The sequence below is a fragment of the Chenopodium quinoa genome, unplaced genomic scaffold (assembly GCF_001683475.1).
Source record: "Chenopodium quinoa cultivar QQ74 unplaced genomic scaffold, ASM168347v1, whole genome shotgun sequence".
Lineage (NCBI taxonomy): Eukaryota > Viridiplantae > Streptophyta > Magnoliopsida > Caryophyllales > Amaranthaceae > Chenopodium > Chenopodium quinoa.
In genome coordinates, this window is record NW_018742597.1 from 332,607 (window position 1) to 404,695 (window position 72,089).

Consider the following 72,089-nt stretch of genomic DNA (forward strand, 5'->3'; position numbering starts at 1 on the left):
AATGTTCTTTGCTTTTTCCCTTAATAATTGTGAACTGTTAAACATCGCCCGCAAATTCCTACATAAAGCCCACAAAATAAGAGTGAAATGACACTTTTGCCCTCAAACTAAAAAACACAATTTCTCTCTCTACTCTCTACTTCCACTTTCTCTCTCTAAATTATTTCCAGAGCTATGTCGAGGCGGCCCGGCAAGGAAGTGGCGGCACCGGCGGTGGGCGGAAGGCGGTTTGCCGGCCAGAAGGTAATTTTTTAAATTTTTGTAATTTTTTTTTAAAAAAAAAAAACCTCCGGCGACGGTGGGGCGCCAAGGCGAGACGCCACCACCACGGAGGAAGCGCCTAGGCAAGACGCCCATACGGTGGTGGCGGCGCCTAGCCCAGACGCCACTACCACGGCGGCGACGCATAGGCTAGGCGCCACGGCCGTGGAAGTGGCGTCTGGGCTAGGCGCCGCCACCACCGTACGGGCGTCTTGCCTAGGCGCCTCCTTCTCTTTTTTTTTTAAAATTTTTTTTTTGTTTTTTTTTAATTTTAAATTTTATTTTCGTATTTTTTTTTTTTTTTTTTAAAAAAATTTGTTTTTCTTTTTTTTAAATTGTATGTTCCCTTTTTTTTTATCTTTTTTTTTTAAATTTTGTTTTTTTATTTGTTTTAATTTTATGTTCTATTTTTTTTTAAAAAAAAAAAATTGTATCTGGTTTTAATTTTTAATTTTATGTTCCTATGTATTTTTTTTTTTTTTTTGAATTATATTTTTGTATGTAAAAAAATTATAAGTTCCCTTTTTTTTTATAAATTTTCTTTAAAATTTTGATGTTCTTCTTTTTTTAAGTTTTTGCAATTTTAAAATTTTTTAGTTTTGTTAGTTTTTTGTTTTTGGTTTTTTCTTTGCATTTTTGATTTTTTGTTTTTGTTTATGTTTTTCATTTTTTAGTTTGTTGTTTATATTTTTTGTTTTTGGTTATATATTTTGTTTTTGGTATATTGTTTTGTTCATATTTATATTTTTTTATGTTTATATTTATATTTTTTATGTTTTTATTTATATTGTGTTGTTTATATTTTTATTTTTTATGTTTATAATTTTATTTCCGTTACTTGTTTATTTGCTTTTGTGTTTATTTTCGTCCTTTTTTGTATTTATATTTTTTGTTTTTGGTAATATTTTTTGTTTTTGTTTTTGTTTATGTTTGTTTTTTTTTTGTTTGTAGTTTATATTTTTTGTTTTTGGTATATGTTTATGTTTATATTTCTTATGTTTATATGTATATTGTCTTGTATATATATATATTTTTTATGTTTATAATTTTATTTCCGTGACTTGTTTATTTGCTTTTGTGTTTATTTTCGACTTTTTTTAATTTGTTTTCGTTATTATGTTTCGTTATTTACTTGGAGTTAGGCATCGCAATTTAGACCTGGTGCGGGGAAGAGTATTGACGTCGTGAGGAGTACGATCTACTCAATGGAGAGCTCGGGGCCCAGACACGTTAGATCCCGTGGTATTTCGGCCTCGGCCCGCAGAGAACGGGTGCACTGTTCTGCGGACGATCAAGATGATGATGATGATGAGGAGGAGGAGGAGGAGGAGGAGGTCGAGGAGGAGGAGGAGGAGGTCGAGGACGAGGATGATGCAGATGAGGATGTCGACGATCAGAGTGGACCATATGATGATTACGGTCCATTCAGTCAGAGGCTTGATGATACGTATGAGACGCATAGGGTAGATGTGCGTAAGGGTCGAGATGGTAGGTTTGTTAGTAGATCTGGCACATCATCTGCGTCCACTGTGTCTGCGGGTAGCAGAAAACGGTCGAGGGCCGTTAATGATTCTTGGATGGTGAGGGGTGAGGTGGTCGGGGGACCTATAGACGGGAGTGTGATTCCTAGCTTTTTAGGACACATCGCTACCCGTATTTGGGAGGACCAGGAGAGGGCTTTGGATACAGGCATTTTGAAATGCCAAACCCGGGACGCAGATGATGACGATGTGCCACCTGCCACTGCCTCTTATGCGGTACGTCTCATCTTTTATTTGTTGTTCTCTTATTTTAATATATATATGTATAATACGTCGTTTCGTGTTTTTTGTTTTGTGTAGTGGATGGGCAAGATTATGCAGTTGGGACACCGACTTTTTGAGGAAAGGGACTGCATGACGAGTGCATCAGGCAGAGCTGTTATTGACGATCTGGAACGGACCCTTGAGCAGTGGCAGTGGGCGTCACAGAGGGATTACTGATATTTGAAATTAGACATTATCTTTTTAGTTTGTAATATTTGAAATTATTGTTCTTAGTTTTTAAAATTCAATATTATCTTTTTAGTTTGTAATATTGTGAAATTATTGTTGTTAGTTTTTAAAATGAAACATTATCTTTTAAAAATGAACACATAGAAATGACATAGTATTGACAATACAAGGCCTCATAGTAAAAGGTAGGTGTACATCAACAAAAACTACATGGCAATTAAATTGTTCCACTGTTGCACGCGAGCATGGTACAAAGCATCCCAACCCTCCACGCTTGCTCTACGAATTTCATACCACTTCGGTATGATATGTGGGACCGGAAAATCGGGTGACATGTCTAATCGGATAAAATGTCTGTATGACGGCCCAAGAAATCCAATAGCAACGTCCCTTACCGGTCTGGTGACGGTCTCGCGCGAACACCAGGGCAGAACCGTTGTACATGGATAATAGGCTCGACTATGTAAACCAAGGCCGAAATGCATGACTGCACACTTGTAGATGTTTGCAACGGCAAAGAGATCAAGTGGCGCATCGAACCAATGATTTTGACCGGAAGGTCCCCCTCCCCACCGGATACGCTGCAGAGACCTATCCAAGTCCTCGCCGTACACATGGCCATACACATCTCGGTTTGATGCGATTTCACTGTACATCAACTGCCGCACTAAACCGTAGTTGTCTTCACCCATTTGAAACACATCCGCCACAACCCGAAATCCGCAGTTACCATCTGCAATGGCATCATTCCACCCGTCCAAGAATGGCATCATGATATTAGGGATCCTGTCCTTATATGGAAAATGTTCAATGTCCATTCTCCCTGTTACACACATCAATAAACACAATAAACAAGTCAACAGTAAACTAATCAAACAGTCAACAAAAGAAATTGAAGTCGAATGTCTTACCGGTGCCGGGCATATTCACCGACGACGATGATTGGCTGCCACTTGATGAGGATGTACGACCACGGCCACGGCCACGGCCACGACCGCGAATGTACTCAAACGCACTCTTGTTCCGCCGTGGTTGTCGACCCCTAGGTCGCTTGACCCCTTCCGGTTCCTCGGTATCCAAACACGATGTATTGAACATGTCATGAAGTATGTGTGTAGCACTACGAATGATCGAAGGGTGACTGGAGGACACTTGGTCAAACATCAACTGAAACTGCTCCAACTCCTCCTGTTCACGGTGAACCGTATGCGGAACAGCATGCTCTCCGATAACGAGCGTCCGCCAGAATGGATGAACCTGATCGACATGTAACGACGCCCTGTCTTGCGTAATTACGCGGTGAATGGTGCATGCACAAGGTAATCCATGAGTCATTGATATAGCACATCCGCACCGAATAGCCACTTCATCGCCCAACTCCCTCATCCTGGTATACTCGCTCAGAATCAACCCCAAACAGTGGTGTGACACACGACCGTGGAGAATCTTAAATATGAAATGGCCATACAACATGCCATGTCGTCGTCTGGAGTCCTCGAGATAGTTCTTGATGCCGTTCCTCTGAGTATCAATAGCCTTGTTTATTCTCTCGAACAGTGTATCCAGAGCAGCCGTGGAAGAATCAATCCAGTCCTTCAAAGCTCTATGAGCGCTCTCGACTCTGCATGTCGTAGTGTTCCCAAAATGAAGAACTTGGTTCGTCCAATATTTGACAAACTTTTCCCTCTGAGGTACCCACTGGTGCATCACATAGTCTACGATTGGCGGGCACCACTTGTACGCATCCTTGAAGTTTTCCAAGGCTCGATCGTACTCTGCCTCTGTGGTAGCTTGCATGATCTTCCGCCACTTACCATTTACCAATGTCTCTGCTGTTACTAAATTCTTGTTGAAAAGATTGTAGGCTTTGACTTTCACGCAGTTGTTGATGTGCCATGTGCACAGTAAATGGCTCGACTCCGGAAACAGCTCCGCTATAGGGGCAAAAAGACCTCCCTCACAATCACTTACGATGGCCGATGGCTGTACATTTGGGCCAATGTAGTTTCTCAACTTTTCCAACACCCAACGGTAACTCGCAGCCGTCTCATCCTTCATGACTGCATAACCAATCAGAAAGTTCTGGTTCGTTGGAGCCATCCCAACCATCTCAACCAGTGGGAACTTGTACTTGTTTGTCTTGTACGTTGAATCGATCAAAATCACAGATGGCCAAGACGAAATCATATCAGCACAATCAGGATGGACAAGGAACAAATGAGTTACCTCCGATGTGTCTTCGTCAGATTCAAACCAGTAAAGGTAACCACGTGCTTGTGCCTGGTGCAGAAGCTGCTGTATAGGGTTCCTTCCCTCTGACCGTTCAAACCTCAATTTCTGTCTGACGTTGTAGATGTGTCTTCGGTTTGGCTGGTCTTCGGGGAATTTCTCTAACACAGACGCTAATATTTTAGCGGGCTTCACTTGAGCATCACTCATTTCTTTTACAACTAGTTTCGCAGCTGGACTTAGGCCGCTTAACTGCCGATGCCCCACTTTGTATGCTATCAGCTCATGGTTGTGATATCCCCATTTGCCGTAACCCTTCACTTCCCAACCGTCACGCCTTTGATGTTGTCGAACCTTAACTCGGAACTGACACCCACAACCTTTCCGCTTTGAGTCAAACCGAATCGCTTTACTGAAATCTCGTTCTTCTCTTTTGCGATAACGGTCGCATCTCAAAATGCGATCCATTCTACCATCCCGTTGAGATTTATGAGTTGCTATTACTAAACAAAAGCCTGATCTAATTGCAACCTGTTTTGCCCAATCAATCGCTTGTTGAGCATCTTCGAACAGGCCATCATGTACAAAAATCCCACTGTAATCATTTCCGTCTCCACCATAATCCTGTAACAATAACATATAACGTATAAATATAATTACATTAAGATTAAATTAATAAAAACAAACAAAAACAAAAAAAAAAAAGGGGATTAAATTAAAAAATAAAATAAAATAAAAAAAAAATATATTCCCCTAGTGGCGCCTGGCCAGGACGCCGGAGCCACGGCCTGGGCGCCTGGTCAGGACGCCGGAGCCACGGCCGGGGCGCCTGGTCAGGACGCCGCCGCCATGGTGGCGGCGTCCTGGCCAGGCGCCCTGGCCGTGGCTCCGGCGTCCTGGCCACGCGCCACTACTATGGTCGAGGCTTCTCCACCAGGCGCCGTTACCACGGTGGCGGCGTCCTGCCTAGGCGCCACAACCACGGCATGGCCTTTTGGCTAGGCGCCAGCCACCATTTCGTCCTTACGATGCGTTACGAACCTCGTTTTCCGATGACGACGGCGATTCTCCGGTGATCCTCGGCGATCCGGTGCTGCTCCACATTTTTTTAGTGCGAAAAATTTATCTTCGGTTAAAATTATAAAAAGGGCAAATTTGTCAAAAAATTATAAAATGTGGGCTTTATGTAGAGATTTGCGGGCGATGAATAACAAGTCCCTAGTAATTATGTCTTTTTCTTGAATTTTGCTCAAGTTCTTTTTCTCATCTTATGATTTAATCACCCCAACATTTTAACTTACTTATAAATTTAAGTGATTAACATTTCTGTAACTAAAAGTGAAATTTATACTATCTCAATTTTCAAAAGGGAAAAAAAGGCGCTAGCTTTAGGCCTTTAGAGCAATTACTAAGCTGAAAATCAACTTGTCATTTATCAGGTAAATTTTCTTTGCTTTTTTCCTTGATAATTATGTCTTCTTCTTGAATTTTACTCTAAGCTCTTCTTTCTTATATTATGATTATCATGTAATGTTTATTACCATTTAATCAACAATCTTATCTTTCTAAAGCTGATTAAATCACCCCAAAATTTTTAACTTATGAATTTAATTGATTAACATTTCTGTAAATAAAGGTGAAATTTACACAATCTCATTTCTACAAAAGGAATAAGGCGCTAGCTTTAGGCCTATAGCACAATTACCAAGCTGAAAAATCTACTGTCCTCTCTTTATTACTGCGTGTATCTCCACTTTTATTACATTGATTATGCTTGTTATTCAAATAAATATTCTTACTGTGTTTTTCCCCAACTTTCTGTTGGTGGTTCCCTTGAATTGGATTGTGTACTTTTAGATTTTTATCTTTGTTAATCCTTTATTTTCAGACAATGTACTGCCCTTTTCTTTCCAAAACTGATCAAATGACTTTCAAAAGTTATATTCTGGTTTGTATGGTTGACTGTACTTAGTTCTATCTTGGTTCTTTGTTTTATCAAGACTTTATGGTTTAAGCTTGTGGGTTATTGTATATAGTTTGAATTCTTAATGCCTTCTCCCACAGTGGGTAGTTCACATCTTAGGTTTGTATGGTTGCTTTAATTGATTAAATCCCTACCCCCCCCCCCCCCCCCCGTTTTTTTAGTTAAGAAAAAGACCCCTAAAAGTTTTTGGTTTGTATGGATTGTTTTGATTAAAGTGTGTATTTTATAAAAGGTACGCTAACTAGAGCAAAAAGGAAGAGGGTGGAGGGCCAATTATGGAGCTATTCGACCCTAGAACCAAGAGAGGAAGGAAGTGCATCTTTTCTTGTAGCCTCCTTGAACCTGCCCTAAATCAGGGAGGAGGTATGATAACCTTTCTATGGAGTACTTTTTATCAATTTTTGAAATCTTTTGCTCTTTGAATAATCAATTTGTTTCTACGAATTTTGATTGATTATTCACTATGTTGCTCTGTTTCTTGAAGAAGTTATCTATTGTATTTATATTATAATGCTAAAATTTAATGCAAAGGGAACTTGCATTAATCATTCGTATACTCGTGCTATGTACTATCGTGCAAAATTGAACAAGTGTCTTGAAACAAGGAAGCGTTGGTCGAGAGAGCATGTTGTTTCTATAGCTAGACACTATTCCTAAGGATCAAAAGGTCGATCTCTTCGTATAATGCAACAAATATTTGAGAAAACTAATGAGCAAGGCATTATCTTGAGTGGAAGTAATGAAGTTGTGAAGGCTACAAAAGCAAATTTTATTAGTCGTCTTGATGAGTCTAATAAGGCTGATGTTGATAGAAAATTGGTCACTAATTAGAAGAAAATGGGCCCTTCGTAATTAGGTTTGCCATGCGGGATCATTTCTATCAAACAAGACGTCAAGAGAGGCGCGATTTTGTGTATTTGTCAAGTCCATCGGGATTTGAAAACAGAGATCGGAAGGCTAAATCTCATTGTGTGGTTTTAACTGGGCACGGGGTTCGAGAAGGTGATGGGTTGCCATTTTGGGAGTATCAGAACATCTATGGAAGTTCATTTCGCAATATTTCTGCTCTTCTAGAAGAGAAAGGCTTGGTCGAGTTGCCAAAGATTCTGGAAGAGCAGAAATATTGCGAAATGAACTTATATAGTTATCTTCCTAAAATAATTCGAAGTGTTATTTTGCTGCTTTTGTTGATCCCTTTTGGGACTATTATGCATAACAAAAATAAAGTTCGGATAATTATAAGAAGACACCTATATAAGTTGGGTTTTTCCATAATAATTAAAAGTTGAAATTATTTTAATAAAATCGGTTAAAGTTAGGATAATTAAGAATAATTTTTTCTTATTATTTTAAGTTGTTTATAATATTAATAATCATTTTTTTAATTAAATTCTAAACTATAGTTATAGTTTTTTTTAATAATAAATTATTTTAGAGTAGTCCGTATTTGACAATCGCATAAAAACTTCTAATTCACAATATAAAAAACACGCAAGAGATTTATTTAATACATATAATCATCATACTTCCCTAATGATAATTAGGCCGAGCCTATAACAAGTCAATCATCATACTTCCATAATAATAATTGGGTCAATCCCATAACAAGTCAAAACAACAATCCGCATTTCATGCCCCTAAGTGGTTCGGTAGAAATCTCTATATTTCGATTATCATCATCAGCAAAATCATAGACTACCATGTAGCCTGCTATATGCTTGCCGCCGAGGACAAAAAAAAAATTAAACAATATTTATTATCATTAATTTCGTACCAAACAAGCTCGTTATCACTCATGGTGATGAGAATCTAAGTCATTTGAATCGTTATCTCAATTTTATAAGGGTTGTCGTAACACAGACTCAAACGAACCCGTAGGTACTATTATTGGTTCACCACCATAGTGGTGAATTTATTATTATTATTATTTTTTCTTCTATAAATGGGTTAAATTAAGGTAAAATAAGTTGTATTAAAATTATGTATATATTAACAAATTACGTGAAATTATGTATACATTATATACCCATATAATTATGTGTATCGGTATAATATACAACTTTCATATTATTTTTCTCATATTAAATAATTCATTATTTATTCAACCTTTTAATATTTGTAACAAGATTTTTTTAAAAAAAATAAAATAAAATAATAAGTGGGTTAATTGACACTTATTTTGAAATTTAAATCCGCCCAACAAATATAACATAGGTTTTAGACAATGTATCACTCCTCGTACAAATACATTGGTGAGTTCGGTGTAGTAGGCATTTCCGTTCTTATATATTATTAGAACGACTTTGTACTCTCTGGAAATGGTGACAATATTACCCAAAAGGAAAGCTCAATCCATGCATAGATTCGTTGGTAGGGAGGCAAAACCTCATCTTTGTACAAAAAGTAGGAGGGAAGTGATTTAGCATCCTCGCAAAATCCAACAATACCTTGAAAACAATCTGTTGAAGAAGGCAAACATGTGTTGTTTGTTCTTATACCAAACGTCAAGTCGAAGGGTATAGTTTTATTTCCTTTGCCAACGTAAGGGAACATAATATGCAAACCAACTATCCAATTTTGTATCATCACCATATAATGCGTGATAGTTGCAATAATGGTTATCAACACATAACACTTAGGGTCCTCAACGTCACAATTGGATGTAATGTCGTATGCCTATTGTAATCAGCTAATTGCACGACATGGATGAAGACTCGAGGCCTCGATACAATGTCTCAAGTTCACTTCACTACGAGTACGCGTTCAAAGTAATGAGGTCAATTTACCCCACTTAATTGTTGTAAAATCTTATTATACCTATACAATTAAAAGACGAAGTTCAATTAAATTACCTTGGGAAACAAAATTTGAGTTCGATCTACAAATTTCACGTACACAAACTTATAAGGGTTAATAAATGTATACATATGTTCAACATTTGTACACAGTATGTGCAATATAAGTGCAATATACATATATATCAATGAATTTTTGGATTTGTAATCGATAAATTATGAGTTATGAAATAAATTTATAGTATTATTCTTCAGTTGTAAAATTTTAAATGCACAACAAAATTTTATTTTAAATATTTTTTAAATAATATCAATAGTAAACAAATTTATATAATAAAAAATTAGTCTTAATTAATTGAATTGAACCCATAGTTCCAAGTTAGTGGCGCCATTGTTTCAAGATATTCCGGATTTGGCCTATCATTTCTCTCCATATTTGAAGATGAGATTTTTATTTTTTTACCAACGCTTCCACAGATGAAGCTTTCCTTTTAGGTGGCCTTTAGGGTTTAAGGATTTAATATCTTTCCTAATTTGGTATTAATTTAGGAATGATAAGATAAAATTACGTGTAAATCAGTGTAATTAATGTTGTATTTTTATTTGTCTTTTTCCTCCACTTGTAGCTCCTATATCCCTAAGGAATATATATAACATTTTCCATCTTTTAAGGTCAATAAGAATATACGTCCTATAACAAGTTAAAATAAAGAAAAGAATGTCAGAAATAAGAGTGCAAAATTTGAAAAAATAACAATGGAAGTAACTACTGCATTCTCGTTCAATTTAATATGTTTAAATAAGGGGCCATTAAATAGGCTACATCAAAACAAAATTTACACCCATAATGTTAAAAACAAGGACTTATTGGCTTTAGTGTTCCACAACTTAGACCCACTTTTCTTTAACCGACTAAACACATGATTCAATTAAGAAAACAACCTTGAACAATAAAATAAACTCTTAGAATAAGAAAACTAACAGTCTACTAATTGCTAATTTGAAGCAATAACTTCATCAAAGAAGACAATAACAAATTAAACTAAGGTATCCTTGGACTTGGAGAAATCTTGAGTTATGGAGATGAGGGAAAAAAACAAAACGTCCACATTCTTTCCACTATGTGGTTCTTTATAAATCTCCATATGCCGATTCTTAGAATCAACAAAATCATACGTAGACTACCATGAAGCCTACTATATACTGGCTGCCGAGAATGTTCGAATCCGACTTGATAAAGTTTACAGTTTTTTCACCTTATACCTCTGAGTTTTTTGGTTATTTACCATATATCCCTGAAAATTTTCAAATTCACAATATACCCCTGAGTTGTTACAAAAATTCATCATATATCCTTAATGACAACCAGATGAGTGGAATTTGGTAATTATGCATTGAAACCACCTTAGATCTCTCCCTCCATCCCCGAAAACACTCATCTCCTTTCTCCAACCCCCAAAACCACTCCAAATCTCTATAACCATATCCATATGATTGATTTTGAGGATGAGAAGAGGAAATTTGTGGCGGTTTTGGGGGTGGGAAAAGGGAATGTGGGTGGTTTAGGGGTATGGGAATGTATTTCGGGTGGTTTTGGGTCATAATTAACCCTAATGACCGACGAAGTTACCAATCATTAGTCATCAAGGGTATGTGGTGTATTTTTGTGAAAACTCAGGGGTATATGATGAAAATGAAAAGTTCAGGGGTATATGGTGAATAAACAAAAAACTCAAGGGTATATGGTTAAAAAACCGTAAAATTTAAGCAATAGTTGTTGGCACCAACCTTAGACCAAACAAGCTTGTTATCACTCACGATGATGAGAATTTGAGCCATTTGAATGGTTATCTCAATTTCGTACTGTAGACACCTGAAAAAGTCTACCCAAAACCAAACTCGATAATGAACAACTTTTCACTGCCATTATTGGTCGGGTCGAGTATTTAATCTCGGGAGTGCTTAAAACCTATACTAAGTCAACAAATCAGTCAAACCATTTTTTCAAACTCAATCCAATTCATATCCTAGCCCAAACCCTTTTAATTCATTTCGTGTTATTTATTAATTAAGCCCGATAAATAAATAATAAAAACCCTAAGCCTGAATTTAATCCGGAATAGCTGAAACGGCGCATAATATATCACGTACTTGATTATTAATCAAGAAATAAATGAATTTGGACTATTTTCAGGAAAACATGTGCACGGTGTCACGGCAGACACACCGCGTCACGGTATTTCGCGCCGTGTCACGGTATTTTGCATCGTATCGCGGCACACATGCCGTGACGCGACATTTTTCTAGGGTTTCTCCGCAGCGCCTTTTCACTTCTAGGGTTCCGTGCTTCACTCCTTACATTTTCTCTATAAATACGAAGCTGATTTCTCCAGTTTCGAGGCACCAACTATCATTCTCTTTCTCCCTGCACCAACAATCATTTTCTTCTCTCTTTAGCCTAAAAACTAGCCCCTATTCTCTCATAATACTTCCCCGAAGTTCTATACTTACACCAAGGCGTGAAAGGTAGAATTAACTGAGGGTTTGGACCAAATCAACTCTACTTTTCATTTAATTTAATTTAATTTGATTTATTATTTATTGAAGTTACTAACAGTTTATTCATGATGTAGCAATTCAAGGAAACGCGGAACGTGAGTAGTTAATTCATTTAATTACTCTTTTTATTATTCTTGTTGCTAGTATCATGATTAGGTTTATCATTATTTGATTTGGCTAACGTTATTATGGTTAAATTGCTTCCAATGTTGATGTTGATTCTATTATATTTATTGATCACCGTATTGCATGTTTAAAGGGAATATGTAATTGAATATCACGCCTAATAAGATAATTTGGACGACCGGTTTAAGTTCCTTTTAATCTTGTTGTTTAATCGAAGTGATCACGATATTTAAGAATTATATGTTGCATTAACATTAAACCAATTTAGCTTAATATTAGTTTGGAGCAAATTGAATCTTTGTTTGCATGCCTTTGAGATCGCAGGAATCACTTTTCACAAAAAGAATCGAGTAGAGGCCAATACGGGCGAATGTGACTCCATGTCTCACTTTGTACCATCATCATCGATCCTCCTTTCGTGGTTTCGAACCATATGGAGTTAGTAATCTCATGGATTATGAATGGGGTGTAACCTTCACGGGCCAATCGTTATTGTGTTATAATGATTCGTGAACGGTTTACAAGTTCCTTAAAAACTTGTTGGCGGCTCCCTACTTTCCTTGTCCCTAATTGTGTCCCTAATCGTATGTCAATTTCCACTTCCTATAAGTGCCAAGCATATTCACAACATGCTTAACGTAGGCGTGCTTCAAACGACGCCTACATATACGGCTGGACGTAACACAACGCAAACGGAGCCATAAAATTTAGAGTTGGTTCGCCACCACGACCGAAATCAAATATATACGTATACAATTAAAAGATTAAAGTCCAATTAAATTACTTGGGGAAACAAATTGTGAGTTTGATATAAAAATTTCACGTACACAAATTTATAAGGGTCAATAAATGTATACATTTATTCAACATATGTGTAATATAAGTGCATAGGACATTAGTACCAATTGCAATTACTCTTTCCAAAGGACTAGACACACATCGGAACCCCTAGTATATACAAATTACTAAGTGGGCCCAGTGGAACAATACATGGGCCGAGCCATGCATGAGCTTCGTATTGTAATTATCGATATAAGCTCGACACAACCTAACTTTTCTCTAGACCTGTTTCAGGAACAACTTGCTTAGGCACAAGACACGTGGGTCTACACAGCTTGCATAGTGCCCAAGTTTACTCCAAATAATACCATGGTGACAGATTTAAAAAAGAAAAAAAAATGTTGGGTGGTGGCAGCTAGCAAGAAGAAGAGCAATGACGGTGCTTAGGAGAGAGAAGAGGGAGAAATTTGTGGTGGGCTAAATATTTATTGTATATATGCTAATTGTGTCTTAAAAAAAAAAAAAAAAAAAAAAAAAAAAAAAAAAAAAAAAAAAAAAAATTGGCCGAACACCTTGAAGTATGGCTTAGGTGCACTGAGCACTCTAAACTTTGCGTAGTAGCCAAAACACCACCAACTATGGTGTAAGGTGCGACGCGTGCCTTAATTGAAAATTTCCGAACACTTATTTCATCGGAAAAGGTGAGCCCGCGCGTGCCAGGTGGATAGGAACTATTCACCATTTCTTTATAATGTTTTGGAGAGTGAAGATTCACCACCTCCGGGGAAATAAGTGGCTAGAATTTTTCATTTAAGGCACGCGTCGCACCTAACACCATAGTTGGTGGTGTTTTAGCTACTACGCAAAGTTTAGGATGCTCAGTGCACCTAAGCCATATTTCAGGGTGCTGCGGCGAATTTTACCTAAAAAAAATAATGACATGATTTCAAATGCACATATCTTTCAATCTGTAAACAATGCTAAGGAGGTGATTTATGTTAGAGCCTTAGAGGTATAAGCTTGTTTTAACATATTCCAACGATTGGTCTTAGTCCTATTTATGATAAGAAACAAGAGAGTTATGATCATTTTACAAAGAACTATACAACTTATGCCACAAGTATTCCCGAAATTCTCTTTGCTTTAGTTTTCATTTTTTTTGTCCTGATTTGTTTCCTATTTTCGAGTTTTTTGTGACGGCTACTAGATTATATAGGAATAATTTTGAATTCCTTAATTTGTGTTATAAAAATGAATTGCTAAGTGATCAATTAGATTAACCTACATGAAAAAGACTATTTGTATTTCACTTGTCATTTCTTCCTTGAAAATTGAAAAGTTTCGAATCTCTCACCGGTGGGCATATATTGAATTGAACCATGCAATTCTTGTGTATGTTATTTATCTTTTTTTATTGTTTTCTCATAATATGTTTTATTGTTGGATTATTGTTCTATACAAACCAAGTACAATACTACCTATTTCATAATAATAAAATACATAGTACAGAGCATGTTGAAAAGACTCTAGAGAAGCGAAGAAGGCTTGTGTTTATTGTAGGTTTGATATTTATAGCAAGATTGTAGAATTGTACCTCTTAAATTGATCAGGGGAAAATCAATAACAATGATACGGGATACTCCGTATCTATACTATATATTAAAAGGCGTTTTGAATCAAGTCTACATGTCATGTGACACTCTCCACTTTCTTTGTTGGTTATCATTCCATGTCATTAAACATTTAAAAATTTAAGAACATGATTTGTACAATAATTGAACTTTTGATCGCAAGGTTAATTATAAAAAACTTAACCATTGAACTATGTCTTAATATCTGTCTTTAAAATTAAAAAAAAAACATTATTATATGACAACATAATATACAAAAAATCAATAAAAGTACAGTATAATTGAATCATGAATGTCGTGCAGAATCATTATAATTCACAATTATTGTAATACATGTAATAACCCAGGATATCGCCCAGGCCCAAAAACTAGTTACATAGTGAATTAAAGTAAATTTTTACCTACACCCCCCTTTAGGTAGAGCTCCATACTCCCCTCCCCCATGTACTATGTCGTTTTGATGTATCCCTTTTTTTTTCCTTATTACTTCCCTTTTTTTTTTTTTTTTTTTTGAAACCTATTACTTTCCTTTCAAGTTATGTATATATATGATTTATAACCTAGTTTTTTTTTCATTTGTTTTTTTTTTCATTTTCTCTCTCTCTTTTTCAATGTTATTCCTCTCTCTTTTAACTATTTAAATGTGCACAAGCTTAATTTTAAAAGCAATAAAAAAAAGTGCAATAAAAAAATACACATCAATTATCTTCAAAAATATATGTGTGTGTGTGCGTCTTACAAAATGATTATTGTTTTTTAATTTAATACATTTGGTATAAATAAAAAGTATGTAGAAACATCATCCTTGTCATACGGTTGTACCCCTTCTACTCTTATAATTTTAGTGCGGTTTCCTTCTTACATATCTTTTTCTCAATATATACATAATTGTCTTCAACCTTTTTTTTTAATTTCATTGTCCTGTGTAATAATAGATCAAAATGCTTTAAAGGAAAAGGTTAGTAACAATCAAAATACACTACAAATCATTTACAAAAACAAATTTGAACACATTGCCAGAAAATGAACATAGTTCAATATGAGAATGAACAAATATTAATGTCTAAATGAACATCTTTCAACATAAAAATGAACATATACCAAAAGTCAAATGAACATCTTCAATATGAGAATGAACAAATATAAAAATTTGATTGAGCATTTTTTAATCTAATAACAAACAAGTATTAAAAATTGAAATAAATATCTTTTAATATGAGAATGAACAAGTATAAAACTAACGGATTTTTCATGAAATACCACTGAGTTTTTCCAAAATTCACCATATACCACACAAAATTTTTTAATTCACCATATAGCATTGAGTTTTTGGTAAATGTCACAACATACCATTATGACTAACGGACGTTAATACCGTTTAAGGCTAATAATGCCACGTGGCAGCTTGTGATTGGTTCCCTTCTAAATTATTTAATTTAAAAATAATTATTTAATTAATTATCAAATAAAAAAAATAAAAACCAAAAAATAACAAAAAAAAAAAGTTAAAATATTTTTTTGTAAAATAAAAAACCCAACCCTTCTTCCACCCAGCTAGCCACCAGCCCCCCTATCGGCGCCAAGCAACCCCACCCCCGGCCGGCAACGCCCAGCCTCTCTCCTCCCCTCATTCCTCCCAACACCAGCGCCTGACCCCTTTCTCTTCCTTTCCCTGAACGCCGGCCAACCTCCATTGTACTCTCCTCCACCTACCCCCTTTTTGTTCCCCCTCCTACAACATCAGCCTTCGTCGCCCAAAACCACCCAAGCCCGCAGACCCACACCGACACCCACCTCAAAACAACCGTACCCACCTCGAATCCCCACCCTAACCACCAAAACATCACCATACCCACCCCAAACCCGACCTTAATCTTCGAAATCCACACGAAAAATCCGCCCTAAAAACCCAACACTCACCCGTAAAAAGCCCTTACCCATAATTTCCTAAAAAAAAATAGAGAGAGAGAGAGAGAGGGAGAGGAGGAGCAGAGGCGACAATGAGAGGGGAGAGAGCAAAAGGGATCGTCGGTGGGTGTTTAGGTTTCGTGGGATGGTGGGTTGGCCTGAAATAGTCGAAAAGGGATGGGGAAGGGGGTTTTGGGTGAAGTGGCTGGAATCGAAAAGGGGAGGGCAAGGGGGTTTTGGGTGGGTGGCCGGAATCGAAAAGGGGAGGGCAAGGGGGTTTTGGGTGGGTGGCCGGAATCGAAAAGGGGAGGGGAAGGGGGTTTTGGGTGGGGTGGCCAGAATCGAAAAGAGGAGGGAAGGGGTGGAAGGCCGCCGGCCTCCGGCATGCCTGTCGTTTCTGGCCTCGGCGGCAAGGGGTTTGGCGGTGAGGTGGCCGGAATGGGCTGGCTGGTGGTGGGATGGTGGCAAGCTGGCAGCAGTTTTTTTTTTTTTTTTAATAATAATTTTTGTTACTTTTTATTATTTTTTGTTATTTTTTGGTTTTTATTTGATAATTAATTAAATAATTATTCTAAAATTAAATAATTTAGAAGGGGGCCAATCACAAGCTGCCAGCCTGCCACGTGGCATTATTAGCCTTAATGACTAACGGTGTTAACGTCCGTTAGTCATTAATGGTATGTTGTGACATTTACCAAAAACTCAGTGGTATTTGGTGTATTAAAAAAATTTTGTGTGGTATATGGTGAATTTTCGAAAAACTCAGTGGTATTTCATGAAAAATCCGTAAAACTAATGAATATGCTTAGATTTAAAAATAAATATTGTATTAGATTGCAAATGAACATATTTCCATACGAGAACGAACATATAATGCAAAGAAAATGAACATGTATCAAATTTAAATGAACATATATTAATATGAAAATGATCATAAAGTGAATATGAATTCCTTCTAAAATGATTTTTTTTTTTCCATCTAAAAGGAACATTTATGATAGATTCAAATATACTAGCCAAAATTCTTCAAATAACAGTTTATAGTGACAAAATAGTAAATATTAAATAATAATTGATGGTTCAATTTCATAAATCAAATTGATAATTTGTCTTGAATTTTAGTTATTACAAATTTATAATTTGATTTTATTTATTTATTTAATTTTTTTTTTGCGCGATTATAATTTGAATATTAATCCTTCTACAAATGAACATAAAGTCCATCATCTAAAATGAACATTTACGATAGATTAAATGTACTAGCCAAAATTCACCGAATAACAATTTTAATTAAATTATAATATAATTATGGAAAATTCTTATAACATAATTCAATTATTATAATAAAAATCACTTCTATTAAAACTATGAGAAATCACAAACTCTAATTGAAATTTTTTATTAGATATGTGAAGAATTCTAATGATTATTTATTAAAATGTAAATGATCATATACTAATGTATAAATGAACATTTACCAAAATAAATGAACATTAATTAAAAAAAAATCCAGTATGAACTAAACTTACATTTCTATAATCCTACGAAATAAATCAAAATGTTCATTATATTAGGGCAATTGAACTCTGTTTTTATTTTATTTTTTGTCCAGTAATTTTATAACCTAATAATACACACCACAAGTTAAATCAACTTAAAATAGAGTATATAAAAAATCATTCTACTATAATCATAAGAAATCATTATTTCCAAGTAAAATTATAAGAAATCATGAACTACTACTACTGAAATTTCATATCATTGAAGAATAAGGCAAATAAAAAGATAGGATTTGAATTTTTTTGAAAAATAAACAATATCATCAACTTACAATTTGATTGTTGGTCCTTCTTTTGCAAAAATTATCTTCGATTTCTTGATTTCTTCTTTTACAAGTAGAGATCTAAGAACAATTTGATTTATTTTTCAAGAAATATTTGGAAGCTTTTGGTTGTTTAGGAGAGAAAAAGTGATAAAATTATGAGGAGAGAGAAAGTGATAAAGTTATCAGGAGAGAGAAATTTTAAATGTTGGTAAAATCATGAAAAAAACTAATTTATAAGAGGAGAGAGAAAATTTGAAAAACTAATTTTTAATGTTCAAGTTGTATATTACATGTGGGGGAGGGGGTGTAGGTATTATGGTAATTTAGTGGAGGGTGTAGGCAATGATGCCTAAAGGGGGGTGTAGGTAATGACAAGTTGTTTCAGATTCAATCACAGAGATATTTTTGTCATTTCTCTAATTGGACTAAGACCTAAGCTATGCCCAACTGCCCAAGGCCCAAACAAATTTTCATTAATAAAATACTTCGTTATTATTTATTTACAACAAAAAAAGTAAGTTAAAAATCCTGACCTTTTTAATGGCACATGCTTTCAGTTAAAATCCATCCGTTTTTTTAGTTACTCGTACTAGTACAAATGTACAATGTTTGAATTCATTCATTCAAAAGTATAATGCCGACAGGAAGTTGCAAAAATCCCAAGAAATAAAAAAACGTGGGGTCAATCCCACTCATACTACGCCAACTTGTAGTTTTCTGATTTGTAAATCAATCTATCCACTAATATCACAATCACAATTTATATTGGCTCAATTAATTAATTATTTTTGGGATTACTTAGCATCGCAATCAATGTCCCCACCAATTTTTTTGAATCGACCAATCTTTTGCTAAATCCAATTTCATCAACTGTACGTGGAATGATTTAATATCTGCAATAATTTATCACATTTTTGAGGTATATAAGTGGATGCTATACTTATTACTAGTAACTTGTTAATGGGCCTTAATATGGGAGTACAGATGTATAATATCTTCATTAATTGTTTATGTAAAGTGCCTTTTTCTTGAGATTCTGTTCATATTATAAAATTTGAGCATTGAAATCTGTAAAATTTGAGGGTTTTGGTTCAATTTTTAGTATTCCCACTTTATTTACTATGTGGGTTTGCTTGATTTGATCAAATTGAAGGGAGAAGATTTCTGGGTTTGTGTGTATTTTGGAAGGTGATTACAAAAATGGGGTTTTTGAACACAATTATGAGTGTTTTTGGGTTTGGATTTGGATCTTGTGTTGGGCTTGTAATTGGGTATTACTTCTTCATCTTCTTCCAGTCTACTGATGTCAAGGTTTGCCTCTAAATTTTCTCTGTTTAATGTTCTGCAATTTTTTAATGTTTTGCTGATTAGAAATGCTAATTTATTTATGTTTATACTGTAAATTAATTTTTTTTATTAGTAATATAAGCTTTGCATAAATTTAAGGCAATTTCCGAAGATTAATTTAATCTTGTTTTACATGTAATATATATTGGTGGGGTTGAGTAATTTTTGTATAAAGTCTAATATTTCACTACAGGAAAATTTCATCAAGCAATGTGACAAAAATTTGTAGAACTGTTGTTGATGATGTTTGTGTATGCTTTATTACTTATGATCCATTTGGCTTTGGATTAACTACACACACTCATCTGGATCTTAATTGATTCTTAGGATCCCGAAGTTCGTTCGTTGGCTGATCTTGATGCCAAGGACTTGCTGAGAGTGCTTCCTGAGATACCACTTTGGGTGAAAAATCCGGACTTTGATCGTGTATGTGCCCATTCTCGGATCCTTATTATCCTAAATTGCCTAAAGTTTAGGGTCATTACTCATGAGTGAAGCTAATTTCTATTTGCTTTTGTGAAGGTGGATTGGCTTAACAAGTTCATACAGCATATGTGGCCCTATCTAGATAAGGTGCTTACCATCAATGCAATTTGTTTTAGAAGCATTTTCAGGTGCAATTACCTGTTGAATCTTATGTCATCGATTTAACAATTTCTGTAGGCAATTTGCAAGACTGCAAGGGATATATCAAAGCCCATTATTGCCGAGCAAATTCCAAAGTACAAAATTCAGTCAGTTGACTTTGAAACACTTAGCTTAGGCACCCTGCCTCCTACTTTCCAAGGTTGGATTACTTGTCCTCTCTTGAATGTATGTACATCGTGTACAGTGGAACATGACATAGTACCTTAATTACTTATTTTTCACTTAAGATTGTTTCCTGTAAATAAGTGAAAATTCCAGTTCAGTTAATTGGGAATTACAGGTATTGAATCAGGTTTCACAGATATTTAAGTTGAACAAAAAGTTTCAATGGAACAGAGAGTGTTATGAAGAGAAGTGTTATAAAACTTGTAGTTATGAAGAGAGTGTTATAAAACTTGTAGTTATGAAGAGAAGAGTTATATCTTGCTGAAGATATTGTTCTGTGGATTGCCCTTGTACGATATATTGCTACATATCATGCAAGCATTTGTAGATCACTTGATTGCGGTATGATAGCATATATTATTATTCTATATTTCTATATAATGGAAGGAATCTCTTACAAGGCATAGAATTGCGCCATGAATCAGTGTTTGTTTCACCAAAAAAAAAAAGAATTGAATCAATGTTTGTTGAGCTTATCAATCTGGGATGGAAATGTAGCTTCTTTTACATTGCCTCAAAATGTATCAGTGACTGATTCTTGAAATCATATCAGGAATGAAGGTATACACTACTGAAGAGAAAGAGTTGATTATGGAACCAGCATTGAAATGGGCAGGGAACCCTAACATTCATGTGACAGTCAAAGCATTTGGATTGAAAGCCACTGTGCAGGTATTAATAAATCCAGAAGGCACCCCCACCCTCTTACCTTCCTCAAACTATGCTGTTTAACTACCTGCGGACTAATGTAACTTGTCATTCCATCAGAAAAGTTAATATAGCTCATATGCTTTAGGTGGTCGATTTGCAAGTGTTTGCCCATCCACGTATTACATTGAAGCCTCTGGTGCCAGCGTTTCCTTGCTTTGCCAATATATATGTTTCTCTTATGGAGAAGGTAGGTGATTTCAAGTGCCTGGCACCTCAACCCTTAGCATTTTTACCTGGAGGCTAATAGTCCTCTTACTTGTTAAGTCATTAAGGATATATATACATATTTTTGGATCCTCATAAAATCACAATGTTTGTTCTAAAGAAGTCACTTCCTAGAACTATTTCCTACTGTTTAACCGGTGAAGCTTGCCCTTGGCTGAATTGTGAACCACAAATCGACATTTGTTTGTTATTTATGAATGTTGTCCTTACATTTTGTTGGCTCACAAAATGAATTGTGGATTTGGGAAATCTGCAGCCACATGTCGACTTCGGATTGAAGTTGTTAGGTGCAGATGCTATGGCGATTCCAGGCCTGTATAGATTTGTTCAGGTATGTCTTTGTCTTCTTTTATATCTGCCTTTATTCTTCTCATTATGCTATAGAATGTGGAATGAGCACTCTACTGATAACAAACATTAAGCCCCGTGGAATCATGTAACCGGCACCCTAACTTCCCTAACAATTTGTTTTACCTTGTCCTGTGGGGAATATCATGTCCTTAATTGAATCAAAATCCGTCAAAACACAACTATCGTTATGATTAAGAAAATGGAATAATGACTATACTAATTATCCCTAATCTATCATTGGAAGAAGCACAAGCATTGAAGCATGAACAAATAAACAAGTAATGTTGGAGACAACAAAAGTACTATGGGCAATTGGATTGATTTATTGAGAAATAAATAGAATATTATAGGGGAAATAAGTAGAGCCGCAGCACCTATTATAATCTTGAATAGAAGAATGCTTAATAATATTTTTATTGTTTTATTATATATAATCAAATGTTACATTGTGTCACATTATAGTAATGACAAAGCTAAATAAAGAGTGATAGGATATTAACAAAATCCTACTACTTACCATAATTTATTAAGTTTATCTTTTGCTATATCTTTTTCCTTATAATTCTCCTAATCACATATACAATTCTTACAAGTAATTGAGAATTTAAAAGATTAAATCAAGCATAAACATGGCTATGGGTCAACCTAATCCCAGATTGATTGTCTACTGTATCATCATTATAGAAGTAAAATAAAACATAGAAGAAAGAGTAAATGAAGAGAAAAGGTGAAGAAAATATATTTCTTGAATTAATGAAAGTTGTTAAGAAATAGACGAGGATTGAATAATTTAGGTAATGTGTTTGATATGCGCAAAATATAGACAACAATGTATAAAACGAATGATATACCATGTTGACTCAGAATGCAACAAACACTCTTTAACTTTGACTAAAGACTCGGTCCACTTAATCATAAATGATGCATGAAGATCAAAAAGGTCTTTATAAAGCTTAGGTCTTTATAAAGCTTAGGAAGAGAGGTAGGATGATACATTTTGGGAAATGTGACATATGAGCCAGCTAGGAGAGTAATAATGATCCACTATAAAAACACAACCAAATTCATGTCAAAGCAACCTCGCTTAGCATTTAATCTCCCCCAAAACGCCATAGAAGCCAAATACTCCCTCCGTCCCTTTATTTTTGCCCCATTGCCATTTTTTGGGTCAAACTTTGAAAACTTTGACCATAATTTACCATTAATCTATAAAAGATAATATAGTCATGAGTGGTCTTGTTAGATTCGTCTCATTGTATATTTTATTAATTTCATGTTTTTATAATTTTTACATATATGGAAATAAAGTTACATTTTAAAACGCGTTTTGGAGACCGCACACAGTCAAATGGGGCAAAAAAATAGGGACAGAGGGAGTATATAATAACCAAATACCAAAGTAACTTAATTTCCTCTTCTTTGTACTGTTTATTTTTTCCAAATATAATCCCTTGTCTTCTTTTTTATTTATTTCCAAAACATTTTTTGTTCATCATATTTTTTCAATTTCACAATAACTTTGAACTTCCACTAAGAATCTCTTTTATTGTACCTCAAATCTAATATTTAGCCAAATAAAAGTCAAAAGTCACAAGATAAACCACTCCCCAAGGCCAGGCCTAGGAATAGTAACCAATTGAGGCTAATAGCTTGTAATATGGCTAATTCAATGAAGGGTGAATCTCATCATGGGTAATAATTATGGAGCAAATGCACAAAAGCTTACTTTAGGATGCTCAAATTAAGAAAATATAAACCTTTATCATTACAATCATGTACTCATCAGAACCAATTTATATAGAGTTTCAAGACAAAATCAAGATCAATATTGCATCGGGAACTATAACACATACAGAAATATAGACTGTCATAAACGTTACAATCAGTTAGTAAATTTTCAAAAACTCACATGGCTTGTGTCTACAAAATTTCAAAACTCACTGTCATAAAGCTAGACTCAAAAGGAGCAAAACTTCTTACCACAAACCAACCAATCGCAAGCTACATCGCCACATAGTTATCAACGTATAAAGCACACCGACCGAATTTCAAAATCATAACTAAGGTGAGAAGAAGCTCAAGGGAGTCTTATCTAATTTATACACGGTTCGAAGTCAACAATGCAAATAGAGGCACATGAATGCATAGACTAAAACAAATAAAAAGGAAAATAACTAAACTAAGACAACAATACATGTTTATCCTACAAGTGTTCTATCGAAAGACGAAGATGAGGCAAATTGCTTCTAGCGATTTCAAGATGGTTTGGTGGTTCGTTCTTACATGGTAATCGGGACAGGATGGGACAACTTTATTTCGGGAAATTCTAATTGTTGCATTTCTTGTGGAGAGAAACAAGCCAAAAGGGCCTATCACCATGGGAAGCTTTCTTATGGTCTTTGCTAAGCATGTGGGGATTAATAACAAATTTACTCTCCTTGATCATGTAAGCATGGAACGGTATGGTTGGTTGATGATACTCAAGAGGGATATGTTAGTATTCCAGGTTAAAGGAGAGGACAAGGACTCTCACCTGATTCTTTATGCCATATTGCCCACTCACGAGACTCAAATAGATAAACTAAATGCCTTATTGTTTCAGCCTACTCCCAATATTAAGGCGATTATATGGAAAGGTTCTCCCTCTACATAGTAAGTCTCATTTTTAGCTCCTTTACCTTTGTTCGATGACCCTCCAAAGAAATCCCACTCTTTTTTCTAGGACAGTTTCAGCCACCATTTTCACCACAATGTCAGTTTTGAGAGGTCTAGCGTAAATCAAATCACTATAGGGGAGTTCAAGGACTTCATGGATAGCATTAGTACCATGGCTTAGAAGGTCATTGATCATTTTGTAGGTTTGGAGCGACGATTCCACACCATCGATTCGAAGGTCGTCACTTAGTAGCTTCCGACGACACCGCTACACCTAAAGCTGGGCATGGGCCGGGCTAGCACGCGGGCTGCCCGGCACGGCACGCTAGATGGCCCGGCTCGGCACGAGCACGGCAGTGACACGACACGACACGTGGAACGACCCGTGGGCCGTGCCGTGAACAAGGAAATTGAAATTTGTCACGAGCACGGCGGCCGGCACGAACACCGGTCCGTCGGCACGGCCCGCCAATCACGATACTTTTATGATAAAATTAATATTTTTTTAACAAAATAATAAAGCAAATATTAAAAACAATAATAAAATAAAAATAAATGGGCGGCACAGGGTGCCGGCACGACACGGCACGCTAGGCACGTGGGTCGTGCCGTGCCGTGGGCCGACTTGTGGAAATGGCCGGCATGGTCGGCGTGCCAGCATGATGGCACGGCCGGCACGGCCCACGGCGACACGGCACGGCACGGTGCCCAGTTTTAGCTACACTTACTTACTGAGACTCTAACCGACACCTCTTCGGTCGATGAGGCTCTTGTTAAGTGAGCTTTTCTTTCTTTTCATTCTTACGTGTATATTAATTTCCATAATGAGGACACTGTGTTTCAATTCTAGCTCGAGAGGAGGGAAGTTTATCTTTTAATGCTTTCATAGTGTAGCTTTTATTGCTTTTCATAGGTGTTACATCGTTTGTAGGGATGGAAGTTACTTGTAACGATAAATATGTATCGTTTTCTTACTTTAGTTGTTTTCCTTTTTATTTGTATTAGTCTATGCATTCATGTGCCTTTATTTGCATTGTTGACTTCGAACTGTGTATGAATTAGATAAGATTCTCTTAAGCTTCTTCTCACCTTAGTTATGATTTTGAAATTTGGTCGTTGTGCTTTATACGTTGATAACTACGTGGCAATGTAGCCTGCGATTGATTGGTTTGTGGTAAGCTGTTTTGCTCTTTTTGAGTATAGGTAGTTGAAATTTTGTAGACCCAAGCCATGTGAATTTTTGAAACTTGTTTAATTGACTGTAACGTGTATAACAGTCCATATTTTTGTATGTGTGATGGCTCCTGGTGCATTGATCTTGATTTTGTCTTTAGACTATATAAATTGGTTGTGATGTGTGCGTGATTGAAATGATAAAGATCTTTTCTTTTTCTTAATTTGAGCATCTAGAAGTAAGCTTTTGTGCATTTGCTCTGTAATTATGTTACCCATGTTGAGCTTTACCCTTCATTAAATTAGCCATATTACAAGCCATTAGCATCAATTGGTTACTGGCCTAGCTTGGGGGATTAGTTTATCTTGTGATTTATGACTTTTATTTGGCTGAATATTTGATTTGAGGTACATTAAAGGTGATTCTTAGTGGAAGTTCAAAGTTATTGTGAAATTGGAAAAAAAATAATTGATGAACAAAAAATGTTTTGGAAAAAAAAGACAAGGGTTATATTTGAAAAAATAAATTAAGAGAAGAAAGGGCGAAAGATAGAAGAAAAGAAGAGGAAATTAAATTACTTTGGTATTTAGTGATTTTTGATTTGGCATTTTGGGGAGGTTAGATGCTTAACGAGGTTGTTTTGGCATGCATTTGGTTATGTTGTTATTGTGGATCATTATTACTCTCCTAGCTGGCTCGTCTATCTCAATTACCAATATGTATCATCCTACCTCTCCCCCTAGCCCCATTATAAGCTTTATAAAGACCTTGTGACCTTAATGCATAAGTTAAAATTGAGTGGACCAAGTTTTAAGTCAATTTTAAAGAGTATTTGTTGCATTCTGAGTCGACATGGTATAGGTTGAGTGTATGCTATGACCCGAAGTTGGTTAGGACAGCTCTCGTGCTCGACTTTAGCATGTCTACAAGGACTCGATGAAGACTAGCTTCGAAAGAAAATAGTTTGTGGCCTAGCTTGGTAAGTTGATTGCAGGACTATAAATGCTATGTGGTTCTATATGTATCCGAGCCAAATTTCAGTATCGCTAACTTTGGTTTGATTGTTTGCTCGAGAGTCCCATCTAATAGAAATCTTATTTCTCCATTTTGAGTTTTGTGTTGCTTGGGGACAAGTAACAGTTTAGCCTTGGGGTATTTGATGAGTCCTACTTACATAGGATTCTTAGGCAGGTTTACGCTAGTTTTATAGCTTGATAGGAAAATTAAAATAACAAAATTCGTCTACCAATTAGTTGATTGAAAGAGTCATAGTCGATGACAGATTTCTTCGTTAATGCGCACTGCCAACCCATCAGGCGATGGGTGGGTGGATGGGTGGGCGTTGGTCGAGGCATCATGGCTGCAACGATGCTTGATGGGCTCAACCCATCGGGCGATGGCTAGCCAGCACCCAGGCAAAAAGCAACGCAAGGATGTACGACAAGGACAACCAATGGCTAAGTGCTGGGTTGGGAGGTGGACTTCGAAGGGCTGTAACGCGAAATATAGGGATCATATAGGGGTGTGCGACCTATTGTTGGAAAGATCTTCAAGTCTAATTTTGCAGCCCAACTTGAATCATCTTAGTCCGTAGAACTTGAGTTATGGTAAAGTGTCGCCTTACTTTATTTTCAACTCAAATTCAATTTTGAAAAAGCACATAGTGACCCTTGTGGATGCTATATTCATTTTCCATGCACACAATAAGCAAAATCAACATCCACAATCATAAAATCTTCGGCAACAACTCATCCAAATATCATCCGAATCAACCCAAAACACTTCGAAATTATCCAAATGATTACGAAATTACCTGAAACTTTAAGAAAAATACAACCGAAGCGTAGTAAAGTTATATATGATAACTTATGCAAGCATAACCTTGTAAAACTACCAAAAAGACCAAAAACAAGCTATGAAACTAGGATAAACTTGCCTAATAATCCTTTATAAATATGATTCATTACCTTGCACTCCACATATCTGACATATAGTTACCGAAGTAGATCTAATTTGAAATTAATCTTCCCTATGTACACTTGCACAAAACTAGCAAACAAAGTTAAGGCCTTAATATCATGTTTACCTCCTTTTTTAGTTGTAAAAGATTGTAGTTATCATTAGCTACTATCTTCTTAACCAACACTTTAGCTTTAGTTGGATTCTTCGTCATAGTTGAATCTCCAGATGCAACATCTATAAATATATGAAATTCATGAGTTAAACTATTATAAAATGTCCGCATCTTCCATAGTAATGAAATTTCAGCCAAGCATCTTATAATGTAGCATATCATTCTTGAGTCTAGCAATCTTCTCTTAGCGTATAAAGTTGGCAATGAAAGCACTTGTCAATTTCACCCATGTGACAAACTTTTTATCAACCTCTCTAAAAATCGTGTGGACATTTGGGACCTATAGCATCACAACATTGTTGATCTTCACTTTCCTCCAATAAATTAGCAATGTGACTTATGGGAAGGACATTTGGGAAACCTACGAATGAATCATTGGAGATGAACCCGTTCGAAATTTGCAACATTGACAGCCAACCTAACGATGCTATATACTTAGACACTGGGCTAGTCGTTGGACCAGCACACCATATTCTCGTAGTGAATTAGCTAGTGTTTTGGTCATCTCACTATTAATTTTTATTCCTATTCTATCTCTTTTTCCTTCCTTGTTTGCGTGCAGGTTCAATGATTTCGGGATTGATAGGGATTAGATTACGTGAACATGTTCATTTAGTGTGCACGCAACAAATAAAAGTGAAAACAAATTATTAAATAACAAAAGAAAATAACTGAAGCAAAGGTTAGAAAAATACCTAATCTAAATACCATTGACATTGATAGACATTTGCATAGCTAACAAAATAAATAACAATCTAACTATGTAGTAGGGATAAGTTAGGGTCGATCTCATAAGGTGGTTTAATTATTGGGTAGCAATGAATTATAACTTTATGAGTCAATTGAATATATGGTTGAATTATCAAGTTAATAAAGAAGAAAATCAAATTATAAAAGCATGTAGTATCTCCACTATCATAATTAACTTAAGACAAATTTACATCCCAACCAATCAATTATATGTTAACCTGGAAAAGAACACCTTGTAAAATACCTACAAATAAATCAAAGGCATAAAGCCCAACACCCTAATTTCCTAACAATTTGTTCTACCTATTTCCATGGAGAATGTCATATCCTTGCTTGATTTAGTCAAAATCCTTGTTGTTCAAGCAATGAATAATAGCAATATTAAATATCCCTAATCTAGTATTGGCACAAGTACAATAAATTAATCATGAACAAAACAAGTAATTTAGAATCTAAAAATAACTTATCAAGCATCAATCACGAGGATGAACCAAATCCTAGATTATTGTTTTACTCTATCATCATCATTAAGATATAAAAAGATATAAAAAGAAGAGAAAAGGAGGTAAGGTGAACAAAATATAATACTTGAATAAGACGAAGTGGGAGTCTTGATCTTGAGTTTCTATGCCTAACTTCTCTCTAAACCCTAAATCTAAAGTATATCTAATAATAATACTGTTTTATTAATGAAAAGATTTTTATTGCATTAATGATGCCTTTATAAGGAGTATTTATAAGCAAAAGCTATATATCCCGATAGAATAAAATTCTAGGCTTCTCAGTTCTTCTCTCTACCTCACCGGGCAATTTTTCCCGAACAAGCGCGAATCCGACCTATTCTTCTCTAATATTAAAGTTACATCATAAAAACATCTTAGCTTGGTCCACAGAGGAACCTTACCTGAATAGGTGGCCAAGGTTACAATATTGCAATTTTCTCATTTAGAAACGTGAGGATTTTTGTTACTTTAGACCTTTAGTACTTTATCATTTTTTATTTTGACCTTTTCTACTCTCTAAATTTATTTTCCTGGCTCAAAACCTTATCTCTTCCCTAAAGACCCTCCAACTACTAAAAGTGTAAGAAACGGTGCCTTCAATCGGGAGCTATGAAGCTTGTGTCGCAAAGCTGAGAAGATGCAGCAAGACAAGCCAGTGCCTTAGGGAGGCATGGTCGTGCCTCAACGGAGAGCATGCAGCACTTGCTTGACACGCCCGTGTCAAATCTAGCACGCCCATGTCGTTTCGAGTTAGAGTTCCTCCTTTTCTACTGATTAGTTGTGTAGCACGCCTAGGGCAAATTCGGCCACTCGAGTCTAGGGTTATTCCTAGCCATAGCATTGAGTGTTATTCATAAATCTGGGAGTATCGTGTTTATTTCTAATCTGTGAGTTGTGACAATCAATCTGTTTTTTGGTGATGGTCTCAAATCTGTTTTGAATATGTATTCTTTTATCCTCATGATCAATAAACTATTACTCTCGCTTACGTGTGCCAATACGTTGTTAGTGAACCACGTAAATCTATGTGTTTTTCTTGCTAATTTTACATTCATTATTTGGTTTTTCTTGCATCTGTTATAACAAAAAGAAAGAGATTTAACCCTTTGAGATGTAATCCTTTTTTCTCTTTTTAAATTTCAAAAGTGTTAAAACGGATGCAAGAAAGAACAAATATTGAATGTAAAATTGACAAGAAAAACACACACAGATTTACGTGATTCACGACGATGCGTTGGCTACGCCATGTACAGGCGAGAGTAATACTTTTATTGATTTTGGGGAAAACAGATTACAGATTCAGAACAGATTTGGGACCAATAACAGAAAATAGATTGATTGTCTCTCAGATTTCTGATGTTATCTCTCTCAAGATCTCACAGATGAGAAATATACAAAAGACTATCAGATTTCTGAATAATCACTCAACTGATTCCGCTATGAGTAACCCTAAGGGATATATATAGAACTCTCCAAAGAAACTGATTTGGGCCAAAGCCCAATTAATAACCACACGGACCAAAACCACACGACTGTGTATCTTGAACCACACGACCGTGTGACATGTCTTGTAGTAGCGGAACTACACGACCATGTACCATGAACTACATGACCGTGTATATTGAAAAGTACATAATAACACTGATTACACGATCGTGTACAATTTACTTCATGATCGTGTACCTACTCGGTCACCGACTCAAGGCATATTTCTTACAAAAGGCATGTACATTTGTATAGGCAAAATGCTGGTTCAATGAACTTGGGCCAATAATTTCATCCAATGAACTCCATTTTATCAATATTGACTTCCAACTTGCAAAGTTGTAAAATAGTTTTCAATCAAATCCTTCTCTACGTAGGGAATGCAACTCTAAATTGTTTGTATCTTCAATTTGACTGGAAATTAACTTATCTACCAGTCTATATGCCGTCTTAAGAATATGGATTTCTGGATTGCCTTTCTTCCTAAACAAACACATTAGTGATTTCCTGGTTCCTTTTGTATTGATTGGGTGATTTCTTGCATCATTACTCAAGTCCTTTTTTTTTTCTTAGACATGTATTTGTATTATATAGAATTTTTTAAAAAATAATTAAATAAAAAAATGGTTCATTCCTATTTAACTAGAAATGACAATGATTGACTTAGGCACGGCAAAGGTCTATCCACTAATAAAAGCTCAGTTGCACCTAAAACTGAAGTAAGAAAAATATCTTAAATCTTTATTCCCAACATCTAGCCACAATGATACACTTTTTCTTACACTATTTCTTGATGAAGGATCATTTTCTTGATCCCTTAATATCTTTTAAATATGGAAACATTTTTTTTTTTCCCTCCTTGAGCTCTATTCTAGTATGTGTTTTTTTTTTTAATAATAAATTTCATCTCTCACCACTTATGTATTGCATGCAGGAATTAATTAAAGAACAGGTAGCCAACATGTACTTATGGCCTAAGACCCTTGAAATACCTATATTGGATCCTGGAAAGTAAGTGACTAGTCTCTTTCAAAAGTCTTCTCTTCTCTGTAGCTCTTTCTATATGTCTCTCTCTGTCTCTGTATATATCTATTTTTCTCACATCTAAGTGGTTGCATGTTTGCATACCTTTCTTTAGTATATAATGTGCTTTCTCCAACTTTACAGGGCTAGGAAGAAACCTGTTGGAGTTATACATGTCAAGGTTGTGAAAGCTATGAATCTAAAAAAGAAAGATCTTCTTGGAGCATCTGACCCATATGTCAAATTGAAACTTACAGAGGATAAGCTTCCTTCAAAGAAAACTGCTGTAAAGTACAAGAATCTGAACCCTGAGTGGAATGAAGAATTCAGTATGTCCATCAGAGATCCACAGACTCAAGCTTTAGAGGTCTTCGTCTATGACTGGGAAAAGGTATATAACTGCATGCTAATGTTGCTAATTAAACTTTACAAATAAAAATTTACTTAACATAATCAGGGTCTTCCCTCTTGTAAATTAGTTCGGCAGCCATGAAAAGATGGGCATAAATGTTGTTCCAGTGAAAGATCTTACACCAGAAGAAACAAAAGTCCTGACTTTGGAGCTCCTGAAAAGCATAGATCCTGATGATGTTCGAAATGAGAAGTCACGTGGACAGCTTGTTCTAGAAGTTACATACAAACCATTTAAGGAGGATGAGATGCCTGATGATCCTGAGGATTCTGGAACAGTTGAGAAGGCTCCAGAAGGGACACCTGCTGTTGGCGGTTTACTTGTAGTCACTGTCCATCAAGCTCAAGATGTTGAAGGAAAGCACCACACAAATCCTTATGTTCGCCTAATATTGAAAGGCGAAGAAAGAAAGACTAAGGTAAGGCACCAAACAACTCTCTGCAAAAGCTTTAAGTGCTTCCTTATTTCCATATTCTTACTGCTAAACTTGATAATTTACACTATTGCTGTTTTACATTATCACTTCATCATATAGCATCTAAATATGTAACTAATGTGAGAAATGAACCTTCATACTGTCGGTAGTTGGTGTGGAAAAAGAAATAGGGTGAAAAAGGAAATTATAGTGAGACGGGGGGGGGGGGGGGAGAGAGGTTATAAATTCTCTTAAAGTTTTCACATTTTGTTGAAGTGAACTAGAGCCTTGTTCACTTCCCTTATATGTTCAAGCTACTTGAACCTTGTTATGCACAAATTTAAAGAAGGTAAACTATGGCATGTGGGTGCGCCAGTTAGCCAAGAGCCCAACTAAGAATAAAGCCTTTCTTGGTTGGATTAGGGACATCAATGGATGCCAACTTGTCAGGATACCATGTAGCTGGTTTATTCCAGAGGAGAACCTCTGGTTTGGTCTAAAATAGAGCATATAATTAGCTTACCTAAGTTGATCTGAACTTTGCCAATTCCAAAGCAAAAAATCAGTGACAAGGTTGGTTATGACTTGTGATTCAAAAATTTCTAGCAAAGCTATCATTGCTCACCTGTCATCTTCTGTAGTCATAATGTCTTTATAACTGGATCTATAGAGATTTTATAATGTTGCAGCTGTAAGGTTCTAAAACGAAAATTATCGGAGCTATAGAATTTGTTGATTTTTATCTGTTTAGCGATTAGAAGGAATTGTACATTGTAGTATGGGCTTAATTAGCAAAATAAGTTGTTACTTGGCTGTAGCTCATCAGCTATTGGAAGCTAGATATTAGTTATTAGCTGTCAAAGTACTTGTCTAATGTTGGTGCTTTCAGCACTATTTTCTGCTCAAGTAGAAATATAAACAAACTTGGTAGCTTTCGAAAAACAATATCCCAAAAGCTAGTTTTGTTAGCCTTTTTGAAACAATATCTTACACCTAAAATTAAGTGATTAGGTGTTCAGCACTTTGCCAAATACCAATGTTTGGCAAACGCTAGAAGTTTACTTCAAACTTAAATACGCCCATTGGAGCATCTGCCTTGCTACACAAATATGCTTCAGAAAATTATATAGACGTGTATTTTCCTGCAAAATGTAATTGTGGAGGTTGAACAAAAGGTGATCTAACTGAACATGCTTAAGGTCAGCCTTATAATTATATTAGATGATACAATGGAGAAGATAACAAGTCATTCAGTGTCCACACAGAATGCGATGTAAATGATCACCTGGATGGGCGAAGATACTTTGTGGTATACTATGTGTGGAATTTGCTGTTTGTCGCTATTTTCCTCATCCATTATGAACATATTATTATCTTTGTTACTTTGACAGACAATAAAGAAAAATAGAGATCCTAGATGGGAAGAGGAATTCGAGTTTATGTTGGAGGAACCACCTAATGATGATAAGCTGCATGTGGAAGTGCATAGTGTCTCATCCAGAATAGGTTTACTTCATCCAAAGGTATGCACATGGTAATTTATTTCAGCTTCGTGCTGGCTCATGTGGCCAAATCCATTATGCTGTAACAAATCCTTCAAATTACAGCAATTCTCATACCCCTGTTGTACTTGCAAACAGGAAAATCTGGGATATGTTGACATTAATCTCGCGGATGTGGTGAGTAATAGAAGAATCAATCAAAGTTACAATCTCATTGACTCGAAAAATGGCCGCATTCAGATTGAATTGCAGTGGAGAACATCTTAGGACTTTGAGATTATGATACAGTCTATATAAAGTTTATGAAACAAGATCACACATTCAGACCCGTTTTTGTGTTTGTAAATTTGTTGTTATTTGAATTGCTATGTGAAATAATTAATGAGATCTGGTGCTTTACATTTTGAGTATACTTTTCCAAATAGATTTGTAGCTTGTGAATTATTGTCCACTGTAATTGTTTTGTGTTCATTACTCACTCGAGTGATCAAAAAGTCAACAGCAACTCATCATATTAAACTCTGTAAGTTGTGACATTGCTGCTATCAAGCTATAATTTTGAGGTAGGAAGTACATTAGTTAGTCAGCTCTCCAACTTAGAAAAATAGAAACATATGGCTAAGGGTATGGTTGAATTTAACAAACTAACTCTGGGAGAGGTTTTCTTAAACCCTCTCTTTTGAAGAGCCAACAATATAATTTGATCGTATTCATAGTAAACGGGCACTGTAATTCATATTTAACATAAGAGGTCAACAAAACAGTTTTTTTTTTTTTTTTTTTTTTTTTTTTTTTTTTTTTTTTTTGCAACACTTTTCTTTTCACGCTTGCCAATGCATGATTTTAATCGTTAATATTTTTAATTACCAATATGTAAAAATTATAAACATTTGATATTAAAATAGTACAAATCGAGACGAATCTAACAAGAAACCCACATGAATAGTGTTAAAGTCAAACTGTTGCAACTATAAAAAAACAAAAAACAAAGGAAGTATATCTTATACTTCCTCCGGTTTTAGTTATTTGCAACATTTACCTAATCGGGGTGCTACCTATTATTTGCAACAAATTGATTTTTTTCCTTTTTTGGTAAATTTTTTAAGTGTAAAATTACGAAAATGCCCTTTAAAAAAACTGATTATATTCTAAGCCAAGGATTAACACTACTTACTTAAAATTAATACCCACCCAATTAATATAACCATTCCCACAAAAAATTTAGGGTTCCCATCCCATCCCATTTACCATCTCCATCTCTGTTCATCTTCTCAACTACCCTATTGAATGCAAAATCCACCCACCACCATTAATGGCGACTGTTCATCTGGGTTCCTTCCACCTACCTACAACATTTATGCTTTGTTTTCGTCTTTTGTTGTCGCACTCTCTCTCTTCTCACAGAATCCCCATCCTTTATCTCACTCTCTCTCCAGTTCGAAACCCTAAATTTGGCATAACTGGGTTTTCTACTACCTATTTCTTCCAAAACCCCTAAAAACTGAGTTCCCCTAACACAAAAAAGTTAGATCTTGGCGTTGTTGCCACCTACAAGTGGAAGATGCGTTTGATAGGGACGCGTACTGCAACCTACCTTGATATGAAACGTAGAACTGGAGGGGGTGCAAAGCTGGCTCCTTACGACTCCGATGAGGAGCGTGGTCAGGCTTCGAAGCCGGATCTGGGAAAAGACGTTGAGGGTTCTGTCAATAAGCCTCCTGAAATCATTATTCTGGACAGCGATGATGATGAAACCCCAGTTGCAACCCCTGTACAGGCCAGATCCGTTGAGGAGGTGGTGGGAGTGGTCAGATCTAAGTCTACCCAAGAGATCTCTGGAAAAAAGCGCGTCAGATCTGAGTCCCCTGTGGCTAACGGTGTTGAAAGTGAAGGGTCTTACAACCCTTTCACCACTACCTCCAACTAATCTAGCAGCGTAACTCAATTCTTTACCTAGATTTTATTGACTCCTTTATCTCGTGTTTTTGAGTTTTCTCTTGATTTGATGATCTATTTTTTCCAAAAGTTGCGTTGAGTTGCCTGATTTTCATGCTTATTTCCGTATATAGTGTTAGTTTTATCTGTTGACAATTATTGATTGTAATTGTTTACTGTTGTTGGTATTTCATGCTGGTTGCCCTAATTTTGCTCTGTTTCGGGTGTTGAGAGTGATTGCTAGTAACTGTGGGATTTTGTTAGCTGGAAGATTTGCTTGGTGGTTGGGATGTTTAAAAAAAAAACAATTAGTGGGATGGTGGTTGGCTGTTTAGGCTGTGTTTGTTGTCCTGAGGCTGGTGCACAGACTTGAGTATGTTGTTGTTGGCTGTATAGGTTGCCTGTTATGCATCCTGACCTGTTTGGAATTCATTTGGTTGCTTGTGGACCTATTCATGCTGTGTTTGCTATTCATGTTGGTTGGTGGTTGGCTGTGACTGGGAAATTGTTCCTATGGTTGTTTGATGATGTTGTTATTTTTTGGGTTTTCCTGTTTCTGGTTTTATATGTGTTCATTTGTGGTTGTGTGGGTGATTTAATTGCATTCAGTGAACATGCTGGTTGTCCCTGGTTTCTGTTATGTTTTGATGTCCATTTGGGAATGGGGATAATGCTATGGTGAATGATGATCAACATGTTGCCTACATGACTGTCCCTGTATGAGTCCCCCCATGTGATATCTGTCCCTAGGTAAATTAAGAGTCCTTCACTGTGTTATGTGTGCCTGCAAAATCCAAGTGATGAAGGGACTCATTTGACACTTAACATTCATAACTTGGAATTGCTCCAACAACTCCATATAAGAGTTGTGGTTGAGGGAACCAGTTATGCAATGTATGTGAAAAAAAAAACCCCATCTGATGGAATGATGCTATGAGTCTGTTTTGCACAGTTACCTCATCCTAATTGTAAGCACTTGTAAATAAGAGAACCATCATTGATCTGATAAAATTTACCAAAAACTTGTACATTTCCCAAATATAGGTTGTTAAGACTGCCTTACAATAATAGTTTGCATAACTTTTAACAAAAGTCACCTAACCAATGATTGACATACTATAATTAAAAAAAAATAAAAATAACAGCATATACTGTGTTACATGCTGGTTCTTAGCTTTTCAATGGTTATGTGTGGCAGTCTCACGTAAACCTTCTTCATTTCTTTGACTTGAGTTCAGTCAGCATCTACTTGCATCCCTTCATCTTCTTCAATCCCTTGGTCAGTTGATATGAAAATAGTGTTGAGGTAATCAACAACCTGTTGAACCACATTCTTTTCCACCTCTAGTTGCTCCAGTAGCATCCCAATCCTCTCAAGCCTTTTTTGCCTTTGTCGGGTGGGATAAAGTTATTCCCTCCTTGGTGTTTCAGAATCTCTTCCATAAAACACTGTACTTGTTCAACACTGGGTTGAACAACTCATAAGCCTCTTTCACTTTTTCAATGAGTTCCATTAGGTTCTTGGGAAAATATTGGTATTGTATTAATTGTATTACATTGAACAGCCTTAGATCCAGCACATTTAAGTCCGGGGATTGAGCTGGCTGGTAAATGAATTGAATGTTGAATCCATCAGAGTGACATGCTGATTCAAACTCCTCATCCCTTGGAATTTGATGAGGTCTAGCATTATCCCACTGAATCCATATGTCCTTGGGTAGATGGCAGGCCATTTAGCTTTGATTGCTGGAATGACATTGTTGATTAGCATTGCTCTTATGGCTTCTTTGTTGACATTCTGTGTTGCCTTGATTTCCACAGCACTAGCCTCCCTGTTTTTGCTTTTTTTCTTGGCTATGCTTTCATAGAAAAATGGAAAAATTTCATACTTTCCATCATGTACTAATGCTCCATTGGGGGCAAAAATTGGTTTCACTATGGCTTCCATGAACATCCCTTTCACTTTGAACCTCTTGGACTGTTTGCACATGTATGGGTTTGCCTCATTTGGTAGAAGGTAGAACCTCCTTGTTTCTGGGTTCAAGTTAAACCATTTTTCATCTATGTGGACAACTTGTTGCATGTCCACAAACTTGGGGTCCCCATTCTATGTGGCTGGCAGTATATGATTTAACACCCATTTCATTCTTGCTATTTTGTGGTTGGATGTCAATGCTCGGTGATTTGTGCTTGTATGTGTTCTCAGTCTCCCTTGTTTCTTTAATTTATGGATGGCTAAATGTGAGATGTTGAGAGCAGCTCCATAGCTTTTCTCAGTCATCCTCTTGTACAATGGTGCTGACTGTAGGAACTCATCAGTGTACTCTCTGGGTTTGGGTTCAATTTTTCCCAGTTTCTTGCTTCTGACATCTATGACATTCCCCTTTGCCATTTGTGTTTTGATGTCTGTAAATAGTCTCTGGATGGTTGACCTGTGTACATTGAATTTTCTTGCTTGTTGTGATAAGTACCCTTTGGGCAACTCCCCCCACCCCCCCCTCCAACTTCAGTAGAAAACCATCTACAAGCTCCCTTTTTTGCTGAACAGTCAATTGTTTTCTTCCTGTGGGTTCCTGAAATCCACCCTCATGTTGATTGCTGTGGCTGTTAGTGTGTGCAGTCCCTTCCATGTTGTTTGCTTGACTGTGTTCCATATTTTGTTCATCGGTTAACATTTGATCAATGCCAAAAAATGCATCATGTGCAAAAATACCTGACATTTTTCAGTGTACTTATGATGCTGAGTTCCCCAGTTGTCAGGTCTGGTAATGAGGTGTGAGAGCTTTTTTTTTACTGGGTTACTGTTGCTGAACCAGAGAAGAAGAAGATCAAGCTGCAACTGACGTAGTAGTAGTTAGTACTGACTTTTGGGAAGAAAACTGATTGTCCTTAGGAAGTGTATTTTTTGTAAACATTGAATGTTCTGAATTGTAATGTTGGTTCTTTAAATACCCCTTCTTGACTGATGAATTCAAAAGGGGGGGAAAATTTGGATGTGTTTTGTGAATTTGTATTTGGAGGGAAAAAAATTTCGTTGGTTTACATTGCAACATTGCTGTCAGCAGTATTAAAAGAAGGGGGGAAAAAATGGGGGGAAAAATTGGTGCCAAAAAAATTCAGGCCAAAATTTAGACCCAAATTAAAATTTTGGGACCACTTTTTTCACTTTTTCTCTCTCCTTTAAAAATATGATTTTCTTTACATTGCAACATTGCTGTCAGCAGTATTAAAAGAAGGGGAAAAAAATGGGGGGAAAAATTGGTGCCAAAAAAAATTCAGGCCAAAATTTAGACCCAAATTAAAATTTTGGGACCACTTTTTTCACTTTTTCTCTCTCCTTTAAAAATATGATTTTCTTTCCCTCCCTTTTTAATTCATTAATCACATACCCCACTACCCACTACCCACTTTTCCACTACTAACCTATAACTAAAAGTTTTGCCTTGGCATGTGTGCAAGGTACAATAGTTGCAAATAACTAAAACCGGAGGAAGTATGTCGTTTTTTGCTGTATCTATGTGTATGAGTGTCAAATCAATTGCTCGGGTCTGGTTATTTATTGCTGTGTTGGATTTGGATCAGCCTGGTTTGAGTTTGATCATGTAAGGTAGAGAGTTTTTGGGTTCAAGTCGACTTTGAGTTGGGTTAGTTTTGGGTTCAAGCACACTCATTGGTTACCCATTTAAGGTGGGCATTAAGAGAGAAAAAAGAACAAAAAAATGTTAAAAAAATCTGTGTTTGTAAATTTTATGCACCACTTGTCACGTAATAAGAGGTTTGTCTATGTTTTTTTAAGGGAATATTTTTTTTTTTAATCTTTAACATTTATTATTGTCAGGCCCGGCTCTGAGGCGGTCCATTCGAATCCACAAAACAGGGCTCTAAAATTTTTGGGCCCAAATTTTTTTTTCTTTTTTCACTTATTATGTTAAAACCCAAATACAAGTAATAAGGTAAATCTTCTTCCTCACATTCCTTGCACATTCCGTGAGCAAGTTAACATTTATTAAACTCATTAAAACTCTTTGACTGATTACTCCAATTTTCCATGTTTTGGTTTCCAATTTAAGTAAATACACCGTAGTTAACACTCTCACAATTATCATTCTCCTAAATTTTCACGTTTTTATCTGTTTTAATTTTAATATGTTTTAATTTTATTGCTGCAGTGATTTTTCAATTATTTTTGTGAGTTTATCAATTATGCCCTCTTAAAATCAAGAAATGTTTGGTATGATTTTGGTTGTGAAAACAAAAATGGAATAAAAAAGAAAGCTCTTTATTCTTATCTCGATGATACAATGACGTGATTTTTAGTTTTTTACATTAGATAGTGCCCTTACAAAAATTATACGGGTCTCATTATAGTACTTGGCACAGGGCCTCTAAATTTCCGGAGAAGGCCCTAATTATTGTTTCATATGCAAATTTGTGACCACAAAATTAAAGGGAAACCAATAGTGGGCATGGGCCGGGACGAAATTAGGCATAAATGAGGTGGAAGAAAGTGATATTAATAATAAATAAATAAATAAAAAATTGACGAGCACCATTGCATTGGGCAATCGAAGACTTTGCTCTTAGAGTTTTAGGTCGAGTTATTTTGGGGTTTGATTTGTTTTAAGTTGTTTTTTTTTTCAAATTCAGTTCATTTTAGGTTGGATCGTCTTTTATAGGTTGGAGTGTTTTTTGTCAACACCATTGAATTACTGAACAAGTAATGCGTATATTAACAATTGATCATGAAAAATCATATAATTCCAATTATAGTAACCTCCTTTCAAATCTCAAAAATGGAACATTCCTTTCTACAATAAATAAATTTTCCATAAATAAACTTCCATAAATATAAATTGTCACCAATCTTTTATTTTTAAATATAAATCAACACACTTTTATAATCATAAACATTCATAATTATCATTCAAAAGCCAACCAAATGAATCAATACACAAATAAATCAAATAAGATTTCAAATGACTATTTTTACCTGTATATATTGAAAATAACTTAGAATACTCTTTCAAATAATGAACAGTTGCAATAATTTAAACAAAAAATTAATGGTAGATTATATCTGACAAATATATGAAGTTGTGATGTGATATCAATTTTCACTAGGGTTACAACAGATTGACATAAGAGGTTCCAATTCGATAGGGCACCTTTTCCTTACTTAAATTTATTTTAAACAAACTAATAAAATGCATACCTTATTACTATGTACTTTGTATATATTCATCACTTAATAACTTTATGTGAGTACTCCGTAATATTTAACTATGAGTAACAATATCTCTCGTGAAAAGAGTTTTATAATTAACTAGGTTAAACCTCGTGCAATAGATGCACGATTGTTAAATAATTTTAATGAAAACCAAATTATAAAAACGGTATAATAATATAAGGGCTCGACACACCAATTATTCAACTATGAAGTATATATAACCACATGTTATAGTTATAATGAACAATTTAGTATTTAAGAAAGTTTAATTTTGATTTTATGTAAAGCAAATGTCATTATTTAGATACAATTCCTCATTATGACAAGAATACTTTTTCTTAAGTTAAGTATAAGGAGGCAAAATTTTTAATATGACGCTGCCAAGTATCCCTCTAATTCGCCTTTAGTAAAATGTACGAAGTTATTAATGTAATAGATTTTCTTCTTACTTAGTTAAAATAATCATAATCATAATAATAATAAAATACGCTGATGAATTAGTTAACTCTATTTTATGTCATAGGCCTCATAGCCATCACATATTCATATTGCACATGTGATGTACCCCTGTCCTCCAATACTGCTAGCTCCAATTTGATTGAAAATACCCTGCTACGTACATATTTATTCTCCCGGGAAAATAATTGAATTGTTGAACACAATTTGTGCCCAAAAAACCCCAACAATTGTGTGATTACGACAAGTATGATATATCCACTCAATATACGGTTTAGCACTCATCAAGTCACTTCCATCCCCTCTAATTTCAATCCACAGATGGAGCTTGGCCAGCCTTTTGATAAAACTAGTAAATGGAGCTCATCATTGTAATGTTGTACATAAGTGATGCAAGCACTAAATGGCTCAATAATTCAATACACTAAGCTTGGCATTCAAGCGCGAAACTATTTTCGTAATTAGTAGGTCGTGGTTACATTACAACTAGTATATTCATAAGTATGTTACTTCGTACTCATATTTATTACGAAGTATTAGTCAACAGTCATACAAATTTTAACATTTCATTAGGACTTTTTATAGTGTGTGCGCACATGATTTGAGATAACTGAGCTTATTACGAGTGTACGGGTATATAACAACGCATTGTTGTTATTTTTATTTTTATTTTGAGTTTTCCCCACCCAGCTCATCGCAGCTTAGCTCCGACTATATTCGGATCCGACTCTGGTTGCACACCTGGCTTATGGTGGGTAAGTCTCCCATCAAGAGTATTTTGTTTCAATGAGGCTCGGACTTGTGACCTCCCTTAATCGACATCAAGCTGTTTACCACTTAAGCCAACTCTTGTGTGGTGCACTATTGTTACTCCCTCCGTGTTTTAATAAATGTTACACTGTGACTGACATATAGTTTTAGGTAATTTAATTGAATTAAATAAAATAAGAGGTAAGTGAGGTAGTTGAAGTATTAAAAAATTGTAAAAGAAAAATAATAGGGATATTAGTTTATTGATAAGTAATGAGTGTGAGAGAAAAATTGTGAGTTTGGATGAAGACCATAAAAAGAAAAAGATATAATATTAAATGTAGCTTTTTGCCAAAAAAAAAAAAAAAAAGTGTGACACTTATTAAAATACGGCTGTATTTGATAAATGTAACACTTGTTAAAATATGAAAGGAGTATTATTTGTATAGTTTTCCATGTTAATACTGATTAATGAATGCATGTTTAAACACTATCGAATTTTTGGTACGTTTTTAGGCTTTTTTTTCTGGAAAAAAAAATAGAAAAAAAAAAATCATATGATTATTTATGTCAGGTTCTTTCTGCCTTATAGATCTATTTTGCTCAATTAGAATAAGTGCTCCAGGCTCCCCTAGGAATGACTGACTAATGCTAAGCCCCTAGGAACCTAGAGTTCTTACTCGGTTATCATATCGAGGTGGACGCTACCTTTCCAAAGCCAGGAAAAATTGAAGAATGAAAAGTGGGAAAACGAACATTGAAATAATGCGGTATACTGTGTATAGTAGGTTCTTGTTCTTTTGAGCTGTTTTGTTCTGTTTTGCTCTGTTTAAAATTAATAATTAATATTTAATAAACATAATAATAATTATTATTAATATTTAAAAATAATTAATATCTATAGATAATAATTAATATTTAATATTTAATAATAATAATAATAATAATTAATATATAATATTAATTGATGATAATAACTAATATTTAATGATAATAATTAATATTTTATATTATTTAACACATTTTTTAATGTTATAAAAAGAGTAAAAAAATCTAAAAAAAATCAAATAATAATAATAATAATAATAATAATAAAATTTTCTCCCGTTTAGGCGATTAGGTTTGGGGTGCGGGGGTCATCGGTTTCTTGTGTCAGTTTCCGACAGGGAGGTTGTTCTCCGATGTTCCACGCGGTTTCGGCGGGGGTTTTGATTTCCAGCAGCAGCTAGTCCAAGCGGTGCAAGGGTGAGTTCAGTCTCGGGTCAGGTTAAGGCTTTGTTTCTCGGGTTCCTCAGGTTAAGGCTCTGTTTCGCGCCTGGGATTCAATCTTATTCAATTGCTCGTGCGTCGAAATTCAGGTAGTTTCAGGGTAAATTATAGGAAGTTTCTGGGTGATTTTCAGGCCGGTTCCACGTTTACTTCAGGCGGATATTCCAGCGTCGTTTCATGGTTAGGCGGGGCAGCACAATTTTTAGGCGGGGTCTCGTACAATTTCAGGCGGTTTCAAGTGCAGTTTTGAGGTATTTCTGGTGTAGTTTTCAGGCGAATTTTAAAGAGGTTTTAGGCCAGCGTTGGGGTTCTCCGGCGGTATATGTTTTGCGGCTTCTTTTTCCACGCTTCGTTCTTTGTAACAGTTCACGTGATTTTAGGCGGTGGGTATTTTCAAAATTTTGAACCGTTTAATTTTCTAGTTTTGGCCGAACTTTGTCGTGGATTTCTGGTTCGTGGTTTCTGGTTCGTTAGGTGTGAATTTGGTGTGTCGTTTCAACTGCAGTTTTGGTGTGTATTAGGTGCAGTTTTTGGTGCATTCTTGGTGTGGATTTACTGTGCAGTTTGGGTGTTATTTTGGTGCAGTTTATGGTGTGTTATTTTGTGTTCTTCTCGTGGCAAGTTGTGGTGGATGTTATGCCTCCTATGGTTCGATTTCATTGTCCGTTTGTCGGTCTAAATGGGTGTCAGGATGGTGGAGGTAATGGGCTCACTAAATCTTCTTTGCTCACTCATCTCCATGACCGTCATTGTTGTGGGGATGCCCTAGATTTGACCCGAAACTCTCTTACTTCTGATTTGGCTATTTTCTTAGCGGCAGAGTAAACATTTCGTCGTATGGGCGTTCAGTTTTGTGGGGAGTGTTTCAAGACACATACTTTTCGTACGAAGTGTCGACATGGTCCTGGTTCTAATGATATTATGGCCCCACTTGATTCTGGGAATGGTGTTGTTCGGTTAGTTCTTTATGGTTTTCCTAAACCGCAGGGTCCTTCTTCGGAGGTATCTGATCTTGTTCCTAGTGTGCCTCGTCAGCCTCTTTTGGCGTTCGATGTTGCTCTCCTGGATAGTTTGTTATCTAAGCGGTTCCGTACAGTGAAATCCATTCCTCCTAAGTTTCGCGTGGGTTTTTCTTGGATTATCAAAGGAGCGCTTGATAAGGTGATTTGCAAGCCCGATGACGTCTCTTGTTGGGTTCAGTAGCTTGTGTTGCCTCTCTGTGTTCTTGAAACCTTTTCTCCGAGGAGTAGTCGTGAGTGTTCTTCGGGTGTCAGGCGGTAGCGGCAGGAAGAGAGTATCACCGCAGCTATTCGTTCTTGGTGTGAGCCTGGTGGTTCTACGCATCTTGTGCGGGATACGTTGGCTGATGTGTCTCCTCCTTTGTTGGATGCTGATGATGAGCATGATCTGTCTGAGCGTAATATTAAGCAATAAAAGAGAAAGATTTGTGACGGACATTTGATAGGCCGTCGTCGAGCCTACCAAAATATAAATTCCTATCTTGGTCTCACTAACAATAGTAAGGGTAAGAAAGGGTCAAACCCAAGAGAGGCGTTGAATCAACCACCGAGTACTATCTATTAAATAAGCTAAATGAAGTCTAAATCGGGTTGGTTTTGAGTAACTTCTTCTAATTCAATTCAACTAAAGCTAAGAGGAGCTTAACAATATTAAGAGGAATCTAGGGCTCGGGTTATACCACTCAACTTCATCACAAATCACAATTAGCATGCAACAATCAAGGTAAATTAATGGGATAAATTAAGGGAAGTCATCTAAGGCACCCAACTACTCTCTCAAGCTAGAGGGATTACTTGAATCATGAATACAACCTACTCTCGTGGTTACAAAGCATAAAACAAGTGTTAAAGCATAATCACGATGACATAAACATTCCCTTGACCGGAAATTCCTATTCTCATGGCATTTCGGGTCAATCAAGCATAAGGGAGCTAACTCAAGTTCATCTCTCGATCCTTCGTTGAGGAAGCTTGGATAAATAGTTCTAGCAATGGCCATATACAAGAACTAAGCAATTAAACCACTTAAGCTCAACTAATTAACATCCCACCACAACCAAATTAGCACATGCAACAAGTAATTAGTGACTACATTGAGGGTTTTGCCCAAACCCTAGAAATTGGACTACTCACAATCCATGGAGATTAAAGCAATTAAAGATTTCAAGCAATTTATGAACAAGTTCAAACTAAGGATTAAGCTAATTAACAATCCAAGCATGCAAGAATTAAGAAAGTAATTAACAACAAAATAGAGAATAATGGAAGAGAAGAGTAAGAAATAGTTACTATGAAGGTTCAAAGTGAGCAACAATGGTGGAACTTGTCTTCTACAATGGTTGAAATTGAATATTTCCAAGCTAATAATTAGAATCTAGCTAATGATTTGAGAATTTAATGTTCTAGGATTACAAAACTAAGAGAAAGCTCTGAAAATCTTGCTTCCCCGTACAAATGAGCTCTAAAGGGGTATTTATATGACCCCCAAATAAAAAGGACAGAGAAAACGAGGAAGGAGTTCGACTGCAGGTCTGCACGGACGTGCCAGATTTGGCACGGACGTGCAAGGCTCAGCACGGACGTGCAGGAGGGCCAAAATGGAGGCATAATCTTCTGCCAAGGTCTGCACGGACGTGCAACTTTTGGCACGGACGTGCTATCATCTTGCACGTCCGTGCAGAATGCCCTGCCTAGACAGCTTAACTTTGGGAAGCTTTAACTTCTACGTTTCTTGTCGGAAATGGACTTGTGACCAGTCGTTGGAAAGATCTTGAGACGAACTTTAATCTCCAATTGGAACGCTTCAAAAGGTTGAGAAGATCAAAAGTTATGGTTGGTTGAAGTTGACGCTTACGCAAACGATCTTTCAAGGTTCTCCAAAAGCTTTTCATTTCCCTTTAAGGCATTCCTCCTTCTTCCTCCATGGCTCTATCAACCAAGCTTGCCCTTATCCTTGCTCACTCATGCTTGATCACGTCCATAGTGCTAAAAATAGCTACATTACATCAAAAACACAAACAACCGGTGAAGCATGGATGGTACAAAATTTGCATAAAAATAGGATAAAAAATGAACTTTGACGTCGATTAATATGAAAAAAGGTTCAAAAGTACCCTAAAATCATGCCAAATAACAAGTTATCAACATTACACTGCTGCGGTTAGGGTTCTTTTGTCTTCTGGTCTTGCCCCCTACAATGATGCTACTCTTGCTGATTTACAAGCTAAGCACCCTTCCTTTCCGGCTCCTATCTCACCGGATATCCTCGTGGATCAGCCCCTTATTGCTACACCTGCTATTGTTTTGGATCAGATTAAGGGTTTTCCGCGTGGTACATCATGCAGTAGAGACGGTTTGCATGCTCAACACCTTATGGATTGCTTGAGTGGTGCTGCAGTTGCTATTTCAGATGAGTTGGTAGACTCTATTATGCAGGTGGTTAATCTCTTTCTCGCTAAGAGATGTCCTGCTGTGTTGGGAGAATACATTGCTAGTGCTTCTCTCACGCCACTTGTTAAGCCTGGTGGTGGTATTCGGCCTATTGCTGTGGGTACCGTTTGGAGGCGACTGGTTTCAAAGGTTGGGGCTGCTTTAATTGGTCCTCGTCTGGGAAGCTATTTAAGAGGTCTTCAGTTTTGTGTTGGTGTGCCGGCGGGTGGTGAGGCTATTCTTCATGCTGTTAATTGTTTGGTTGAGGCTCGTGGTGGTGATGTTGGCTTCTCTATGTTGCTGGTGGATTTCCAGAATGCCTTTAATTTGGTTGATCGTACAGCTTTACTGCGTGAGGTCTGTCTCCGTTGTCCAGCTCTCTCGCGTTGGGTTGAATTCTGTTACTCTTCTCCATCCAGACTGTTTTATGGGGAGCATACCTTAAGGTCATGTCAAGGAGTGCAGCATAGTGATCCTCTTAGCCCTTTTCTTTTTGCTTTGGTGCTCCATCCGTTGGTGTGCCAAATCAAAGATTCTTTCGACTTATGTTTGCAGGCTTGGTAGCTGGATGACGGCACTATTATTGGTGACACCTTGGTGGAAAGAAAGGTTATGGAGTTGATTTTGGTGGAAGGACCTCGTCTCGGCCTCCATGTAAACGTTGAGAAAACAGAAGTTTTTTGGCCTTTGGAGGACCCACGTAGCCGTCTACTCAGTGTCTTTCCTCCAGATATTGCTCGTCCTGTACATAGTGTTAAGTTGCTTGGTGGTCCTATTAGTGTGGAATCCTCTTTCTGTGGTGAGCTTGTTTCGCAGAGAGTGTCAAAGACCACTGTGCTAATGGATGCTATTGCTAAGCTTGATGATCCCCAATGTGAGTTGTTACTTCTTCGTGCATGTACTGGGGTTTCAAAACTCTACTTTTCTATGCGCACTTGTCCTCCTCGTCTTTTTGAAGCGGCCCAGACTTCCTTTGATGTGGCCCTTCGAGCTTCTTTGGAGCGCATTGTAACTGCTTCGGGGTCAGGTTTTGGTGATTGGCAATGGCTTTTCTTATGGTGGATTGGGTGTCTATTCAGCGGGTGATGTTCGGCACTATGCTTTCCTAGCGTCACGTTTGCAGTCTTCAAGCTTCGCTTCTTCGCAATTTTGGTATTGTAGGTCCAGGACCGGCCTTCGATGGTGCTCTTAGTCTTTTTAATTGGACTGTGGAGACTGACCTTAAATTATGCGTAACCCTAGTGAGATCGTTGCCCCCAAACTCATGAAGAAATTGGCAGATATATATTTTACGAAGGTCTCTGCATCTGTTGAATCTAGTTTCTCCTTATCTCAGCGCACATTCGACGAGGCTCTTCGATCTTCCTTAGAGCATATCGTTGTTGCTTCAGGGCATGGGTTTGGCGATTAGCAGTGGCGGCTTGCCACCTTGCCTTTTGCATATGGCGGACTGGGTGTTTATTCCGCAGGTGATGTTCGTCATTATGATTTTCTTACTTCGCGGATGCAGTCTGCTGGGTTGCAGACAAAGCTTCTACGACATACTGGCGTTATTGGCCTTGGTCGAGCCTTTGAGGATGCGTTGAGCTTTTTCAATAGAATGGTGGAGTCTGACATTTTGAGTAATCCTAGTGAGGTCGCTGCCCCTAAACTCATGAAGAAATTGGCAGATATATATTTCACAAAGGTTACCGATTCTTTGCAGAATCTACCTTCTCTTTATCTCCCCGCCAATCAGCATTGTGGAAATCGCAGCAGGGAGATCACACCTCTGCTTGGCTTGGGGCGGTTCCTATTTTGGGGTTGGGTTAGATGATGAACGCAAAGACTTACCAATGTGTGTTGTGCTACCGCTTGGGTGTTCCATTGTTCTCTGTCTCGACGCTGTGCTCTACTTATTCTCGGGTTTTTACTGGGGATATATTTGGTGATCACGCGATGTCGTGTGCTGGTATTGTGGGTATTAAACATCGGCATAATGTTGTCCGGGCTACCCTTGTTGATATCTTTTACAGATCTGGGATTTCAGCAAGAAAGGAGGTTGACATAGGGTTATCTGGAGGGAATGACAGGGCCCTCAGACCTGATGATGTGGTACTTTATTCCTGGGATCGTGGTCACGATGTATGTGTGGACTTAACAGGATCTTCTCCTTTGACACAGACAGGGCTATCTGATTTTGTTCCTGCACGGGTTGTGGCTGATGCTGCTCGTCGGAAACGGGTGAAATATGAAGCTAGTTGTCGGCTGATTGGATATGGTTTCATTCCCTTCTCCTTTTCTTCACTTGGGGAATTAGAGAAGGAGGTTGTTGCATTGTTGAAGCGGGTTCAGAGGTTCTCGACGACACAAGACATTGGGGTTCGTGCTGCAGCTCATATCTTCACTAGGGTAGGCTTTGCTATAGCTAGAGGAGTGGGGGCCCAAATTGTTTCTCGGCTTCCCACTAATTTATTGTAGGTTGTATGACTTTGTCTGTTTTTGAGATGATAATAATAATAATAATAATAATAATAATAATAATAATAATAATAATAATAATAATAATAATAATAATAATAATAATAATAATGATAATAGTAATGATAATAGTAATGATAATGATAATAATAATATTATTAAAAATAATAATAATAATAATAATAATAATAATATAAATAATAATAACAATAATAATAATGCAATAATAATAATAATAATAATAATAACAATAATAATAATAATAATAATAATAATAATAATAATTGATGATGATGATGATGATAATAATAATAATAATAATAATAATAATAACAATAACAATAATATTAATCTTAATAATAATAATAACAATAATATTAATCTTAATAATAATAATAATAATAATAATGAAATCTGCTCTGCTTTGCTTGCTCTACTCTGCTCAGCCGAAATCTGCTTTTTTCTGCTCTGCCTTACTCTGCTCTGCTCTGCCCAGAAGCTCAAAAAAACAAGGTCTAGATCAGTTCATCAATATTTTATGCGTAGACTTGGGTTCACTATATGGGAGATGGCCCAGGTTGATCTCGGAGATAAATAAGGGTTGTTTATCTCGGGGTAAAATAGTCTTTTCGCATGGAAAGTAAAAGGTGTTAATGTCAAAAGAAATATCACAGTCCGTAGGTGAATGAGGTAGGATGCTCTTTTCCTCTCCTCCCCTCCCATGGCCACAACAATTCAACCACCTATATATCGCCGCTTCGCGGCGATACTAGCCGGCCAAACATTAGACACCCTAGTAGCAAAATATGTAAAGTGGGGTCATATTAACCCTTTAGGGGAAGGGATGACAAAGAGGGAGGTGGTTAATCGCCGCTATCGTGTTCGCGCTGTTGAAGACGAAGGGCGGTGTGGTAGACTGCTAGTGGTTGTGCGGTGGTTCGCTGGTAGCAGCAGTGGGGTCAATCTTAAGGAAGAACAAGACTAGGTTAGTGGGTTTGTAGAGGAGAGAGAAGGAAGAACATAGCCAAAGTTCAAGATTCAGATAGAGCAGCCAAAAAAAGAAAAAGGAAAAGACGGTTCCTAAGATAACAGTTGTTATCTCCGTCTTCTTGATTTTTTGGCTTACTTGCAATATGTCAGAACTTTTGTTGAATATAAATATTATTATTGGCTGGGCACGAACATCAATGCATTTTAATTACAATTTTGCCATAAGATAAACTTAGATTGTTTATCACCGAGATCAACATGGATTTTCTCCACTATAAGGTCTAGAATCAATTTTCACTGGTTATTCAAATTTGAAACTTGAAAACCTCATCTAAAATTACAAAACAAGTGGCACAACCTTGCTTGGCAAGAGGGGATGTCGATGAATTGATATGCTCATGATCAGTTTTTTTACAAGCTTTGTCAAATCTCATTCGCTAGATAAACAAGTGAGATTGCACATACTTTCAAATTTTAGGCTTGATGAATAAATAAGCAAATCTCGAACAAATATATGTTCAACTCACTTAAGATCGCAAACAACTCGTTTGTGCTCGCTTATAAAGTCACGAATACCTCTTTCAACCTCAATTTTTTTTAAAATATATAATACTACCTTCAGTTTTTTTTTTTTTTTTTTTTTTAAAAAAAAAATACATCGTTTGGAGTTTTGCGCTTGTCAATTCAAAAGTTTGATCATTAATATTTGAAAAATTTGTCAATTGCAGCCATTTAGAGTTTGTATTTTGTAAATTGTAGCCATTTAAAAAAAAAAATTACAAATTGCAGCCCAAAAGTACTAATAAATTGAAAATTGCAACCCAATTCAATTTTTTCATCGATTTGCGTGCTGAAAAATATTCTGTTAAGGTTTTAGGGGTCATTTTATCCTTTAAGATCTCGAATTGAGCTCGAAATTTGCAAAAAAATAACGTTAGACCTCGTTTTGCGTATAGAAAATGTATCGATTTGTGTGCAACTATTTTTTGCCGTGAAAATGAGGCCCTTACATTAATATTTTGCCAATTCCGAGCTCATTTTGGACCCTTAAGAGCTAAAATGGCCCTTAAACCCTTAACGGAACATTTTTCGGCACGCAAATCGATGAAATAATTGAATTGGGTTGCAATTTACAATTTATTAGTACTTTTGAGCTGCAATTTGCAATTTTTGTTAAATGTCTGCACTTTGCAAAATACGGACTTTAAATGGCTGTAATTGGCAAATTTTCCTTAATATTTTAAAAAAAATCTATTAAAGTAATTGATATTTGAAATCATTAAATAAAGCGAAATATAAGAATATCACGTAGAGGTGATCAATATCGGCTCAGCCTGCTAGCCCGGCCCGAAAATAGGGCGGGTTTAGGCAAGCCTAAAACGCATTTTTAGTTAAAAGCCCGAATCCGGCTTGAAAAAGCTCGAAAAGTCCACTTTGACCCGACAAATCCACTATGTTTTTTGCGGATTTGGACATGACGTATCATATTAAGCCCCGGCCCGCCCCGATTTTTTAATCACTCCTTATATCATGGTTAACTCGGATTGTATTTATTCTTACATATGAAAGGGTGCAAAAACGTTTATACTCCGTACTATCTTAAAAAAGGCAGCAAAAATATTGAAATATCAATGGAAATATGAGACATAAAAGTTGTCAATATAGTTAATCACATAACTATAATAAGCATATGTCCAAAAAAACAAAAACACATAACTATCTACTCGTATGTTTGTTGTACTTTCCTTACTTATCGAAAAAATTTAACTATCTATGTTTATTGTAATGATAGTGACTAGTGAGTGAGAAATGAAAATAGAATGAACGACATAATTAGGGTTTTTTTTTAATTTCCTCTTTTACTTTTTTTTTTAAAAAAAAAGTTTTCGACAATTTAGCCTTTTGGTAATTTAAGTACCCGGTAGCCAAACCATTTACACCTTATCAGTTCGATTACCCGATACGATCAAATTCTTTAACAGTTCGAGTAACCTAATATTCGGATCGATAGATCAGGTTTTTGGATTGTTTTGCTTAGCTCTACTTCATACTATTGTGTCTATGACGACTTAACAAGTTCAATCTAGCTCGTGAATCAAATCTTGCTTATCAAAAGCTCTAATTTGATCTAGCTTGGCTTAAACTCAATCTCAAATATAAATGAGCAGTTATAATGAATCAATCTTGAATCCTTGCTTTTCAAAAAGTTTGCTAGAGCTCTTATGAAAAGTGTACGGACATTTATACCTGTAAAAATGTTTGTTTACATATTTGTTCTTATTTAAAAGTTTGAAAAACTATTTTCTTTTTTCCTACTACATTAAAAAAAAGAAAAAAAAATTGTAATCTCAATTAAGGCTAAATTAATTAATCTTAAATAAAAAGTTGTGTTCATTTTAATTATATTCAAAGCTACTTCGTATTTTACTCTCTCCATTTTTAAGTGATGTCTTGTTTAGTTGATTCTTCTGAATAAGTACTTTAAATAAATCAAAGATAACATTTCTAGAACTTGATATTTTTTTGCACTTCCTCACTAAATCTAATTTACGAACCACTGGTAACATAAAATTTTGATGAGCCAAACTCAAATGCTCCGTAAGTGATTTAATTGCTCGGCTTTAGCTCGTGAAATTTACATCAATAACATAAAATTTTAATCAAAACTAACATAAAATTTAATCAAAACTTGTTTATCAAAAGTTCTAATTTGATCTAGCTTGGCTTAAATAAAATCAATCTCAAATTTAAATAAGCAACTCATGATCGATTCAATCTTGAATAACATAAAAAATTTAATGAGCCAAGCTTAAATTGCGGCTAGATATAGCTAAAAATATATCTTAAGAATTGAAATGAAAAGAACCTAGCTTGGACAAGCTAATTTATACTCAACTCGTTGACATCCCAAAGTTTAAGTGACTAAATCATTATTAGTTAGATGTTGTTTCGGGTGAAAATAATAGGTCCTTCGTCTGGACCTTACTTGTGGGCTGAAGACTGGACTCGGCCCAAGTGATGACTGGGACGAGGGTTTCTTGTATAATAAACACACGTAAACTGGGCTCGGGGGTTGTGCCGAGGAAGGCCCCTTCAATGCCAAAGTCAGTACAGTGTTTAGAGAGAGAAAGCTATGCAAGAGAGTTAATGCTTGAGGCTTATAGTGAATGAATTGAGAGAGAGAGAAGTCAAGGCTTTTATACCTTACTCAAATGGATAAATTGGGCCTTAAGGTTAAATGGGCTTTCGATGTTGACCGGGCCTTTGACTGACTTGGCATGTTTGTGGAGAGTTAAACCTCATTTGGGCTTGATGTTAAATCATTTGTGTATCGGCCCAATTGGAGTAAATTGGACCCAATTCGGAAGTTTGACGAGTTGGGTTTTGACTTGCAAAATGAAGGGAAGCAAATGATTAATTAACACTTAATTTATTGTGGTTATTGAGACAATAACGACGGTTTGGAGTTAATTGAGAATTTGGATGGTTTAGTGGGCGGTTAATCAGAGAAGAAGACGGAAAGGTGAAGTGGAGTTAGTGGGGGTGTTAGTGGCGCGACTCCTAAGATACCCATTTCTAGAAAGTATTTAAGCCACTCGTCCCACATTCTTTCCTCATTTCCTTTTGCTAATTTCGAATTCCCTCTCGCTAATCACCGTTGCTAAACCTTTTTTCTTTTCTCACTAGTATTTAGCAATTTAAAGCTCAAAACTGAAATTTGTTGCTCCAAACTTACAGATCGGCAAATTCTGCGTCTGATCAAGGTAATTTTCCTAGAATTTTCTTCGGTTTTCTTAATTTTTTTAGTACCCCCCCTTTTTCGTTTTATCGCACCACCACTGTAAAAAATGGCTGGCGACCGTGGAAAGAAAAAGGTGGAGGCTCAGCCGAGCATTGAAGAAGAGGAAGAGGTTCCGCAATTGACTTTGCGGCGGAACCGTCCCTTAGCGATGATGCCACCCCTTAGCGACCAAAACCCTAAGGCTAGGGCTTGCGTCGCCGCCGCTTCTAGCGACTCTGCAATCAGGGTCGTCCCTTTAACTACTTTGCCGCCCCGTGCCTTGGGACAAGCTAGTACCTCTAGCCGAAGCTTGGCTTCGGCATCTAGGCCATTGACCCCCGAGGAAAGGGAGTGGCTTGATGAAAATGAAAATGTCGGCCTTATGTCGTCTCTGCCTTAAAAATGGTGGATTGACAACAACGTCGAGTTCTACTTCGTCGAGCAACTTGAGGTTTGCTACGGAATTATGGAGGAAAATGGGTATTGGTGCCAAATTCCCTCTACCGATGATAAGATTCATCGTCCTCCACGTGGCTACATTGGGGTTTATACCCGCCAGATGTAGTACGGGCTTCCGTTCCCACTTCACTTCTTCATAACCTTGGTATTGAACTAGTATAACATCTCGCTATGTCAGCTTAATCCCGTGAGAATCCGAAGGGTGATGACGTATCTCTAGGTGTGTCTATTTTACAAATTCACGCCGAGCATTCATTGTTTCCGTTGCATGCACAAACTGGTCCCAAACACCCAAGCAAATAGATTTCATGGCCCCGGTTGGTGGCAGATTGAAGATTAGAAGGGCTACCTTTCGATCAGGCCGAATGATACCTCGGATAAAGATTGGAGGGGTCAATGGATCTAGATGAGGGCGCCCTAAGACGAAGACCATCCAAACCACTTTGGTGCGCCGAGGTATTTGAGAAAGCCTGACCCCAGTATGCCTAGCATCGGCCCCGATAAGTTTTCCGATGCGGATTTGAAGCAGATGGCACTTGTCGGCCACACCACGTACAGTGCGCGGGGCCACAGTCCGAATGAAGGACGTGCCCACTACTTGGCTACCCTGATACCACTACATTTTCCAAGAGAAGATACTTGTTGTTGCTAACTATTGTTCTTGTCTTTTCAGTGTTGTATGAAGAGAATTCCGGCATCAATTATGAAGTGCTCGGGATCAATCAGGAGAGGAATCCGATCACCAACACCCCGAAGATCACTGATTCGAAGGATCGACCTCTCAGCTTGCACGAAAAGAGGTTCGAGATAGTTAGCGCGGCTGAGTATCAACAGCAGAAATCTTGGTGGAATAAGAGCGACCCCTATTTCCTTTTATTTGGCGAAGAGCAAGCCGCTGCAGTTCGCGGTTCTTTTGCAGCTAGAATTTCCTCTGCTCCTGCTGCTGAGAAAATTGAAACAATTGCTCCAAGAGTTGAAGAGGAAGAAGACGAAGACGAGCGTCTACTCAAGACTTCGGTGAGCTTTCAAACTTGAATCGTCTGTTGTTTTTGTTGTGTTGTTGTTGTTTTTTTTTTGTTGGTACTTATATGGCTCATTGCCCCCTGTTCTTTCTTCTGCAGTTTGACAAGAAAAGGGGAACAAGGACGAGCCTGCTAATCCCGTTCATGAAGTATCTTTGGGCGAAGAAATGGTCAGGCCGAAGAAGAGGGCTGTCATTGGACCAGGGCAATTTTAGGCTGCCCTAGTTCTTGCTAAAAAGTCTCGGCTAGAGGAGGAAGACAAAATATAGAAGCCGAAGAAGGCTAAGGAAAAGACCCATCCTTATCTTGAGGCCCCTGCTGAGGAAGAGGTTCAGCAGAAAACTCCTTTTCCTGAGCCGTAGGTCAACGTCTAGGAGATTGAGTCTGAAGAGAAGACCTTGCCCTCGTCCCCACCTCGGGAAGGACTTTTTACCGATGACATTCAGCGTGAGGCTGATGCTCTTCTCTTGCATCAACCCGAGGTTGACGTTGAGATTTTGAGTGAGAAACCGAAGGGCTTCGATGATGGTGAGGACCCGAGGGAGGATGTCGGAGCTGAGGTTGCGAAGGGCACCGGTGTGCCTTCAACCTCTGTAGATAATTCCTTCCGAACCTTTCAATCTGCCGACATGGGGTTCGGATCAGCTCCTCTTCTCCATGTTCTTGAGGGTCTCAGGAATGCCCCTGATCGTATCGCGATTCCGCTATCGCCTTTTTCGGCGACCTATCTAAGCTGGAGAAGGCCAAGAATTGGTCAATTAGGGCCACTATTGGGATAGCCGAGCCTAGTGTGAGGGTGCCTGATCCTTTTGCTGAGAACCAGAAGTTGTTGATGTAAGTATAGTCCCTTATACTTAAGTATTTTCGCTTAAGTTTTTTTTTCCTTGTATAACTCTTTCACTTCGGTTGATTGGCTTTTAACTCCTTCAGGTCATTCAAAACCACACTTTGGCAGTGGAAATGAACGAGGAGCTGAAGTTCAAGTTGGACGAGGCCGAATGCCGAGCTAATCTTGCTGGGCTCTGTGCCACAGCTGCTGAAGAAGAGGCTGCCGCAGCCAGGAATGCCTCAGAGACTGTCTTCAAGAATCTGAAGGATCATATAATCCCCGTCTTAGAGGAAGGATCCAAGTTGTTGAAGAGGTATGGGGCTGAGGATATTCTTGGCCTCGAGTCTCGGATCTAGGAGATGTAGCTGCAGCAGGAGGAAACTTAGCGGATGATGGCTAAAGAATTCAGGCAGAGGTTTGTTGTTGCTGAGGGGGAGTCGCTGAGAAGGCAAACTGATCTTCAAAACTCTCTCGAAAATTATCAAAATTTTCTTCTTTAGAGGTCAACTAGTGGATGCCTCCCACACCTTGTTTACATCATTATTTCTTATGAAATTCCCGAGTTAGAGTGTAGTTAAGAGGCCTTGGGTGTGCATTTTGGGAGGTGGACTAGCATTTTGAGATTTTATAACCGAAAAAGGGCTTGTTGAAACTTTGGAATATCTAGGTGTGCTCTAATGAACTAGTAAAAGGTTAAAGAAGTATCCTAGTGCAATCTTGCTTAGTTCTCCTCTTTACCCTCAACTCATGTGCACATTTGTATGATTGGTAATTCTTGAAAGTCGCTCACTTGTCTTGCTTGCGATTTATATCCCGATGAGTTAACTTGGGTGATAATAACATCGGAATTTGTGTAGTTTGATAGTTTTGTTGTGGTTTGTGTGAGTTGTGGGTAAGCTCATTGGAAACCCTCACGAGATAAAAACTCATCCTCTAGGGCGACTTAGAGGTTTAAATTGCTTCTCACTTGCGCTAAAAGTGATTTTGGTTGCTACGCGGATTAGTGTGTATGTGCATTTTCCTTGTTGCCCCTCCTTGTTTTGATTCTAACAAGTTATTCCCCTTCTTTGGTTTGACATTATTGTGTTTCTCGAGGACGAGAAAAAGCTTAGCTTGGGGGGATTTGATAACTTGTTATTTGGCATGATTTTAGGGTAGTTTTGAACCTTGTTTTTGTTATTAATTGACATCAAAGTTCATTTTTTATCCTATTTTTATGCAAATTTTGTACCATCCATGCTTCACGGGTTGTTTGAATTTTTTATGTAATGTAGCTATTTTTAGCACTATGGTTGTGATCAAGCATGAGTGAGCAATGATAAGGGAAAGCTTGGTTGATAAAGCCATGGAGGAAGAAAGAGGAATGCCTTAAAGGGAAATGAAAAGCTTTTGGAGAACCTTGAAAGGTCGTTTGCGTAAGCGTCAACTTCAACCAACCATAACTTTTGATCTACTCAATCTTTTGAAGCGATTCAAATTGGAGATTAAATTTCGTCTCAAGAGATTTCCAACGACTGGTCACAAGTCCATTTCCGGCAAGAAACGAAGAAGCCTCCCAAAGTTAAGCTGTCTAGGCAGGGCATTCTGCACGGACGTGCAAGAGGATAGCACGCCCGTGCAAGTCTGCACGTCCGTGCAGACCTTGGCAGCCTTCTGGAACGACCGTGCTGAGCCTTGCACGTCCGTGCCAAATCTGGCACATCCGTGCAGACCTGCAGTCGAGCTCCTTCCTCGTTTTCTCCGTCCTTTTTATTTGGGGGTCTTATAAATACCCCCCTTGAGCTCATTTGTACGGGCAAGCAAGGTTTTTAGAGCTTTCTCTTAGTTTTGTAATCCTAGAACATTAAATTCTCAAATCATTAGCTAGATTCTAATTATTAGCTTGGAAATATTCAATTTCAACCATTGTAGAAGACAAGTTCCACCATTGTTGCTCACTTTGAACCTTCATAGTAACTATTTCTTACTCTTCTCTTCCATTATTCTCTATTTTGTTGTTAATTACTTGCTTAATTCTTGCATGCTTGGATTGTTAATTAGCTTACTTCTTAGTTTGAACTTGTTCATGAATTGCTTGAAATCTTTAATTGCTCTAATCTCCGTGGATTGTGAGTAGTCTAATTTCTAGGGTTTGGGTAAAACACTCAATGTAGTTACTAATTACTTGTTGCATGTAATAATTTGGTAATTATTGGGTGTTAATTAGTTGAGCTTAAGTGGTTTAATTTCTTAGTTCTTGTATATGGCCATTGCTAGAACTGTTTATCCAAGCTTCCTCAACGAAGGATCGAGAGATGAACTTGAGTTAGCTCCCTTATGCTTGATTGACCCGAAATCTCATGAGAATAGGAATTACCGGTCAAGGGAATGTTTATGTCATCGTGATTATGCTTTAACACTTGTTTTATGCTTTGTAACCACGAGAGTAGGGTGTATTCATGATTCAAGTAATCCCTCTAGCTTGAGAGAGTAGTTGGGTGCCTTAGATGACTTCCCCTAATTTATCCCATTAATTTACCTTGATTGTTGCATGCTAATTGTGATTTGTGATGAAGTTGAGTGGTATAACCCGAGCCCTAGATTCCTTTTAACATTGACTGGGATCAGGTGGAAGTCTGGGCTTCTGATGGGTAGGATGTTCATCTGGCCACTGCTAGCCAGGCTGAGATTGATTTTCTGACTCACTAGGCTGAGGCTGAGGCTCGAGAAGAGGAAGAAGCTGTGAGGAAAGAGAAAGAAGCAGCTCAGAAGATAGAGTATGAGAATGCCTTTGCTCAACCTTCCTCGTCCTCAGCTGGAGCTGAAACTTCTGCTGGTTAACATGCGGCTGCCTCTCAGTTAGATCCTGTGAATGCTGAAGCATAGGAACTCGGGCAGTTGTCTATTGAGTCTTGTGGATCAACTTGCTCTTAATTTCATAATATGTCGCATCTGTTTTTGCCTCCAGTCCTTTTTTGCTTCAGCTTGCCTTTATGTACAAACTCTTTACTTGCTTTTGAATTTTAAGTAGTTGTACTTAGTTCGGCAGTTGCTAACCTTACTTGTGGGTTGAAGACTGGACTCGGCCTAAGTGATAATTAGGACGAGGGTTTCCAGCATAGCAAACACACGTAAACTGGCTTCGGGGGTTGTGTCGAGGAAGGTCCCTCCGATGCCAAAGTCAGTACAGTGTTTAGAGAGAGAAAGCTAAGCAAGAGAGTTAATGCTTGAGGCTTTTAGTGAATGAATTGAGAGAGAGAGAAGTCAAGGCTTTTATACTTTACTCAAATGGATAAATTGGGCCTTGAGGTTAAATGGGCTTGCCATGTTGACCGAGCCTTTGACTTACTTGGCATGTGTGTGGAGAGTTGAACCTCATTTGGGTTTAATGTTAAATCATTTGTGGACCGACCAAATTGGAGTAAGTCGAACCCAAACAGATGTATATTTAATTAAAATTAATTAACTTCACTACTGGAAATAGGCTGGATTCCGACGGACTTAATTTCCGTCGGAAATTTTGAATTTTCTGACGGAATTTTGGTCTGTTGGAAAGTTCCGCCGGAAAACTTGAGTTGCGGCGGAAATTGCCTCGGAATTTTTCTGACGGATTTTTTTTCCCTCGGAAGCTATAGATTCCAAGGGAAAAAAGTCCGTCGGAACTATTAAAAAAAACAGATGAAACGTTTTGATTTTTCCGGAAAAAAAAAACCAGAAACAGAAGAATAGGGCGAAGAAAGAGAAAGGGAGAAATAGGAAGAGAGAAGAAAGAGCAGGAGAGAGAAAGAAAGAAAGAAAGAAAGAAAGAGAAAGAAAGAAAGAGAAAGAAGAAGAGAGAAGAAAGAGGAGGAGAGAGAAAGTGTGAAAGAGAAAGAGGAAGAGGAAGAGAGAGAGAGCGAAAGGGAGAAAGGGGAATCCCGGCGCAAAAGGAGAAAGAGAAGGAGGAAGAGGAATAGAGAGAAAGGGAGAAAGAGAAGGAGGAAGACGACGACGCCGGCAACCACCACAGCACCGCCACACCTTGCCGCCGGTCTACATTTGTAAGTTAAATTTTAATTTTTTTTAATTAAATTATTTGGGAAACCCTAAGCTAACTATCACCCTTGTTTTCAACAGCCACCTCCGGCCTTCCACCACAACCACCGGCCGGTGACCGCCGCCCCTTGTGACTCCAAGGCATCCCGGCGTTCTGCAGCCCCGGTAAGACTCGCGCCTTTTTTTTTCAATAAAAACTAACAGCATAAACTCTAATTAAGTTTTAATTATAATTATTTGTAGGATTTGTAAAGTTACTTGGTTAAATTGTCAATAAAAGTGCAGATCTACAGGTTAGAGACTATATAAACCCTAAAATTCTTAGTTTAGTTTATATTCTTAGTTTAGTGACTAATTGCATTTATATATACGTTAGCTTAATATTGTTTTTAGTGTAGTGTATACAATTTGTTGTATTTATATTTTAATATGTTAATATTTGAAATGAATGTGTTGTATATGATATGTTAGTTTAGTTTACTTAAGTTTAGTTTTTAATTGTTGTATTATAATATGTTAGTTTAGTTTGGTTTAGTTTAATATAATAATGTATGTTAGTTTAGTTTAGTTTAGTTTAATATAGTGTATGTTAATTTATTTAGTTTAACATTTTGTTTGATATAATGTTTAATATAATATTTAATAATTGTGCTTATTTATTTGTTTAGTTTAGTTTAATTGTGATATATATTTGTTTAGTATAATGCATGTGTCCTTTACTTTATATATTTTGTAAATGAATCATTTGCATAATCATTTGCCTAGATACTCGTTCAAGGCATACACATTAGGAGTATGTCTTGAATAGTCCCCGGTTGGGACTGTCCTTATACGCTTATTCTCACTTAGGTGGTGAATGTATGCCTTGTTATTGATTCTATGGAAAATCCTGCCTTTTCATTTCTCTACAATGTTCTCTGGGTACATATGTAGATGTGTTTAATCGCCTACATCGTGTACTTGGAGAGCTGTAGGGAAATGCTAGCGGATTTTCCATAGAATTGAAAACCTTGCTTACATTCACTAGTGAGATTAAGCGTACAAGGATGGATTAGGTTGGAGTGATAAGGACCCTTTAGAAGCATTTCAAATCTCATTTGCATTTCTATAACAGTTCGATGGATAATGACTCATAGGAAATATGCTTTATGACTAATGTGATTATACATATACGTGAGTTGTGTAGAAGTTGTAATCATGAAACAAACATAACATATCTGGATGTATGAAAGGAAGGTTGGGCAAAGTATTAATCCAGAGTTTGTGAAAGGGGTTGATGAATTCATTCAGTACGTCAAAGATAATCCCGTGAGTAGTAACCCGAATGAATTTAGGTGTCCATGTGCTAAATGTAAGAGCAAAAGGCTTTGGGATCCATATACGGTTAAACTTCATTTGTTTCGCGCGGGTTGTATACCTAATTACTATGAGTGGATGTGTCACGGGGAAGGGTTTCCGAGAGTTCCTGAACGGCGGTCCAATGAATATCGTGAAATGGTTTTCGATGCTTTTGGTCATAGTCAGGATCAAGGGCATTCCGAGCAAGCTAGTGTTTCATTAGAGGAGGAGCCTAATGCATAAGATAATCATTTTCTGGATTTGTTGAAGGCTTCCAAAAGGCCATTATACGAAGGAAGTTCGTTGTCTGTGTTAGAAATGGCCGCTAGAATCACTAGTCTAAAGTGCGAGTATAATCTACCCCACAGATGTGTTGATGGGTTTGTTTCTTTGCTCAGTGAAGCAATTCCTAACAACAACCATATGGCCGACACATTCTATGAGGTGAAGAAGATTGTGAAGGGCTTGGAACTGCCTTATGAAAGGATTCACGTATGCCCGAAATGATGTATGTTTTTTTGGAAGGATGATGCTTAGCTGTCTACTTGTAGGGCGTGTGGCAGCGACCGATACAAGCAGACTTCCAAGGGTATCTTAGTGCCTTTGAACGTTTTGTTTTATTTCCCGATCACACCCAGGTTGCAAAGGTTCTTTACAACCAAGAACATTTCGGAGGAAATGACATGGCATTCGAAAAATCCTCGAGTTCAAGGCACAATGGCACACCCTAGTGATGGTGAGGCTTGGAAAAACCTCGATAATTGCTTTCCAAAGTTTGCCTCCGAGCCTCATAATGTTCGGCTAAGGTTGTGTACAGATGGCTTTGCTCCTCATGGCAAGTTTGGGGGACAATATTCTTGCTGGCCTGTCATTTTGATCCCTTACAACCTGCCTCCCTCAATGTGTATGAAAAGACAATTTATGTTCCTTTTTTTACTCGTTCTTGGTCCTAAAAACCCTAAGGGAAACTTGGATGTGTACATGCAACCGTTGGTAGAGGAGTTTAAACAGTTATGGGAAGTTGGCGCGCATACGTACGATATTTCGATGAAACAGGATTTCAATCTCCGAGCAGCCATCCTATGGACCATTAGTGACTTCCCGGCTTATGGTATGTTGTCCGGTTGGGCCACATCTGGTAAGAAAGCTTGTCCATATTGCATGGAGAAAAGCAAAGTATTTTGGCTCAAACATGGTTGTAAGGTTTCTTGGTTTGATTGCCACCGCCAGTTCCTTTGACAGATCACCCTTTTCGGAAAAGTAGAACTGCATTCTGCAAAAACAAGATCAAAAAGGGTGCACCTCCACACATTATGTCAGTAGAGGAGCTGTGGGAATGTGTGAAAGACCTTCCGAAGGCTACAGATGGGCCCGAGTCACTTCAACGCCTCAAAAAAGAAAAGAAGGGGTTGTTTAAGCAAAGCATACTGTGGGAGCTTCCATATTGGAAGCATCTGCTTATTCGTCACAACCTAGATGTCATGCACATTGAAAAGAACTTCTTTGATCAGTTAATTCACATTGTAATGGATGTGAAAAAGCATACGTATGACACGTCATCCGCTCGAAATGACGTCGCCAAATATTGTAAACGTCCGCAGCTTCATCTTCAGGAGGATGTTAGAGGAAAAGAGTTCATTCCAAGGGCTCTATTCGCTTTTGACAAGCCTCAGAGAAAAGTTTTGTGTGAGTGGGTTAAACAGCTGTGATTTCCCGGTGGTTACGCCTCCAATTTGAGCAGATGCGTAGACATGCAAGCATGTAAGCTACACGGAATAAAAATCCATGACTGTCACGTGTTCATGGAGAGGTTGTGGCCTACTGCTCTGAGGGAATTGCTCCCTCTCCATATTTGGAATGCAATTACAAAGATCAGCCAATTCTTTCGCGATTTGTGTTGCTATACAACATCAGTTAGTGACATGGAGCGATTGGAGAAAAACATACCTGAGATCCTGTGCAAACTTGAGAAGATCTTCCCCCCTGCATTCTTTAACTCCATGGAGCATTTACCTATTCATTTTCCATACGAGGGAAGTTATGTGGTCCTGTTCAGTATAGATGGATGTATCCATTCGAAAGGTAAATCAAAGAACCATGCACATCCTATTTCTTACATCGGATTCAATGTCATGTTGTGTTTATACATTTAATTTCATAACTATGATTGCAGGTTCCTCAATCATTTGAAACGAAAGATTGGGAACAAGGCTTGAGTTGAAGGGTCCATATGCAATGCTTATCTCACTGAAGAGATAGAAAACTTCTGCTCCAATTACTTTCAGTCGACAGTTAACACTAAAACACGAGATCTCGGTCGAAATGTGAATCCCGACGTTGACTCCACATTGGACGACGCTGAAATACCAGAATTGTTCAAGGAGGATAGTGGTCGTGTGTCAAATGAGGGTAAAACTCGGTTCTTAGATAACAAAGAACTCGAGTGCGCTCATTTGTTCGTGTTACGAAACACCGGCATTCTCGGTGAATACGAAAGGTATAGTATGTTTAGGAATGAAGTGTGTTCAAAGTTATTAACAACTAAAATCATTACAATGTTGACTTACATTATTTTTGGCCTCGTAGGAAGTTCGAGGACTACATTCTTAGTACTCGACCTTATTTGCGTAGAGAAGAAGTAATGGAGAACTATGAAGATGAATTATCTGATTGGTTTCATCGCAAGGTGATGTAAACTATACTGTCTAACTGTGACCTATGTATGATTTTCTATTCCTTGCTATTCAATTTACTCAATTAGGGAAGTGTGACAGTTGTATTCAAAACATTGATAGGTTGTTGAAGAGGAACCAAATTCAGATGTGCTGCGAGCGTTGTGCATGCACCCTTTCAAGCGTGTTCGAACTTGGAAGCAGATTTTTGTCGGTGTCTTTAATATCCATACACATACCCACGGCAAGCAAAAATCTACGATGAATTATGGCGTGTGTGTATCGAGTGAGGATGGTGGAGAGTACTTCGGCATTTTAGACGACATTATTGAACTGGTCTACACTAGTCCCGAAAAGGAGAATTTTGTTTAACTGTAGTTGGATGGATTGTGGTAGGGGCATGAACATACATGAACAGTACAAGCTTTTCGAAGTGAATCACACTAAGAAATACCCCAAGTACGATCCCTTTGTTTTATCTTACCAAGTGACTCAAGTGTACTACGCATCATACCCTAGCTTGAAACGGGATCGAGTACAATGGTGGGCTATTTTTAAAACACAGGCAAGATCAGTGGTTGATTCTCCGGTGGACTTAGAGGTTTTTCAGGCACCATCCCCACAAGTACATGCAACACTTTGCCCACCGAATGATATTCCAGACTATGTCGTAGATGATGATGATGAAGATGATGACGATGGCTTTGTTATCTCAAGCGATGAAGATGATGAATCTAGCATGAACTCTAGTGATAGTGACGAGGATGATGATATCGATGTATTATTAGATGACAGTAGTGATGATTCCAGTAGTGATAGTAGTGATGACATTAATGAATAGGAGAATATGTTACTCTCCTTCGTTGAATTTGCTTGTTATTGTAAAATCAAAAATTGACTTGGTTTTATAATAAATCATTACTTTTACGCTGAAATTTAATTACACTGTACTGCATTTGTAACTTATAATATGTTGCCATGTTATTAACAATTATTTCAGGTGATCATGGCGGGCGGTAAAGACAGAGGTAAACGGGCAATGGTGGTCGACTCCTCCGATGAGGAGATGGCAGATGCGGATGCACACGATTTGGGTGCGACTGAGGAGCCCACTTCCATCCCATCACGGGATCAAGCATTCACAGTTGCCGGTATTAGACCCTAATGTGCTCTGGTACGTACATTATTAATTTTGAGAAATTAACCTATAAATAACCTCTAACAAGTTTTATATTACTTTTCATTGATGATCATCTAACTTTGTGGTTTCGTCTTTAAATGTAGGTTTGACGACAACAGGGTGAGGAATGCGGTCTCCGGCACGCTAATCGGGTACTACCGACAGCCTTGGAGGAATTACGGAGAGGTGGATGAAGCAACGAAGCGGCACTGGTGGAACTGATTCTGCGTAAGCTATTTTATACTTAACGAATACATGTTTTATGAAAAGTATGAGATGAAGTTGAGTATGTGACTTTTAAATTTTATCATGTGCAGAAAGAATTCACATGGGCACCTGAATTAACCGAGGATGTGAAGCACACTTTTGAAAAGAAGCTTGCTACTCGGCTACATGACATGTACTACACAGTCACGCACAAGATGAGAGGCGCAAAGCCACGCTAGCTCATTGAGGACGTACACAAGAAAATGATGAATATTGTTGCCGCCGATCCAACTTACAAGAAGAGGTCGGCCCAAAACAAGAAGAACATGAGGGGCGGTTCAATGGAAAATGCGGCTGAAGCTACCCACTTTCAGGGTTCGATGTCGGCTGTACAACATGCTAAACGGATGGTAAGTTTGATGAATAGGCAAGTAAAGTAGAGGAGAATTGTGTATTACTATATAAAGGTGCGCTAACAATTTAAGTTTATCATTTTCTACATGTATAATCAAAGGCGGCGAAGAATCAAGGCCAGCTCCCAACAACTCATAAGCTGTTCTTGAAGACGCACTTCAAGGAAGTGCCTGGGAAAGGCAAAGTACCAGCCAACACCAAAGCACAGCATATTGTGGTAATAACTACAATAACACTTAGGATTTGAACTAGTTATGACTGATTTCATGAATTACTTTCCAAATGCATCCCAAAACTTAGGGACTTGTTTATTTTTGTGATTTCAAGGCATGTACCCCCAATACTACCTATAATAGACATGTTTTGAGAAAGAAATAGTTCATTTGGTAAGAAATGTAGAAAATTGGCAAAGAATAGGTCATATAGGCCATACTTGGTTCTATTTGGTTCCAAATGCATCCCAAAACTTAGGGACTTGTTTTTTTATGTGATTTCAAGGCATTTACCCCTTAGAATACCTATAATAGACATGTTTAGAGAAATAAATAGTTCATTTGGTAAGAAATGTAGAAAATGGGCAAAGAATAGGTCATATAGGTCATCCTTGGTTCTATTTGGTTCCAAATGCATCCCAAAACTTAGGGACTTGTTTTTTTTTTTTGTGATTTCAAGGCATGTACCCCTTAGAATACCTATAATAGACATTTTTAGAGAAAGAAATAGTTCATTTGGTAAGAAATGTAGAAAATGGGCAAAGAATAGGTCATATAGGCCATCCTTGGTTTTATTTGGTTCCAAATGCATCCCAAAACTTAGGGACTTGTTTTTTTTTTGTGATTTAAAGGCATGTACCCCTTATAATACCTATAATAGACATTTTTAGAGAAAGAAATAGTTCATTTGATAAGAAATGTAGAAAATGGGCAAAGAATAGGTCATATAGGCCATCCTTGGTTCAATTTGGTTCCAAATACATCCCAAAACTTATGGACTTGGTTTTTTTTTTGTGATTTCAAGGCATTTACACCTAATACTACCTATAATAGACATGTTTAGAGAAATAAATAGTTCATTTGGTAAGAAATGTAGAAAATGGGCAAAGAATAGGTCATATAGGCCATCCTTAGTTCTATTTGGTTCCAAATGCATCCCAAAACTTAGAGACTTGTTTTTTTTGTGATTTCAAGGCATATACCCCTTATAATACCTATAATAGAGATTTTTTGAGAAAGAAATAGTTCAGTTGATAAGAAATGTAGAAAATGGGTAAAGAATAGGTCATATAAGCCATCCTTGGTTCAATTTGGTTCCAAATGCATCCCAAAACTTAGGGACTTGGTTTTTTTTTGTGATTTCAAGGAATTTAAACCTAAGAATAACTATAATAGACATGTTTTGAGAAAGAAATAGTTCATTTGTTAAGAAATGTAGAAAATGGGTAAAGAATAGGTCATATAGGTCATCCTTGGTTCTATTTAGTTCCAAATGCATCCCAAAACTTAGGGACTTGGTTTTTTTTGTGATTTCAAGGCATTTACCCCTTAGAATACCTATAATAGACATGTTTAGAGAAAGAAATAGTTCATTTGGTAAGAAATGTAGAAAATGGGCAAAGAATAGGTCATATAGGCCATCCTTGGTTCAATTTGGTTCCAAATGCATCCCAAAACTTAGGGACTTGGTTTTTTTTTTATTTCAAGGCATGTACACCTAAGACTACCTGTAATAGAGATGTTTTGAGAAAGAAATAGTTCATTTGGTAAGAAATGTAGAAATGGGCAAAGAATAGGTCATATAGGCCATACTTGGATGAATTTGGTTCAGAAAGCTTATTTTAACTAACATCTGTGTGCACCTTTTCATATGTGTATATTGTAGGAGGCATACCAGAAAAAAGTTGAATAAGCAAGCACCCAAGGGATTCGGAAGAGTCCAAATGAGTTGTACTGGGAGATTGTAGGTGGTCGCAACAAGAAGGGTCGTGTGACGGGACTTGGCCAAGGTGCAGAGTTGTATTACGGCAGGAAGGGTCAAGGTTCCATGTCTTCCTAGCAGTACACACATTCCATTCTTTCCCAAATGCAGGATTAGGTGGAACAGAGGGCGGAGCAAAGGGTGGAGGAGAGGGTGGCAGCTCTTCGAAGTGAAATGGCAGTCGAGATGGCGACTCAATTGGCCGAAATAGAAGGAGAAACCAAGAGAGGTACGAAGAGATGATGCGTCGATTGTCCAGCAACGACCCATGTTTCACCATTCCACATCAGAGAAGAGACCCCTCGAACGACCCGGGTAGCGGCGGTGCAGGTCAGGGTACTCCGGCTGTGGCTTAGAATTTGTGTATATAGTATGTACATATATTTAGATTAGGATTATGTTGTATAGTTGCACACAATGTACACATTATTATTATTATTATTATTATTATTATTATTATTATTATTATTATTATTATTATATATGTATATATATAATTATTTTCGGAACTGAATCATAAATTCAAATTTATCTTAAATTAAGTGCAGGAGATATAGGTTTCGAAAAGTGGTAAATCCAAATTAAATTGTTTAATTTGCTAAATTAACAGGACTATTCCAACGGAATTATTCGTCGGAATCTTCCTTTTTCCAACAGAATTATTCCGTCGGAAATTGTTAGATTCCGACGGTGTAATTCCGTCGGAAATTATTAGATTCTGACGGAGTAATTCCGTCGGAATGGTATAACTACCGACGAAATAATTCCGTCGGAAGCTATAACATTCCGACGGAATAATTCCGTCGGAAGCTAACATTCCGACGGAATAATTCCGTCGGAACCTATTCCTTTCCGACGGAATCTACTTCGTTTGAATTTTGCGACGGAATTTCATTTGAAGTCAAAGTCAGCTCCGACATATCCTTTTCCGTCGAAAATTACGTCGGAATATTGTCTTCCGACAGAATTTCCCTTAGAAAAGGTCGAATTTCCTACAATTTGTTTTGCGACAAACTTGTTCCGACGGAATTCCGTCGGAACGCCTAATTCTGACGGATTTTCCTATGTTTCCGACGGAATATATTTCCGTCGGAATTAAGCTGTTTTTTTGTAGTGCTTCTAATTGCGACTAGATATAGCTAAAAAATATATCTAAGGACTAGTATATTACCATATTTTGTCAATTTACTTGTGAATATAAGTACTCGGGTATTTGGTTATCTATTCCTCCTTTTAGAAAACGATTATTATTAATATTTAAATATATGGAGTATTAATGAATTATTGATTAAATTTTTACATTGACTATGTACTTGTGGAGTCGTGGTCTTGTATAGTTGTATCTTGTACAAGTATGTTGTGGTACTCCCTCTCTATTTAAATAAGTGAAATATTTTGACCTTTTGCATTATTCATCTAATTCACTTTTACTAATGTTTGTGATTTATACATAAGAATAAATATAATCTTGTAGGTACTTGTTATCATCATTTGAATGAATAGTATATTACTTTATATTGTATGTCTCAAAATAACTAACACGGTTAAACTTTGCGCACATGCCAAGACACTAGCTTGACCTTATTTTTACATAAGTAAAAATCAATGAAAATCATTAAAAAAAAAAGTTATATCATGAAACTTTATATCAATACCTATTTACCAACATATGTTATGATAAAATATGTTGTTATTTTGTAGATAAAAACATATAGTATATGAATAATGAAAAAAAAAGTCCAACGCGTCAGTTATTTTGAGACGGGAGAAGTAATATTTAATTATTATAATTTTTACTTATTAGTAATTAAAAATAACAGTAGTTAAAATTTTACATTGACATATCTGCATATATGCTCAAAGAAACATTTACGGAAGGAGTTATTAGAGAAGCTACAAATTGTACAAATCTTTTAATTTTGAGTAGTTAGTGAACTGACATGCTGTCACACCACCAAAGAGAGCATAAAATTTGATGCAAATCGAATCCAAATCCGAACTACAAAGTAATACTCTCTCTATTTCTTTATTTTTGCCCCATTTGACTTTATACGGTCTCTAAGACACTTGTTAAAACGTTTATATCGCAATTTCCATTTGCTTAAAAATTATAAAAAGTTGATATTAATTAAATTTATAATGAGACGAATCAAACAAAATCCCACATGACTATATTTTCTTTAATAGAATAACGGGAATTTATGGTCAAAAATATCAAATTTTGACCCACATTTTGGCAATGGGGCAAACAAATAGGGAGGGGGAATAAATTGCCAAAAACCCTCTTTTAAAAAAAATAAAATAAAATAAAAAATGCCAAAAACCCAAAATATAATAACTATAAAATCACAATTAACGGTAGACAAAACTAGAACCCTCTTGCTAAAGAAGTCAATTCTCAAACCACTGAACATGCAACGACTATGGTGTCAAAAAAAAACTATGCAACTAGTACCGTGTTAAGTACTTTCATGCTCTACTAATTATTGAATTAGGAGCATCTAAAAGACAAAGAACATTCTTTCCATTTCAACTCTCCACTAAAATGGACACCTCCAATTGTAGGCAATTATCCGAATACAGTATTCTCTAGTGGTATATTTCAATCTTCGCCTTTTTAAGATAAAGGTCATGAAATCAAATTTCACTTTTAAGGTGTAATTATTTTATTATCGGACTTGTTTGACATCCACAAAGTATTTGGATCTAATTACGCCTGAAGTCCATAAATAATAATACCATAATTATGATTTACAGAGTATTTCATTACCTATAAAAAAAATTACAGAGTACTTGTATCATCTAAATACGTGAACTTTATTTATTTTTATTTTATTTTATAAAAAAGACTATTATTAATTATATTATATTCTTTGACCTATTCAAATGAACCCACAAAGTTGTAGATTCTTAAACAAATTATTAATAAATATCTAATTTATAATGTTAGTGTTCTTGCAAACTTCCACTAAGATTTATGGGGAGAATATGATACGTTCTCCTGTAAATTGTGATGCCCTCCATCACGATTTTAAGTGGAGTGGGGTTACGCGAATATATGCTTCTTCTTCTTCTTTGCCCTTTAATGTGGGGTAGGTACTTGTGATTTTAGGAATAATACTCCTACGGTCCTACCCATCATATTATATACTTGGGCCTTGTTTGGTTGGCTAAATATTTTATGGGAAGTCAAAATTCCTATAAATTTCATTTTTAATCTCTTGTTTGATTGACACAAAAAAAGTTAAAATGGGGGTAATGAAAATTCATGGGAATTTTGACTTCCCACAAAACATGAGAATTCACTTACCTTACCCCCTTGGTAAGTTAAAATTTCCATGGAAATTTACTTCCTCCATTCTTTACCAAACAAATTTGTTGAATTCCCATGATTTTGATGATGGAATTTATTTCACACAAATTGAAATTTTATGGGATTTGTAATTCCCTAATGAACCAAACGACCCCTTAATCAACTATAAAAAGCTATTTTTATTACATAAAACTTTTAATTTGTACAGAAAAACCTAAGTCCACTGTATGACACTTATAAAGTGCTTCCTTCCACATATGGGATGCGTTTTGTTCATTGTAAATTGTATAGCAATATTGGCTATATTCTAAGATTCCGTAAAACTTTACAGCTTTGACATAATTATATTGTAAAACTATGTGATTTGGCGTGACTACACTGTCTACACATTGTAGATAATATACGTGTTGTTTACAAATTCAACGAACTAATCTAACTATGATAATACACATATTATTAAAGTAATAAGAACCACTATGGATGTATAAGTAACGCAAGTACATCACTAGTGTTATTGTTTTAAATTCGATTTTGTCAATTTGGCTACATACTAGTATATATGTCTAATTATGGACCAAAATACATTAACGAGTATAATAGCATTAGGGAAAGGTCTTAAATTATTCCATGTCTAATTATGCTTGTTGTATGGAGAACAAAGGAGTGATAAAGAAAATAATATTAATTACTGTTATACAAAGTATAATGAATCATGATTTGATCATTTAGTTATAGAAAAATGGGGAACAAAAAGTCTT

At 36.8% G+C, this 72,089-nt stretch overlaps 1 protein-coding gene across 1 annotated transcript; it reads left to right on the plus strand.

Moving 5' to 3' along the window:
• The first annotated feature begins 19,003 nt into the window (after positions 1-19,003).
• LOC110721130 (synaptotagmin-2-like) lies at positions 19,004-34,128 on the plus strand. Its single transcript, XM_021900258.1, has 12 exons — positions 19,004-19,403; positions 19,767-19,865; positions 19,962-20,012; positions 20,103-20,226; positions 20,806-20,924; positions 21,049-21,150; positions 21,445-21,519; positions 31,175-31,251; positions 31,408-31,654; positions 31,743-32,093; positions 33,482-33,613; positions 33,731-34,128. Exons 1-12 carry the CDS (start codon positions 19,293-19,295, stop codon positions 33,857-33,859), a joined length of 1,617 nt encoding a protein of 538 aa, XP_021755950.1. The 5' UTR covers positions 19,004-19,292; the 3' UTR covers positions 33,860-34,128.
• The last annotated feature ends 37,961 nt before the right edge of the window (positions 34,129-72,089 follow it).

What these genes read in the sequence shown, in the direction of transcription:
- LOC110721130 (XM_021900258.1), top strand. Translation starts at nt 19,293, where the DNA reads ATGGGGTTTTTGAACACAATTATGAGTGTTTTTGGGTTTGGATTTGGA. An exon ending in GATTGAAAGCCACTGTGCAG is followed by an intron (nt 20,925 to 21,048) that starts GTATTAATAAAT and finishes CATATGCTTTAG; the next exon opens with GTGGTCGATTTGCAAGTGTT. An exon ending in GCCTGTATAGATTTGTTCAG is followed by an intron (nt 21,520 to 31,174) that starts GTATGTCTTTGT and finishes TATTGCATGCAG; the next exon opens with GAATTAATTAAAGAACAGGT.